Source organism: Entelurus aequoreus, linkage group LG11, assembly GCF_033978785.1.
Source record: "Entelurus aequoreus isolate RoL-2023_Sb linkage group LG11, RoL_Eaeq_v1.1, whole genome shotgun sequence".
In the NCBI taxonomy this organism is placed as follows: domain Eukaryota; kingdom Metazoa; phylum Chordata; class Actinopteri; order Syngnathiformes; family Syngnathidae; genus Entelurus; species Entelurus aequoreus.
In genome coordinates this window covers 36,790,029-36,847,476 of record NC_084741.1, presented here as the reverse complement: position 1 = coordinate 36,847,476, position 57,448 = coordinate 36,790,029, and the positions used below count along the sequence as shown (strand labels likewise).

Here is a 57,448-nt window from a genome sequence, read left to right as displayed (position 1 = left end):
ATTTAGAATACAAAATGCATTAAACATTTTCCTTCTTTAGACACTCTCGTAAAAGGTGGGAGAGGTTTGTGCACAGTGAGAACCAGCACCTGGTCAGCACAGAGGCTCTGGACTTCCTGGACAAACTGCTGCGCTATGACCATCAAGCCCGCCTGACAGCCAAAGAGGCCATGGAACATGCATACTTCTGTAAATTCACGGTCTTTTGTCCTATTTCCACTGACTGTATTTGGATTAGCTGCCATTTGTGACAAAGGCTCGGTTTAAGATGCTGTCCAATCCATCTATTCCAGTTCCCATCGTTAGAGATCAGGGAAGGGGGGCAACTCCTGGAGGGATGGCGGCCAGTTCCACACCAATCAGCTCCTCAAGTATGATGGCTGGTAGGTCCTGCTATTCCCAAACGGGAATAGTTCCAATGGTCCCAACCCCAATGACTAAGCAAGCTTTGTTGTGTGTCTCAGGCATCAGCTCAATGACCTCCTCACAGCCGCTGCCGAACATCGCTGGATCACCTGTTATCTCCGCCCCCAACACTCTGGCCACACAAGTCCCCGCAGCCACCGGGGCCCAGCCCTGAGGGGTCCTCCCTGTCGCCCCTAGTCCTGTGTTTGTGTGCTCATTGCCACATCCTGCCTAGTTGTCACTGTGGCCCCTGCGCCACGCCTCCCCTTTTTATGTCGACAATAACGAAGAAGATTTAAATTGCTTTTCACATTCATTTATATTTTGACACCTGGACTTGACAGAACCATGTATCATTGCACCTGTCAGAGGATTGTTACTTAATTTGGGTGTGTTATTTGACAATGACATGGTCTAGAAATTCTAATATGATGTAGACTTGAAGAGAATGGATAATAAAATTTATTTTGTATGTTCCAAATATACAGTCTTGCTTGAAACTGTTTGACGCGGGATCCTGCTGTACGACACTGTGAACCTTCCCACGACTTCACGCAACACAGTCAGGACCCTGGTGTGCTCAGTGCCGCGCACACACACACAAACACACATTGCTATGTTCAGGAGTTGTTGGTCCTTTGAAGTGGTTAGTTGCTATTATTCAATAATTGGACTTTTGTAGATATTCTACAGTTACTGTCAGGTTGCATGCACCCAATGCTGAATATCACAGGGTCGTTAGTTTGCCTATTTTATGTTATTTTCACTCCTGTATGTGTATGTATGTGTTCATGTTTGTTTTTTTATCAAGTCTCCTACAAATGATTTTGATGACTAGACAATTTTGTAACTTTTTGTTTTATGTTGGGAAAAATCATCACCTACAGAAAAAACTTCAAAAAATAAACAGTTTAAACAGGGTTTTGCAGGTGCTGTGTTTTTGAGTATTATATATGCTCATTTGAACAGTTCATCTAAGCACCTTTTCTACTTTGTTTTTTTTACTTGTCACATGTTCAGACTTTATTAACAACAGTACGAGACAAAAGAGTCGGCAAACGTTTTATTTCAATAGCAGTAGCAGGTGTCTCCAACTTTATTGGTCAAAGTTTAAATGAATGATTAACGAGGGCTGTGGCCAGAACTTCACGTGCACTGTCATTTTAATTTTTGAGTTATGATTATTTATTTTAACTAATTGTTTGCAAAACAGATTGCCCTTTGACCCTGAGTGACGATACAATGTACATTGCAGAGATCCATCCCATTGTTCTGAGTATTGGTTGATCTAATGAGTGTTGTCTTACCAAATAATTCTATGCTGCCAAGAAGTCACTTTCAGCAGTCAAGCTTGATCACCAACATGAAATCAATAAGGCTTGGCCTTGTCAAGTTGGAAAACATTTTTGAAGCGACAACACTAGTTAAATTTAGGTTAGACACAATTTAAACTTGCTAGTCAATTCCCCAATTTACTATGGCATTCATCGCCAAGTTGGGTGACTTTAAATAGGGCATTAACTAATTTCTGATCCATATTCTTAAGGTGTGTAGGAAAGAAAGTATTTTTAAAAAACAATGTTAGCAAATTCGAATTGTAGACCGGTGTAGGCCATGGTAACTCCGAATAAATGTGGTTACCTGATCAGGAACTACTGTAGGTCTCAGACGCCATGGTATGTTGCCTCATGTTCAAAGGCTAAATCCAGATATAGACTTACTGTACAGAGATTTGATGTTTTTGAATGAAATGAATATTTTGAATGGCCCTTTTAAGTGAACGATGAGAACCAATTCACAGTTGTGAGTTTGGGATGTGCATGCAGATCGTGTCGGCAAAATAAGTCAAAGGAAACTTAGTGGTATTTGGACCTTTTTTTTGTACAAAATGTGTGAATATATAATTTTCTAATAATTTATATTTCATTAATTTTATTTTTGTAAAATGTTCTGGTTCATATTATTTCTGATATGTGGAGTAGTTGAAGTGCAGTACGGAGCCCCTAAAGCAGACCTGGGCATTCTGCGGGCCGCATCCGGCCCTTTGTGCGTCCCTGTCCGGCCCGCGTGAGGCCAATTATAAATTACAAAATACATTTTAAAAAGTATCTATGTCGAGTGTGCAATACAACGGTGCTGCTTTTGTTTTGAAAATCGTTATTTGTATTACTTCCGTGTGGACGTATGCGTGATTGTGAGTGAATGTGAACAACTGCAATTACAAAATAAAGTTGAAAAAACATCTATGTCCTGCGCGCAATACAACTGTGCTGCTTTTATTTTGAAAAGTATTATTTATGGGCGTGTGTCCGTGTGTAACCTGCGAGTGAAGGTGCACATGCAGCGACAAGTGATGCACGGTTTACACCCGAGACGCCAAAAAGAGAAAAGTTGATGAGGAATGGCGTGTTTTCAACAACACATGAACTGCAAAGCAACGTCCCCTCACCTAAGGTGCGTGCCTGCGCAATTGCGCACTGCTCAAGCGTCCGCTGCGCGCAGCAAGTATATGCCGCGCACCAAATCAAATCCCATCTGAATTCTAAACAAAATAAACATATTTATTCTATGTAATTTTGCAATGCAACTTTGAGTGACGGTGACAACAAGCGGCCCTAACGGTGTTCTCAACACCGTTCAATTGAACACCGTTCAATTATTGTAACGTCTATCGAGATGCTTCGAGGACAGGAATTATATCGATCACTTTATTGAGCAAAACTGTTTATATTCGGCCATAACCACACCAAAAACATGAGTAAAACAGTTCTATCTCGAAAAACTAGTCATTTTCTGCCGTACAAACCAGGCCAAAAGCAACTTGTCATCTGTCACCAACACGCATAGCACTAAACCACTGGTGCGTTTAAGGCCACACAAAAAGTCGGACAACTCAAACACCACACAAAGTTACACTATGACTCCTCAGTCATACGTGTGCTTATTTTACTGTCATTTATCATTAATGTTAATTTATATATATTAGTCATGGAATGCTGTTACACACACTATGTTGAAGTATTACTATTATTATTATTATTATTTATCTTACGGTATATATCAAAAATAATATTGAGCAAAATTTAATTGAAATATTGTCGATGTGGCCCTCCAGCAGTGCTCGGGTAGCTCATGCGGCCCCCGGTAAACATTAATTGCCCACCCCTGCCCTAAAGGGACATGGGAATTTTTTTTTTTTTAGACATGTATCTCGTGGCCACGAGAAAGTTTCTCGTGGCCACGAGAAACTTTTTCTAAAAAAAACATATATATATATATATATATTTTTTTTTAATAAAAAGTTTCTCGTGCGCACGAGAAACTTTCTCGAGGCCACGAGAAACTTTCTCGAGGCCACGAGAAAACATTGGATGCGTGCGCACGAGAGAGCATATTGGATGCATGCGCGTGGTTTGAGGTGCGTGTTAAAATGGCAGTTTAGAAGTTAATTCGGCTCTATTTCCAACAAAAACGTTCCCTCCCCCATAATCTCCCGTTGCTCAGCAGTTTTGCTCCCTTTTATTAAAAAAAGATGGCTGCAGTAGATTTATTCATGTTCCTTCAAATGCGGAATATACCTGAAAGTGTCATCAACAAACTAAAAGAAGACAAGGTGGGGATATTTTTTAACTTTTATATAAAGTAAAAAATTGCCTACTTTTAATGTTGCTATTTTACTGTAGAAAATACCATTTAGCAAAAGTTTTGCTTTTTACAGATCGACACCAATGTCATAGGCATTATGACAGATAAGGAGTTAAGCAAGTATATCGAAAGATATGGGGATCGACTTGCGCTCAGAGCATTTTGCCGTCAAAGAACTGTGACAAACGAAGAGTCGGGAGGAGCAGAGACAGTGAAGTCCTCCCTCATGCAGAAATTAAGAGACAGGTTAAGAACTCCTAACACTGGCATACAAGGCACCGCTACTGGCCAAAAAAAATGCAGCCAAAATCACCCGGCGGGTTGAAATGGGATGGCTCCACTTTGAGAGTGGAATGTATCACCAGGTTAGAACGAGAAAAGGAGGAGGAACACGGAATCTGTCCGTCCAGAAATCAGTGACTATGGGTGAACTGTTGGAGACAGGCAAATGCTTGTTTTTTGCAAATGGGCATTCATCAAAAGGACTGATGGAAGACTTCGAGTTTGACATTTGTGATTACAGTCACAGTCCTGTGCCCCGGGAAGTCACGGTGGGCCAGCTGTACGAACAGACTAAACTAAAAATGCTACGCATCTACACAGCCACCAAGTCTAACAAGATTATACTTCTCTCTGATGAATCATCGGACTTGGAGCCAACACAGAAAAGGCCACTGAAGGTAATTTATCCTCTGCCACATTTGTGATATCAATACATATGCTACTGTAGGTATTCCATTTATATTGATTGCATGCGTCGCCAGGCTCTGCTTTTTATCCATAGACTTATCAGATTTATTTTTTTATTATCTATAGCAGGGGTGTCAAAAGTGTGGCCCGCAGGCCATTTGCGGACCACAGCTAATGTTTTAAAGGCCCACGGCACATTCTAAAAATACTATTAAAATAAACAAAAACATAACAAAAGTGGAATGAAAAAGTTTAGAGGTGAAATGTCATTTAGAAAAAGTTGCAATGTTGACTAATAAAACAAAGATGTTTCTTTCTTTAAAACTGTCATTGCTCAAAACATAATATTCAATCAAAATTAATGTTATTATGAATTATTGACCTATCCAAGGCAGCTGAGATAGGCTCCAGCACCCCCCGTGATCCAGAAAGGGACAAGCGGTAGAAAATGGATGGATGGATGGATGTTTGCCATAAAAAAACATAGTTTTCTTTGACAAAAAGGGTATAGAACAAACAAACAAAACAACATTAAAAAAACTTAGAAATGAGGGATACATCTGAAGTTAATGTAGACTAGGGATTTAAGCGTAAATAAAAAATGTATGTATGCCCTGGCACACCATCATCATCATTTCATGACCCAAGCAAAAAAGTTTTTACACTTTTATACTGAAATAAATACACCTACGACTTATTAAATAATAATACAGAAAACAATAAAGTTTGAATCCATGAAGGAAAGAAGAAAGTGAATGAATGTTTATAACTGAATACATTTACATATGCATTAAAATGTGTTTTCTTTTGTATTATTTTTTTAATGAATTAAGTAACGTTTATAACAACCTTTTTCCAAAACACAATATACAATATGTCATCTGAGAAATTGACATTGTAAAAAAAAAAATTCATTTCAGTAGGCCATTAAGGGCTTGAAATTCAAATAGCTTTCAAATGACAAAACTTCAACTCACGCACAGGATAATACATACATTTGTAATTTGTTTTGAAAAGCTTACAAAAAAGTTGAACCCCAAAAATTTAGTGTGGGACCCCATTTTGAAAATTCTTAGCGCCAACACTGATTATGGTTGTGTACCACACCTGTCTCATATGCACAGGTATGATGGATATGATGTTGATACATATTTATTGTTCTCAAACATTAGCCAATTTAATAAGTTTCACCTTTGCTTTCTTACCTGAGCTGCTATTCAATGTGACCTGTACTTTCACAGATGTCATTTATTTTTTAGGATAAATCTATTGTCTTATTTCTATGTCAAGTCTATAAGCTCACAATTTGCTGCTCACCTTTTTATAGGCTAGGACAATGAAGACACGATCCTTGAGGAACAAGACCAGGAGACTCAATCAAGTGGATCATCCAGAGAGCTCCTCTGATTTAGATCTGGCTCCCAGTGGCTCAATGCAGCAAAACCATGAACAAGTAAGCACTCGTATTGCATTTTTATGGAACCAGTCTGTGCTAAACAGTACAGAACTTGTGTTGTCTGAAGATTTTATTGTACCAAAATGTTCAGTATTCTTTAAAATTCAAACATATTTTTATAGTTATAGTTTTCTGTAGGGTCATTTAAATTAAATCTGCGCTGAGCTATATTTATTATAAATCACAGGTGAAATATATGAGGACACAGAAATGGCCTTTAAGAAACCATAATTTATAGTTTTAAATCTGCAGTTAAGATGGAAATCTGCGAACGCTTTGAGTTTAATCCTACATTAAGTAAAAATGCATACACCAAATAATTTACTCAGGTGCAGAGTGTTATAGTCACATGAATATACATAGCAGCTTGGATGAGATTATTCAAACTATAGATAATATAATAATTACACAAATAATAATACATTTGTTTGTTTTCTTGGTTTTTATATTAAATTATCAATAGAGAGGAGAGACAATCAGCCATTCAAGATCAGCAACTCCTGAGATGGGTAACACAGAGCTCCTGCATCCACGACCTACTGAGGATGTTGGCAGTCATACTCAGCAGTCAACAAGAAGGCATGGATCTGAAGATGACTGTTTAACGCCTGTGCCAAATCAAGATGCAGACCTGTTGTTAAGTGATGTCTCAGATTCCGCTCTTAATCCTGCCATTCCACAATCTCTTGAGGACTCTGAAGTGAAGTTTGGACCCACTGTTGGTGATGATAGTGATACTCAAGACACCACTCTTCCCTGGAATCCAGATGACTTGAGCAGCATGCAGGTACAATGTAGCACTAACGTTTTACAGTCCTGTAAAATTATTACATTTTACATTTATAAAATGTACAAAAACTGTAACGTTACCATCCGAAAATCTTTCACCCTAAGCTTATGTTTTTAGATTAATTTTTCATCCAAACATTCCAAATCTCATTTGCCACAACATTATCACCATTTTTGCATGCTAATTGATACATTGATTGTCAAAATCTTTGATTATTTTCTGTTCACTGAAGGATTAATCAATCAATAATCACACCTAATTACCTTTTTAAAATATCTTGCAGCATTCTACAATCAATGATGGTCCTGTATCATCAAGCAGTCTTCCAGCATCACCAGATCCATTTGACCAAGAAATCCTTATTTTGAAATGTGTTATGTCTTGGCGTAAATGAGGACTCAGATGCAGAGGAGTGACAATTGACTCAGACCTTTATTTAAATAATTCCTTGCTATCTCTAGGACAGAGTGATTAAAGAAAGTGGCTACAAAATCTATCTAAGATATATTCAAGCACCTATAGGGTATTAGCATAGGACATAAGGCAATAAACAGAAAATCACTCCATAAGGAGGAACAGGCAGTAGCCAAAAAGTTCTATGAGTCGAAAACACAAAAAACCAACAATCTATAATAATCTACAAAAAGGAAATTCTCTCATGCTAAAAAGTTGAGACGCTATAAACAGAAAGTATGTATAAAGTATTTGAGAAGCCTGAAAACTAAAAGCGCTCCAGAAGGAGGGGAAAAAAAGGAAGACAAGGCACTATGAAAATTGATACAAAAAGACTTGACCAAAAAACTTAGCAAAAGAAAATCACTCTCTCAGAGGGAACAAAGGAATCAATAAACAAAGCGAGACAATACTTATCAACTTGGTTGATGGCTGTGAACAAGGCTGTGGACAAGGCTGGAGGTACGTAGCGAGACGATATACTCTGGCAACAAGACAGGGGAAGACGAGGACTATATACACATGAGGGAGGGTGACACAGGTGGGCACAATCAGGCAATCAGGAGAGACATCAGACCAGTGACACAGGAGGAAGGGCAAGTGGCCTGAAACGAGAGGAAGATTAGAATTTTCAAAATAAAACAGGAAATGTGCCAGACAACCCCAAAACAGGACTTCCCTCACCACGGTGTGACAGTACCCCCCCCTCTATGGCCGACTCCGGACGGCCCAGACTGTTCGGGGTGGTCTCTGTAGAAGTCCCTGATGAGAGTGGGGTCGACAATGTGGCGGGAAGGAACCCACTGTCTCTCTTCAGGTCCGTATCCTTCCCAATCCACCAGGAATTGTCTGCCCCGACCCCGGTTGCACACTGCCAACAAGCGTTTAACTTTGTATACTGGTCCACCTTCAATTACTTCGGGTGGTGGAGGGGACGTGGTGGCTGGGACCATGGTGCTTTCTTTGACTGGTTTGACCTGACTGACGTGGAAGGTGGGATAGACGCGGAGGGATCGGGGCAGACGAAGCCGAACTGCTGCAGGTCCGACGAGCTTGGTAATTGGGAATGGACCTACAAAGCATGGTGCCAGTTTCTTTGATGTGACCTTGAGATGTAGGTCCTTGGCTGAAAGCCAGACTCTCTGACCGGGTTGGTACGCAGGCGCAGGTCGTCTCTTGCGGTCTGCCGCTCTCTTCATCCGATCTTGTTGTCTGGTCAATACTTGACGGGCGGCTGCCCAAATGCGGTGACAACGTCGGACCATGGCATGGGCGGAGGGGACCGACACTTCTGACTCATTCTCTGGAAAGAGAGGGGGCTGGTACCCTAAGGCAGTGTTTTTCAACCTTTTTTGAGCCAAGGCACATTTTTGTCATTAAAAAAATCCGGAGGCACACCACCAGCAGAAAACTAGAAAAAATGTAACTCCACCAAGTCGTCGTGTCTTATTTTGAGTGTGTTGGTGTCTTCCTGTGTGTAGTGCTTTAGTTCTTGTCTTGCTTATCTTGGTGGCCCTTCCTGTTTTGCCGGTGTTTTCCTGTAGTGGCTTCATGTCTTCCTTTGAGCGCTATTCCGCGCACCTGCTTTGTGTTAGCAAAGCAGGTGCAGCTATTTACGTTGTTGCTATCCTTCTTTGTGTGGCCATTGTTGATTGTCATGTCACGTACGGATGTACTTTGTGGACGCCGTAAGTTTTTGCTGTCGTCCAGCATTCTGTCTCTGTTTACTTTGTAGCCGGTTCAGTTTGACTTTTGTTTTGCATAGCCTTTTCCTTTCGTTCATTTTGGGTTTAAGCATTACATACCCTTTTTACCTGCACCCTGCCTCCGCGCACCTGCTTTGTGTTAGCAAGCAAGGCTATTCACGTTGTTGCTATCCTTCTTTGTGTGGACATTGTTGATTGTCATGTCACGTACGGATGTACTTTGTAGACGCCGTAAGTTTTTGCTGTCGTCCAGCATTTTGTCTCTGTTTACTTTGTAGCCAGTTCAGTTTGACTTTTGTTTTGCATAGCCTTTTCCTTTCGTTCATTTTGGGTTTAAGCATTACATACCCTTTTTACCTGCACCCTGCCTCCCACTGTGGTCTGCATATCGGGATCACAACAAACCATCCTCGTCTCACCCGACACATTCCGACTTTTACAAAGCAATGCTGCCACCTACTGACATGGAGTATTACGTGGTTACCCTGCCGAGTTTTACGCAGCACAGACACTAAGCAACGGCACATTATTGGCAGATTCTAATTATTGATTTGCCAAAAATATTTTTGGGATAAATTAGGTGAAGTTGCATAATTTCCCACGGCACACCAGACAATATCTCACGGCACACTAGTGTGCCGCGGCACAGTGGTTGAAAAACACTGCCCTAAGGCACAGTGAAAGGGAGAGAGGCCGGTGGCTGATGTAGGCAGCGAATTGTGCGCATACTCTACCCAGACCAGGTGTTTGCTCCATGTGGAGGGGTTCTGGCAGACCAAGCACCGGAGGCCGGTTTCCAGCTGCTGGTTAAGTCGTTCGGTCTGGCCGTTGGCTTCCGGATGATATCCTGATGTCAGGCTGGCCTTGGCTCCAATGAGTCGGCAGAACTCCCTCCAGAACCGTGATGCAAACTGAGGTCCCCGGTCTGTAACAATGTCTTTGGGAAATCCATGAACTCGGAATACATTAGTCATCATAGTCTCTGCCGTCTCCTTGGCGGATGGTAATTTAGGCATAGCGATGAATCTGACCATTTTGGAGAATCTGTCGACTACAGTGAGGACGGTGGTGTTACCTTGTGAGACCGGGAGGCCTGTAACGAAGTCCATCGAGATGTCTGACCACGGTCTGGAGGGGATGGGGAGCGGCTGAAGAAGTCCCATGCGAGACCTGGAAGACGTCTTGTTCCTGGCACAGACCGAACAGGCCTCTACATACTCTCGGACCTCCGTCTCCATGGCTGGCCACCAGAACCGCCGGGAGATCACAAACATGGTTCTTTTAACTCCCGGATGACACGAAAGCAGCGAGGTGTGAGCCCAATGAACCACCCGGGGACGCAGCTCAGTGGGGACAAACAATCGATTAACAGGACAACCCCTAGGTGGCGGGGCCACACCGTTAGCTTGCTTTACCTCAGTTTCTATTGGCCAAGTTACCGCTCCTACCACACAGTTCAGTGGAAGGATGGTCTCAGATTGCTTGGCCTCAGGCTCGGGGTCGAATAATCGTGACAAGGCGTCTGGCTTGACGTTGCGGGACCCCGGCCTGTAGGAGAGCGAGAAAGAAAAGCGATTAAAAAAAAGCGCCCACCTGGCCTGGCGAGAGTTGAGTCTCTTAGCCTTCTTTATGTATTCTAAGTTCTTGTGATCTGTCCAGACAATGAATGGGTGTTCGGCCCCCTCGAGCCAATGCCTCCATTCCTCCAAGGCGAGCTTCACCGCCAGCAACTCCCGATTGCCGACATCATAGTTTCTTTCAGCTTTGGACAGCCGCCGCGACAGAAAGGCACAGGGATGCATCTTCCCGTCCTGCTGAGAGCGTTGAGACAGCACTGCTCCAACTCCTTCATTAGAAGCGTCCACCTCCACGACGAACTGGCGCTGTGGGTCCGGAATGGTGAGGATGGGCGCTGAGGTGAAGCGGTGCTTGAGCATCTGGAATGCCCTCTCTGCCTCTGGAGACCAGTGGAACCGCACCTGGGTGGAGGTAAGAGCATGGAGAGGAGCAGCTATTGCGCTGAAGTTTCTGACAAACCGCCTGTAAAAGTTAGCAAATCCCAAGAATTGCTGAACTTTCTTGCGGCTGTCAGGTGTCGGCCAATCGGCCACAGCGCTAACTTTAGCCGGATCCATCTGCACTCTTCCAGGGGCTACAATGAAGCCCAGGAAGGAAACAGTGTCGGCATGAAAAACACTCTTTTCAGCTTTAACATATAGATCATTGTCTAGGAGTCTCTTTAAAACCTGATTTACATGGTCTTGGTGAGTGTCACTGTCAGGTGAATAAATCAATATATCATCAAGATAAACATAGACAAAATGGTCCAGAAAGTCTCTTAGTACTTCGTTGATCATGGCTTGGAACACGGCCGGGGCATTGGTGAGACCAAAAGGCATGACCCTGTATTCATAGTGACCATTGGGTGTGTTGAATCCGGTCTTCCACTCGTCTCCCTCTCTTATTCGGACCAGATGGTAAGCGTTGCGTAGGTCCAGCTTGGTGAATATTTTAGCCTGTTGGAGTTGGTCGAAGACAGAAGACATGAGGGGAAGAGGGTAACGGTTCTTGATGGTAATGTCATTCAGGGGGCTGTAATCGATGCAGGGCCTTAACGACCCGTCTTTCTTCTTCACAAAGAAGAACCCTGCTCCTGCTGGCGATGATGACGGGCGAATCAGGCCGGATTCCAGTGATGCCGAGATGTAATCGTTCATAGCAGCTTTTTCTGGACCCGAGACGGAGTACAGACGCCCCTTGGGAATTGTGGCCCCGGGGAGTAGATCAATGGCACAGTCGTAGGAACGGTGGGGTGGCAGTGACAGGGCCTTTGTCTTGCTGAAGACTTGTCGTAGATGGTGATAACAGGGGGGGACAGAATTCAGGTCCGGAAATTCTGAGTCTGTGACAGGTTTAGCAGAAAAAAGATTAATTTCTTTGACACTTTCTTTCTGGATAGTAGAAAAAAATACAGTTCTGGGTACATTCCCTTCCCCATTCACTGATCTTCCCTGTCTTCCAGTCCACACGAGGGTTATGCTGGTACAGCCATGGATACCCCAAGATCAACGGATGAGAAGGAGAATTAATCAAATATGGACAAATTTGTTCCTGATGGCCGTCAATGTTCATTTGGACAGGTTCACAGATGTGTGTGATGGTGAAAAGCTCCTTACCATTCAGAGACCTGGCCTTAATGGGTTTAACTAGTGGTTCTGACTTGAGTCCTAGTCTCCTAGCTAAACCCCAGTCCATCAGACTCTCATCTGCCCCAGAGTCTATTAACGCCTCTAGCGATGTGACTGTGTGATTTGTTAACGTGATCTTGGTATGAGTGCGTGGCCTCTGAGGAACAGCCGGAATGTGACTCACCGCCTGGGATCTCTTGGTTGGACATGAAACGACAAGATGGCCGCCCTCTCCACAGTAAAAACATCTCCCCTCCATCAGCCGCTTGCGTCGCTCCTCTGGCGTCAGTCGGGCTCTCCCCAGCTGCATGGGCTCCCCCTCCTGGTTGGTGCGTAAGTGAGGATGTAGCTCCAGGGGTGAGCGCCGAGTCGTCGACCAGTTAGGTGCTAAAGGATGGGTGGTTCTTTCTGCAGCTTCCGATCCTCCATCTCGCTGTCGTTTGAGCTGGGCCCGTCGATTGTCCGTCCTGATGGCAAGCTCGATGAGGGCATCTAGATTGTCGGGTAGGTCCAGAGGAACGAGGAGGTCCTGTATGTAAGCACTGAGCCCTTTCAAAAAGACGTCGTAAAGAGCCGTGTCGTCCCACCCGCTTTCTGCTGCCAGCGTGCGGAAGCCAATGGCGTAGTCACACACGGGCCCGGTGCCCTGCTTTAAACTGCTTAGTTCTTGTGCCTTTTCTCTGTTAGAGGTCACTGGGTCAAAAGTCCTGGTTAGCGCAGCTTGAAAGTCTGTGAAGGAGTGGCAGAGTGAAGAGTTCCGCCCCCATTCGGCAGAAGCCCACGCCTTAGCTCTATCCGTAAGATGAGAAATCATGAAAGCAATCTTGGAACGTTCAGTGGGGAATGCATGGGGCATCAGTTCAAAATGAATAGCACAGTCTATCAAAAAAGTTTTGCACAAACCAGGAGCGCCAGCATATGGCGCCGGAGGGGCCAGCTTGCAGCCGGCTCCGGAAGGAGGTGAAGACACAGTGGGGGCAGCGGGTGGCGTGGGGGGCTGGGTCGCCGGAATCGGTCGAGCAAGCTGCTCAAGTAGTCCTTGTAGCTGGGAGGACAGGTGACCCATGTTTGCTGCCATCGCCGTCTGAAACTCCTCCTGTCGGGCGAGCCGTGATTCCTGGGTGTGCAGGATTTCCGTCAGTTGTTTAGCCTCTGCTGAGTCCATACTGGCCAGAGTATACTGTTATGTCTTGGCGTAAATGAGGACTCAGATGCAGAGGAGTGACAATTGACTCAGACCTTTATTTAAATAATTCCTTGCTATCTCTAGGACAGAGTGATTAAAGAAAGTGGCTACAAAATCTATCTAAGATATATTCAAGCACCTATAGGGTATTAGCATAGGACATAAGGCAATAAACAGAAAATCCCTCCATAAGGAGGAACAGGCAATAGCCAAAAAGTTCTATGAGTCGAAAACACAAAAAACCAACAATCTATAATAATCTACAAAAAGGAAATTCTCTCATGCTAAAAAGTTGAGACGCTATAAACAGAAAGTATGTATAAAGTATTTGAGAAGCCTGAAAACTAAAAGCGCTCCAGAAGGAGGGGAAAAAAAGGAAGACAAGGCACTATGAAAATTGATACAAAAAGACTTGACCAAAAAACTTAGCAAAACAAAATCACTCTCTCAGAGGGAACAAAGGAATCAATAAACAAAGCGAGACAATACTTATCAACTTGGTTGATGGCTGTGAACAAGGCTGTGGACAAGGCTGGAGGTACGTAGCGAGACGATATACTCTGGCAACAAGACAGGGGAAGACGAGGACTATATACACATGAGGGAGGGTGACACAGGTGGGCACAATCAGGCAATCAGGAGAGACATCAGACCAGTGACACAGGAGGAAGGGCAAGTGGCCTGAAACGAGAGGAGGATTAGAATTTTCAAAATAAAACAGGAAATGTGCCAGACAACCCCAAAACAGGACTTCCCTCACCACGGTGTGACAAAATTAAGACGAGTAAACATAGTTGATGATGTCCTTATTGTCTTCATGGATCCAAAAGTACTGAATGCTAGTCTAAGAATGGAGTTTACAAATGAGAAAGCTATGGACAGTGATGGTGTGTCAAGAGAGGCGTACTCTGCATTCTGGGACCACTTCTTGGACCAGTGTGAGGGGGAAGATGAACGAGTACCCAGGCTACGACCAGACTATTCTGAGAAGAAATGGCAAGCTCTCGGAAGAGTGTGGTTGAAAGGATACCTGGACCACAAAATCCTACCAATCAGACTGTCACCAGCCTTTGTTCTTGCTTGTTGTAAAGGAGTTAGCTCAGTGGATGAAGAACTATTGATGATGTCATTTGCCAGATTTCTTTCAGAGAATGAGCGTGTGTCGCTTGAAAAAGCACTACAGGGTACCATTGATGAAACTGTTGAGGAGGACTTACTTGATGTCTTCTCCAGAATGGGCTCACACTGCCTTCCCCCTAAAAACAATTTACGGGCTGCTATTTTAACAATGGCACACAAAGCTCTTCTTCAAGAGCCAAAGTTCATAATTGACTGTTTCCACTCCAGTGTTCATAATGCTATGCCAATGCTCATAACCAAAGACAACATAATGGAGATATATGAATCTGAGAGGCCAACTAACAAGAAAGTGGCCCAGATGATAAAACTATCATTTGAAAGCCTAAATCCACAAGAGCAGACTGCTCTTAACCACCTGCTACGGTATGTGAGAAGCATCGACCAAAGAAAATTGGAGATCTTCTTACGCTTCTGCACAGGATCTACTGTGCTGTGCAAAGACACAATTGAAGTAATTTTTAACACATTGTGTGGTTTAAGTCGCAGGCCTGTAGCACACACGTGTGGAGCAGTTCTTGAGTTACCATGCACTTACAGCACATACCCTGAGTTTCGCAAAGAATTTGATAATGTCTTGTCTGGCGACTGCTTCACAATGGATATTGTGTAGTGAATGGAAAGCACATCTATCTTCTACACTGAGGTTATTATGGCATTTGTCTGATGCAAAACTGTTTCCACAGATTTCCATTTATTGTTCTTATTAAAACAGAGACCGTTTACATTTCTTAAATAGTTTTATTTTCTTATTTTTTCTGTAAATTGTTAGTACATTGAGATTCAATTTTTTTCCACAAGACAGTTTAAGTTTAATAATTTTGATAAGTCAGCAGGGTCTGTTCTCATAGGTGAAAGTCCCTTTTTGTACAAATATTACATTTTCTCATGTGCATCTTTTATACAATTGTGACTCTGAATGATGTTCAGAATTTTTGTCATCATTCAACAAAGAAATTCCTGTTCAATGCAAGTACAATACATTTCATATGGTTGTTAAGTTCTGTTGATTTCCTCTTTCATGTCCTGCTTTGTTTCTCTTTGTAGTCAGTGTGGATATAGTGACATATCAATCCTATTTGCACCTCAGTTTTGCTGCAAAATGTTCTTAATGTTTGTGGCATAGCACTGTTCAAGTGTAGTCAGTGTGGACATGTTGTAGCCCTGAATAATCTGAATAAAATTTAATCTCAAATTAGAGAGCAGATGTTATCTCATTCCTCAGGTGCAGGTACAGATCCAATGCTTGATAAGCATCAGCTGGAAGATGCAGCCGTGACTCTGCCATCAGAATGTTGCAGATGTTGTAGATGTCTGTGTCACATGGCACTGCTGGTCGAAATGTGCAGTTACTCTGACACAACTGTACATCAGCTCTCTCCACTGGGGAAATGCAATCACAAGTTGTGTAGAGTTCTGGGAACATGTACATGATTCGGGGGCGACCACTGGGCACCCTGTCATTCTTTGATGGTCTGATGACATGTGCATCCCACACATTGATGGTCTCGTCTAATTCATCCTGGAAAAATAGTACAGAGAGAAAGAAAAGTAAATTAATATGCAATTTGTTATTCTCATCATGTCCTCTTTAATTTAGTTATGAGATGACTTGAAAAAATCTATGTTAAATCTTGAGGTTTTTGATAAAGTTAGGAGAAAATGAGTGGAAAAGGGCAAGCATAAATACATAAATTAATAAACATAAATGAATAAAACAGTGTTTGCTGCCCACTATGCTTGTACTGGGATGGGGGGGCAGATTAGGGCTACAAACCCCCCCGACACTGATGATGAATTAATATGGTATCGTAGGACACCAATAACAGTAATTAAGAAGACACATGGACATGATGCTAATATTCACACCCACTGTCTGCTCATGGAAGGATGTTAAAAGAAAAAAACGAACATTTGTGGGCCTCAATTTAGGATGAAAATGTTGTAATTCAGTAGTTTTTCCATTAGATGGCACTGTTGTACTGTTGATTCGTTCCATCTCTGCAGACTGCTTGGAAAAAATAGATAAAACAATGCATTGTCGCTTACCTGAATGAAGTTCATAAAGCAGAACTGAATTAGACCTCGGTCCAAGTATGTACCACCGAACAAACCACGGTCCTTCAGGTCAGTGAACATAGAGATGTAGAATTCCATTGATTCTCTTCTGAGGAAACCCCACCAACTCTCTATGCGCTGATTTGCTGTGCTTGCCCCTTCGATGTAGCTGTCAATACCAGAGCCGTCATGAATGTTGCGACGGAGAAAACGCTGAAAGTCTCTGACTTTAACATTTTCAGTGCCCCGATCGCCCCTGACAATCCTCGGACAACCACCAAATTTCTTCACTGCCTCCATATAGTAGCCTCCAATGACTGTTGGTCGTAAATGCATTCATCCAGATAATTTTCCGGGAAAATCCGTCAATACAGCCGTTTATACAGATACCAAATGGTTTCAGTTTGTCATAAGAGTCAAAGTGCCAAATATAATTGGGCCCTTTTGCGAAATAGTTTCGACGATGGAGCCGTCTCCTTCCTCTGAGTTCAACGCCCCTTGGGTCAAGTTCTTTAAGAATTAAGCGCACCTCTTCTTTCTTGACGTGTAATCCATCCTCCTTGCATTTAGTGTACATCCACCTATATCAGGGGTGTCAAACGTACGGCCCGAGGGCCGGATCAGGCCCGCGAACAGGTTTTATCCGGCCCGCGGGATGAGTTTGCTAAGTATAAAAATGAACCTGAAATTTTTGAATGAAAGAAACAGCTGTTCTAAATGTGTCCACTAGATGGCACAATAGCAATTCTTTGCATCTTTGTAGATGATGCTACATATGTACAAAATAAACCTCATGATGTTAGTACATCAGTCGAGGAAAATGATCAAACTGCATAAATAACATCTTGTAATTTGATTTTGATATAATTGTTTTATCTTGATAGATTGAAAATGAACACCAATGAGTTGGCTGATGAACATTATCACATAATTTATTCAGAAAATACAAATAACGACAAAAAAAGTATATATACTATTAACCGCAACAGGTAAATGTAAAAAAAAAAAAAAACTTTATGATTTGTACAATTTCAGAATGTGCTTGTTCTATTTTTAAACAAATAAAACAATCTGAAGTTGTCTTTATTTTTAAGTTATCGTGCCGTGATTTTACCAGTCCGGCCCACTTGGGAGTAGATTTTTCTCCATGTGGCCCCCCATCTAAAATGAGTTTGACACCCCTGACCTATATCCACACAGCTGGCCACTTGTTTGTAACTGCTGGTGAATGAAATCTACCACGCGATCCAAAGAGGTGTATCCTTTGCGCCGAAACAGACTACATGCCTTCATAATTCGTTTTAAATGTCTTTCAGACACAATATAGCGATGACGACTAGCAAGCAAAGCAGCAATGTCCTTACAGTGAAGTCCGAGTTGGAAATAGAGCCGAATTAACTCCTGCACTGCCATTTTAACACGCACCTCAAACCACGCGCTCTCTCGTGCGCATGCATCCAATGTTTTCTCGTGGCCTCGAGAAAGTTTCTCGTGGCCTCGAGAAAACATTGGATGCGTGCGCACGAGAGAGCAAACTTTTTATTTAAAAAAAAATATATATATATATATATATATATATATATTACGGAGCCCCTAAAGGGACATGGGAATTTTTTTTTTTTTAGACATGTATCTCGTGGCCACGAGAAAGTTTCTCGTGGCCACGAGAAAGTTTCTCGTGCGCACGAGAAAGTTTCTCGTGGCCACGAGAAAGTTTCTCGTGGCCACGAGAAACTTTTTATAAAAAAAATAAAAAAAAAAAAATTTATAAAAAGTTTCTCGTGGCCACGAGAAAGTATCTCGTGGCCACGAGAAAGTATCTCGTGGCCACGAGAAACTTTCTCGTGGCCACGAGAAACTTTTTATAAAATTTTTTTTTTTTTTTTTTTTTATAAAAAGTTTCTCGTGGCCACGAGAAACTTTCTCGTGGCCACGAGAAACTTTCTCGTGCGCACGAGAAACTTTCTCGTGGCCACGAGAAACTTTCTCGTGACCACGAGAAAGCATTGGATGCGTGCTGATGGTTTGGTGTGTGTTAAAATGGCAGTTTAGGAGTTAATATGGCTGTATTTCCAATTAGGACTTTCCCCCATGTGTGTTGTGGCAAAATGTGAATGCTTGATTAGTAGGTGTGAGACAAACACTTTATCTTCCTGGTTATTGTAACGCTACGTGTTTGACATTATTTAAGACTTTATCATGAAAGGACAGTTTTCCTCTTCTGTGGCTGTGGGGGGTGGGCGTGGCTTGCGGACCTGCAGCGAAGCGGAGTGTGTCAGTTAGTCCCATGTTGATGTGATCAAACTTCTTTCTTGCTTGGAAGATACACACACAATTGTAACTGTTATTTCTTCCTGCAAATAATACATATGTACAACGTGTTTGGATGTATTCATTTATGTAAAATTGTCATTAAATGTAATATTGCCTGACAAAAAGTGATACGACGTACGTAATATTTGGATATTTACACATCGCATATTTACACACGCGCATCTGACTAGAATACCCTTATGTGCATTACATATATCAACATCAGCTACCTACTGTACTGTTTACTTGTTGAAATACCCGTTTTAGAGCAAATATCTACCCACATAATTTATATGTGTATATATAATATATATATATGTGTATGTATGTATGTATGTGTATCTATATATATATATATATATATATATATATATATATATATATATATATATATATATATATATATATATATATATATATATATATATACATAGATACACATACATATATATATATATATATATATATATATATATATATATATATATATATATATATATATATATATATATATATATATATATATATATATATATATATATATATATATATATATATAAATATATACATATTATGTATAAGCATGTATATATATACTCTACTGTTTAAAAGTTTGGGGTCACATGGAAATGTCCTTATTTTTGAAGGAAAAGCACTGTACTTTTCAATGAAGATAACTTTCAACTAGTCTTAACTTTAAAGAAATACACTCTATACATTGCTAAAGTGGTAAATGACTATTCTAGCTGCAAATGTCTGGTTTTTGGTGCAATATCTACATAGGTGTATAGAGGCCCATTTCCAGCAACTATCACTCCAGTGTTCTAATGGTACAATGTGTTTGCTCATTGGCTCAGAAGGCTAATTGATGATTAGAAAACCCTTGTGCAATCATGTTCACACATCTGAAAACAGTTTAGCTCGTTACAGAAGCTACAAAACTGACCTTCCTTTGAGCAGATTGAGTTTCTGGAGCATCACATTTGTGGGGTCAATTAAACGCTCAAAATGGCCAGAAAAAGAGAACTTTCATCTGAAACTCGACAGTCTATTCTTGTTCTTAGAAATGAAGGCTATTCCACAAAATTGTTTGGGTGACCCCAAACTTTTGAACGGTAGTGTATATATATATATTATATTACTGTAACTTGTTCTTAAAAATAGTAGTTATTTTGTTTGTCAAATTTAGTGTTTGTGTGTATATATGTATACTGTATATATTTATGTGTGTTTCTTCCTATACAGTATACATGTATATGTGTGTGTGTGCGTGTATATACTGTATATATATATATATATATATATATATATATATATATATATATATATATATATATATATATATATATATATATATATATATATATATATATATATGCATATACATACATACACATATATATATATTATATATACACATATAAATTATGTGGGTAGATATTTGCTCTAAAAAGGGTATTTCAACAAGTAAACAGTACAGTAGGTAGTTGATGTTGATATATGTAATGCACATAAGGGTATTCTAGTCAGATGCGCGTGTGTAAATATGCGATGTGTAAATATCCAAATATTACGTACGTCGTATCACTTTTTGTCAGGCAATATTACATTTAATGACAATTTTACATAAATGAATACATCCAAACACGTTGTACATATTTATTATTTTCAGGAAGAAATAACAGTTACAATTGTGTGTGTATCTTCCAAGCAAGAAATAAGTTTGATCACATCAACATGGGACTAACTGACACACTCCGCTTCACTGCAGGTCCGCAAGCCACGCCCACCCCCCACAGCCACAGAAGAGGAAAACTGTCCTTTCCCGGGCATGATAACGTCTTAAATAATGTCAAACACGTAGCGTTACAATAACCAGGAAGATAAAGTGTTTGTCTCACACCTACTAATCAAGCATTCACATTTTGCCACAACACACATGGGGGAAAGTCCTATCTGGAAATACAGCCATATTAACTCCCAAACTGCCATTTTAACACACACTAAACCATCAGCACGCATCCAATGCTTTCTCGTGGCCACGAGAAAGTTTCTCGTGGCCACGAGAAAGTTTCTCGTGGCCACGAGAAAGTTTTTATAAAAAAAATAAATAAAATAAAAATATTATTTTTTTTTTTTTTTTTTTTTTTTTTTTTAATAAAAAGTTTCTCGTGGCCACGAGAAAGTTTCTCGTGGCCACGAGATACTTTCTCGTGGCCACGAGATACATGTCTAAAAAAAAAAAAATTCCCATGTCCCTTTAGGGGCTCCGTAGTACGGACATGTATCAATCAATCAAAATTTACTTTTATAGCCCTTAATCACAAATGTCTCAAAGGGCTGCTGAAACCACGACATCCTCGGCTCAGATCCCACATTAGGGCAAGAAAAAACTCAACCCAAAAGAAACGAGAAACCCTGGAAGGGACCGCAGATGTGACCCTTCACAATTGTGTAGTCACATTTTTACTAGTCCAACTTTTAAAATCTAGTTGTATTTATACTTTTTTAAATCCACAAGTACATTGTATTCTTACTTCAATTTTTCTCTCCATTGTTAACATGCTTTTGTGCAACAAAGTTTTTTGGCTGAGGGGAAATTCAAAATAGTGACGTCACTGTCAACGCATGGGGATATATATACGCCACCCTGGAATGTTTACAACTAAAATAACAACAAAATCATAGCCAGTATTTCAGAATATAGTAAGTCTCACTTATAGTGTAATATTTGTGTTTATTGAAAATATTTGTATTTTTACGTTTCCTTGATACAAAACTATAATGAGCCAAATTTATGAACAGCTCATATACAGCTGTATATTTATAGTTATGGCAAGTTTTTTTTCAAATGTTCTCACAGTAAACTGAATTTTTAAAAAAAAGAACGAATTTTGTTCATTTTATTTATTGACTTAATTTATTTTTAAAACCTTTATTTATAGTATTCAGCATTTACAACACTAACATACAAGCAAATCAATCAATCAATCAATGTTTATTTATATAGCCCTAAATCACAAGTGTCTCAAAGGGCTGTACAAGCCACAACGACATCCTCGGTACAGAGCCCACATACGGGCAAGGAAAAACTCACCCCAGTGGGACGTCGGTGAATGACTATGAGAAACCTTGGAGAGGACCGCATATGTGGGTAACCCCCCCCTCTCTAGGGGAGACCGAAAGCAACGGATGTCGAGTGGGTCTGACATAACATTGTGAAAGTCCAGTCCACAGTGTGAAAATAATATAAATAATCAAAACAAGTACAGAAACAGTACAAAACAGCGGCAGGGGGTTGTAAACTCAATAAAGCAACTAAAGAAAAATGCAATATATATATATATATATATATATATATATATATATATATATATATATATATATATATATATATATATATATATATATATATATATATATATATACATATATATATATATATATACATATATATATATATATATATATATATATATATATATATATATATATATATATATATATATATATATATATATATATATATATATATATATATATATATATATATATATACAGGTAAAAGCCAGTAAATTAGAATATTTTGAAAAACTTGATTTATTTCAGTAATTGCATTCAAAAGGTGTAACTTGTACATTATATTTATTCATTGCACACAGACTGATGCATTCAAATGTTTATTTCATTTAATTTTGATGATTTGAAGTGGCAACAAATGAAAATCCAAAATTCCGTGTGTCACAAAATTAGAATATTACTTAAGGCTAATACAAAAAAGGGATTTTTAGAAATGTTGGCCAACTGAAAAGTATGAAAATGAAAAATATGAGCATGTACAATACTCAATACTTGGTTGGAGCTCCTTTTGCCTCAATTACTGCGTTAATGCGGCGTGGCATGGAGTCCATGAGTTTCTGGCACTGCTCAGGTGTTATGAGAGCTCAGGTTTCTCTGATAGTGGCCTTCAACTCTTCTGCGTTTTTGGGTCTGGCATTCTGCATCTTCCTTTTCACAATACCCCACAGATTTTCTATGGGGCTAAGGTCAGGGGAGTTGGCGGGCCAATTTAGAACAGAAATACCATGGTCCGTAAACCAGGCACGGGTAGATTTTGCGCTGTGTGCAGGCGCCAAGTCCTGTTGGAACTTGAAATCTCCATCTCCATAGAGCAGGTCAGCAGCAGGAAGCATGAAGTGCTCTAAAACTTGCTGGTAGACTGCTGCGTTGGGTATTTCAATAAGTAAACAGTACAGTAGGTAGCTGATGTTGATATATGTAATGCACATAAGGGTATTCTAGTCAGATGCGCGTGTGTAAATATGCGATGTGTAAATATCCAAATATTACGTACGTCGTATCACTTTTTGTCAGGCAATATTACATTTAATGACAATTTTACATAAATGAATACATCCAAACACGTTGTACATATTTATTATTTGCAGGAAGAAATAACAGTTACAATTGTGTGTGTATCTTCCAAGCAAGAAAGAAGTTTGATCACATCAACATGGGACTAACTGACACACTCCGCTTCCCTGCAGGTCCGCAAGCCACGCCCACCCCCCACAGCCACAGAAGAGGAAAACTGTCCTTTCCCGGGCATGATAACGTCTTAAATAATGTCAAACACGTAGCGTTACAATAACCAGGAAGATAAAGTGTTTGTCTCACACCTACTAATCAAGCATTCACATTTTGCCACAACACACATGGGGGAAAGTCCTATCTGGAAATACAGCCATATTAACTCCTAAACTGCCATTTTAACACACACTAAACCATCAGCACGCATCCAATGCTTTCTCGTGGCCACGAGAAAGTTTCTCGTGGCCACGAGAAAGTTTCTCGTGCGCACGAGAAAGAAATACCATGGTCCGTAAACCAGGCACGGGTAGATTTTGCGCTGTGTGCGGGCGCCAAGTCCTGTGTGGAACTTGAAATCTCCATCTCCATAGAGCAGGTCAGCAGCAGGAAGCATGAAGTGCTCTAAAACTTGCTGGTAGACTGCTGCGTTGACCCTGGAAAAAAGAGCTGGACTGCTGCTGAGTGGTCCAAAGTCATGTTTTCGGACGAAAGCAAATTTTGCATTTCCTTTGGAAATCGAGGTCCCAGAGTCTGGAGGAAGACAGGAGAGGCACAGGATCCACGTTGCCTGAAGTCTAGTGTAAAGTTTCCACCATCAGTGATGGTTTGGGGTGCCATGTCATCTGCTGGTGTTGGTCCACTCTGTTTCCTGAGATCCAGGGTCAACGCAGCCGTCTACCAGCAAGTTTTAGAGCACTTCATGCTTCTTGCTGCTGACCTGCTCTATGGAGATGGAGATTTCAAGTTCCAACAGGACTTGGCGCCTGCACACAGCGCAAAATCTACCCGTGCCTGGTTTACGGACCATGGTATTTCTGTTCTAAATTGGCCCGCCAACTCCCCTGACCTTAGCCCCATAGAAAATCTGTGGGGTATTGTGAAAAGGAAGATGCAGAATGCCAGACCCAAAAACGCAGAAGAGTTGAAGGCCACTATCAGAGCAACCTGGGCTCTCATAACACCTGAGCAGTGCCAGAAACTCATCGACTCCATGCCACGCCGCATTAACGCAGTAATTGAGGCAAAAGGAGCTCCAACCAAGTATTGAGTATTGTACATGTTCATATTTTTCATTTTCATACTTTTCAGTTGACCAACATTTCTAAAAATCCCTTTTTTGTATTAGCCTTAAGTAATATTCTAATTTTGTGACACACGGAATTTTGGATTTTCATTTGTTGCCACTTCAAATCATCAAAATTAAATGAAATAAACATTTGAATGCATCAGTCTGTGTGCAATGAATAAATATAATGTACAAGTTACACCTTTTGAATGCAATTACTGAAATAAATCAAGTTTTTCAAAATATTCTAATTTACTGGCTTTTACCTGTATATATATACATATATATATATATATATATATATATATATATATATATATATATATATATATATATATATATATATATATATATATATATATATATATATATATATATATATATATATATATATATATATATATATATATATATATATATATATATATTATATATATATATATATATATATATATATATATATATATATATATATATATATATATATATATATATATATATATATATATATATATATATATATATATATATGTGTGTGTGTGTGTGTGTGTGTGTGTGTGTGTGTGTGTAAAGCCATAGGCTCACACAAGTTCCGTAAATAATCCAAATGTGGAGCACAGCATCATAGTTTTCACAGCTTGTTGATTGTTAGAGGTAGAAAACGTTTTAAAGTAAACGAATTTTGCTTATTGGATAATCTGATTCTGATTACCTGTTTGTCACTATGCGACATTCAAGTGCTAACAAAGTGTCGGAAGTTAAGCAATTCAAATGACCTCTTGACACGCCACACAGATGACATGTTTATCGCGTGACGACGATTTCAACAGGTTAACGTGGGGTTTTCTCACTTTAAATGTAGAAATCTGATGATTAATTTAATTACAAATAATTTTTTCTGCGTGCCAAATGAAGGAATGTTCGCTCTTTTCCGAGCAGACATTGAAGGCACCTGTGGTCGCGGCTCTGCAGCCAGACGCTGTCTCGTTCCAAAAGTTTGCTGCACCTTGCTGGGCTAGCTCTTGTCATCTTTTTTAACATGGCTAAATGGGGCTTCATCTCCCTTCTTGTAGTGTTGTTAGCAGTGCTGCTGGGAGAGAGGATAGTCAACATAAGGTAAACAACGTTTCGTCCCTGTTTTTTCTGTTTAGGCACGTGTTCCTCGTCCTAACTTGTTTACAAAAAATGCAGGAAGAGAGCGCTCGTTTCTCGTGAGCTGGTGAAGAATCATCTCCCTAACTGTGTTCCACTGAAGGGTCTAAGTAAAGTCATGTAAAAACTATTAAGCCTAGTACTTTTACTTCGCCTAAAGTACACATTGCTTGTGTTCTTAACAGATGTTGGCTCAGAAGATATTACTGTCTTCGGCGATGGATTCGGCTTTGTCAGCAGTGTAAGTAATTAACTTGTTAAATTAATCAAAATGGCGTCCGTCACAAGAGACATTGATTAGGTAAATAAACAGTAATAGAATGACTTTTTATGCATTGGGGTGAATACAGCTTCAAAATGATTGTCGCTGTTGTGTTTGATTTGGAATCACTTTTGGATATAACAGTTAAATTGCAAAGTCCAACCAGCCCATACTTTCCAACCTTGAGACCTCCGATTTCGGGAGGTGTGGGGGGGCGTGGTTAAGAGGGGAGGAGTATATTTACAGCTATAATTCACCAAGTCAAGTATTTCATATATATATATATATATATATATATATATATATATATATATATATATATATATATATATATATATATATATATATATATATATATATATATATATATAAGAAATACTTGACTTTCAGTGAATTCTAGCTATATATCTATATATATATATATATATATATATATATATATATATATATATATATATATATATATATATATATATATATATATATATAGATAGATAAATAAAATAAATACTTCAATTTCAGTGTTCATTTATTTACACACAACACTCATCTACTCATTGTTGTACTTGAAACACTTGATCAAATACACAGTAATGAAAACACAGTTCTACTAACTGTACTGTGCTTGCTGCTTACTAAAAAAAAAAAAACAACACTTATCTTTCACTATTTGAGTAGCCTTTGTTCTGCCATTTGTGTACTGGGGAGCGATCTCTGAATCCAGGAACATATCCTTCATGGATTTGTTGAAGACATCCGCAAATGAGAACGGGATGTTGCTTCCAGCTATCAGCATAGCCATCTTTGTCTCGGCATAAGTTACACCCTCGGGTTTCCATTTAGCGAGGTGGCCCATAATACTGGGCTGGGACCGGTGCTGCGTTGCCGCCGCTTTGTGCTTCGCTGACCGTTCATGAGTGAGTATATCCGTTCGGCCACCGTGCTCAATGGAGAAGTCTGTTCTACAGAATTAACAGGCAACATACCCTTTCCCCTTCGAACTGTCCTGGATAAACTGAAATTCTTGTTTCCATTCGCATACTTGCCAACCCTCCCGGTTTTAGCGGGAGACTCCCGGTATTCAGCGCCTCTCCCGATAACCTCCCAGCAGAAATGTTCTCCCGACAAACTCCCGGAATTCAGCCGGAGCTGGAGGCCACGCCCCCTCAAGCTCAATGCGGACCTGAGTGGGGACAGTTCTCACGTCCGCTTTCCCACAATATAAACAGCTTGCCTGCCCAATGACGTCATAACATCTACGGCTTTTAGAGAGTAGAGTGCACAACTGCGCACACAACAAGGAGACGAAGCAGAAGAATGAGGAAGTTACAGACATGGCGATGCCGTCGACGAGCAAGATGAAGAAATACGCTTGCAAGTTCCAAAAGGAATGGAAACAAGAATTTCAGTTAATCCAGGACAGTTCGAAGGGGAAGGGTATGTTGCCTGTACATTTTGTAGAACAGACTTCTCCATTGAACACGGTGATGATATACTCATTAATGAACGGAGAGCGAAGCACATGACGGCGGCAGCGCAACACCGTTCACAGCCCAGTATTATGGGCCACCTCGCAAAATGGAGACCCGATGGTGTAACATATGCAGAGACAAAGATGGCTATGCTGAAGTACAACAATGAGTAGATGAGTGTTGTGTGTGTGTATATGTGTAAATAAATGAACACTAAAATTCAAGTATTTCTTTTATTTATATATATAATAAAATACATATATATATATATATATATATATATAGCTAGAATTCACTGAAAGTCAAGTAGTTTATACATTATATATATATATATATATATATATATATATATATATATATATATATATATATATGAAATACTTGAGTTGGTGAATTCTAGCTGTAAATATACTCCCCTCTTAACCACACCCTTAACCACGCCCCCGCCCCCAACCACGCCACCCACCCCACCCCCCCAACCACGCCCCGGAAAATTCGGGAGGGTTGTCAAGTATGAACAAGCCCAATGTACAAAGTGCATAAGAATTATTGTATCCCATGCTGAATTTGTCAGTTACAAAGACATGAAGATTCCAGAGTTTGCAAGGTAGGTATTTGTAATCAAGAGCAAATACCAACAAAATTCATTAAATACATGTTAAAAAATTAATTTGTACTTGATTGAGAAAAAATAAGTATTTGATCCCCCACAAACCAGCAATAATTCAGAACCCCACACACAGATTGTGTGGTTAAAAATAGACACAATTGACAGCAACAGCTAGTAGGGCTACACAATTTTGAGAAAAAACCTAATTGTGATTTTTCTCTTAAATTGAGATACAATTTGCAATTTTTATTTATTTTATACATAAAATAGTATTATTATAATAAATCAATCAATTAAAGTTTTTTTATATAGCCTTACATCACGAGTATCTCAAAGGGCTGCACAAGCCACAACGACATCCTCGACATCAGGGCTAGAAAAAACTCAACCCAATAGGTAGGGATGATGTTCGAAAACCGGTTCTCCCGATGCTTCGATAAGAAAAGAACCAATTCCATGGATTCAAATCCCTTTTTGAGAACCGGTTCTCGTTATCGAAGCCACTGTACCGTATTTTCGTGACCATAGGTGCACCACCTCAAAAGACGCCGTGTCAGTTACGGGTGCTATTTCTGTATTTAACGCATAAATAAGGCGCAGCATATTTTTGGGCGCAGGCTTGGTTAAACATACGCTAGCATGCATGGACGCTAGGGGTGTAACGGTACGTGTATTTGTATTTAACCGTTTCGGTACGGGGGTTTCGGTTCGGTTCGGAGGTGTCCTGAACGAGTACACATGCTAGCAGCGACCAGGCTAGGACAACATGTAAAAGCCAGAGCTGGAAGACCCTCCTGCCTCGTTAAGATCTCCCGTTTGGGAACACTTTGGCTGCGCGATACAACAATGGAGGACAGAGGTTTGCCGACATTGTTCAGCAGCTGCTTCTGACAACACGTCAAACATGTGTTGCACCGTTCCTGCTTCCGGCTCCCAGACCATAGTCGAGGATTGCAGGGGAGCTACTCCTCCAGGGACGATGTATTCTCGGGGGCAACACCCTTCACTCTACCCGGCAGTGGGTCTCCACAGCTCCGGACTCCAGGGTAAATGACGAGTCCGGCGATTAGATGCAAATCGTGGCTTTATTGAGGTCTTGCACACAGTCAATCCAACAAAACACTAACCACTCCCCGCACTCTACCGCTTCCTCACCTCGCTCGCCCACACACTCACCTCACATGCTGTCACATATTAAAGGGCCACACACACACATACGCTACTCTCATAACACATGCTAACCCATTTGAAGCGTCACCACCGCATTCAAGCAGCCTCTCCTCGGCGAGTCAGGCAGGGCTAAAGCAATAACAAATGTTTTTATAGCAGCAGATATAAGTCGATATTGCATTAAAAACTAGATTTTGACCCACTTCTATGGTGGAAGAACAATGAGCCCATATATCCCCTTACTGCCAAGTTAGCCAGGCTGGGGGTGGGGGGGGGGGGGGGGGGGGCAGAAAAGTTTATCTGAGGCTGAGTTGACTTGAAACTGTTTAATGTTGCACTTTTTATATGTAGAAGAAAATGTTTGTCATTTTATTTAATCTGAGCAACAACTTGAGGCAGTTTAATGTTGATTAACATGGACCCCGACTTAAACAAGTTGAAAAACTTATTGGGGTGTTACCATTTCGTGGTCAATTGTACGGAATATGTACTGTACTGTGCAATCTACTAATAAAAGTCTCAATCAAAAAAAGCACTTTATATGTAGAAAGGTTTTGTTAAGAAACCATTCTGAGCCTTATCTTATTTAGTTTTTATTTTATATACAGTATGTTGACCACATTAACCCTGGCAATGGACCCTGTGTTATTTAATAATGTTCGTGTTGGAGGAGTTGTGAATGAATGAAATATGAAATCCATGCTGCAGTCTGCAGGTGTACCTAATGTTGTGGCCCTGCAGTCATTCACAACTCCTCCAACACGAACATTATTGTTTTTGCACTTTTTGGCTTGTTATTAAATAACTTTTTTAAATAAATTCAATCTTGCACGTGGAAAGTTTAAGTGTGGGCTTTAGTTGATATAACACTCCCGTCAGGGGGTGCATTCTACGGCGGGGCTGCATTCTCTACCACCAGGAGGCGGGATTACGCGAGCCTCAGCCAGTGCGTCTTCGCAGCAGTTTTATGATTGCTCAGCACAAGAAATACTTACACACATACAGTTGTTGACAAAATACACTGTACATTATATACCTCAGCTAACTAAACTATGGAAATGTATAATATAGTTCATATAGCAATACGGTCTCACTGCACAGCAGGCCAGCAGTTAGCCGAGTCCGCAATCCATGTTGAGGCACAACGCAGTGACGTGCCTCAACTGGCTGCTGATCACCGCACCGTCTCTTCTCAGTATTTGAATGGCAAATGTGAAAATTCAGCGATTTTGAATACAAATAATCTAAAACTGGTGAAGTTAAATGGAAAATAACTTTATAGTATAATCACTGGATACATATAACAGTTTGATTAATTGTTTTTCTTTTTACATTTTTTTTCTTTCCATGATTGCACGTGAGGCCCCGCCTCACCTGCCTCCACTGACTGCACGTCACTGCAGCACTATATGCTCACTGGGATCGTGTCTTTAGCGTCCTCTCTCACCTGAAACCTTCCCCCTTTAACGTCCGCATGCTGTCCTCAGTCAAGTCCGCCTTTCTTCCATATAAACAGCGTGCCGGCCCAGTCACATAACATCTACGGCTTTTGGAACTCAGTGTACACACAAGGTGCACAGTGCACACACAACAACCTATCTGGATTCGATAAGAGATTCGATAAGGAATCGGTCCGATAAGAGGATTCGATAATGGCATCGACGTCGATAATTTCTTAACGTACATCATCCCTACCAATGGGATAAAATGAGAAACCTTGGAGGGGACCGCAGATGTGTGTACATTCTCTTAAACAAAAAAAAATCAGTAACCATCAGTGTTTATAATGTAATGTAATGATAATATATTATATAAATAATGCAACTAACAATTTAAAAGGATAAACACTTTTATTTTGTCATTATTGTAGAATTGTTTATCTTTGTACTGTAATTGGAAGGTAAATAACTTTTAGTTATCCTAAATAAACAAACACAAAAATTAAATGGTCTATCATTTCTGTAAGCAATTGTTTAACTTAAATAAATGTTTAAGACATCTTAAAGTGTTTTTTTTTCCTACTAATTTTGCAAACACTTCTCACTGGCAAGTCGCAAGGCTCTCTGTGCTTCCTGTGTGTGTGGTCTTGCTAAGTCGCTCTCCGCCTACCGCAGGGGTGTCCAAACTTTTTCCACTGAGGGCCGCACATGGAAAAATTAAAGCATGCGGGGGCCATTTTGATATTTTTCATTTTCAAACCATAACAAAATATATGGATTTTGTTTGTTTTTTACCTTTAGGGCTCCCGGGGACCATAAAGGGTCTAAGTCATTAAAATGTTAAAAACAAGTCAAATTATTATTTTTTTATTTATATAACGCTTACAGTAAATCTGTACAGTATATCAACTTCAGGTTGATATAAAGTTTAAAAAACAAAAAGGTTTTATGCCTTTTCTGTCAAAGACAACTTAGTTTTTTTTATAATAAAACTGAAATATGCAGTATTTCCCCCACTGCCCAAAACATTCAGAAAGCAATGTTTGATGTGAAGTAATTAGAGCCTTAAAAATATCACTAATGCAGGACACCATTGATTTTAATTCATTATTATTTTTGAGTAATCACAGTGAAAAGATAAATAAAATCCCATTAAATATATTTGGGATCCAAAAGGTGCCCCACTCAGAAAGTGATACATTTTTATTAGTTGTTTTTTTTACTTTCGACACTTAAGTTACGAGCTCAACTTCAGATATATCTGTCGATTTTACGTTTGAACTATTATTTTGTTTGTTTTATAATCTTTTGTCAAATAAAATGTTGATGTTTTTGTATGGCAACCACACAATATATGCAATATTTCCCACATAAAACATTTTAAAGTGAAATATTTGAAATAATTGGAGCCTTGAATAGGTCAATAATTCATTATAACATTGATTTTTTTTTTTTTTGGAGCAATGGCAAAAAAAGAAAAAAGAAAGATAGACAAAAGAAAAAAAAGCCTGCATGGTAGCTTTGTGTCAACATTGCAACTTTTTCTAGTTAGATTTCACCTCATTCCACTTTTTTAAATGTTTTTTTAATTTTTGCAATAGCATTTCCAGAATGTGGTGGGCCAGTAAACAATTAGCTGCGGGCTGCAAATGGCCCCCGGGCCGCACTTTGGACACCCCTGGCCTACTGAGACAAAGATTGTGGATGACTGAAAAGAGGGCTCACTGTGTTCAGTTAATCAACAATTCTGATTGACAAACATGTCTGTCACTCAAATGTTAGTGACATCAGAGAGAGAAAAAAAAACTCAGCCTCTTGTGATTATCTATCGAACCAATTAAAACTTCAATGTATGTTTTGGTTAGTCAGTTGCTTCCGTTGACATTAGGGAACGCTCGGAAGTAAATACACTGTGCTATAAAACGAGAAAACCAAAAAGGCCAGCGGCATTGTTGAGTTTTTGCTAGAAAATGTGTCCTAAACATCTTCGCATTTTTAGGTACTTGTGTGTTTCACGTGTTAATATAGCTAGTCTAGGATTGGTAAATATTGTGTAGTGACTTTGTTTTGAAATAAACCATACGTGTTTAGTGTAAATGCTCACTCTGGTGAGCTCACAAATTTTTCAACATGACGTGGAAGAACGATATCCTCCGTAAGAGAGATAGCGGAATGATGTCTCGGTTTAATGTGGGGATAAATAAATATATATTATAGCTATATATATATAGCTATAATATATATATATATATATATATATAGTATATATATTTTTTATATATATATATATATATTTATTTATATATATATATATATATATATATATATAGCTATAAATATATATATCTACATATATATATATATATATATATATATATATATATATATATATATATAGCTACATATATATATATATATATATATAGCTACATATGTATATATATAGCTATATATATATATATATGTATATATATGTGTGTGTAGCTACATAGCTATATATATATATATAGCTATATATACATATATATATATATATATAGCTATATATATACATATGTAGCTATATATATATATATGTAGCTATATATATATATGTAGATATATATATATATATGTAGCTATACATATGTATATGTAGATATATATATTTATAGCTATATATATAAATAAATATTTATATATAGCTACATATGTATATATATAGCTATATATATATATATATATATATATATATACACGTGTAGCTACATAGCTATATATATATATACATATATATATATATGCTGTATATATGTATATATATATAGCTATATATATATATGCTATATATATATATATATAGCTATATATATATATGTAGCTACACATATATATATATGTAGCTACACATATATATATCTATATATATATATAGCTATATATATATATACATATATATAGCTATATATATATATACATATATATATATATATACATATATATATATATATATATATATATATATATATATATATATATATATATATATATATATATATATATATATATATATATATATATATATATATATATATATACACAGTGTTTCCCATAAACTGCCAAGATACCTGTGGCGGTGGGGGCGTGGTCACCATGACATCATCGAGTAATTTGCATTTCTCTAAAAAGGCTCAAAAATGTATACTTACTAATTAATAATAACAATTTTGTTTTAAGCGTCCATCCATCCATCCATTTACAACAACAACACTTTATGTACATATTTATATACAGATTTGAACAATAAGTTATTCACTGAAATATATTTATTAATTGTGGTTATTACAAAAAATATATATTATAAAATATAAAAGCTAAAATGTCCCTTAAAGCTCTGCCCCTTTAATTAGTGCATACTAAATAATTTAACTTTAGCCTACTACTACAACCATATTATTTACCAGCAACATAAAGTGAAACAGAGGCAGAGGTGTCCTGCCACAGTCAGTAACAAATAAACAGAAAACAGCCGTGGTGGTAGATAGAGACAGAGCTTCTTTAAACATCTGATCCACTGAACAAAGAGCTCCAAAAATCTTGAACTAAAAGCTCCAAAAATCTTGAACTTTAGACTGCCATCAGTTTTACTCCCTACACTTAACCATGTGTTTCCTACTGCCTGCAGACTTTGCACCCTTTGTTATATACACATGTTGTGTTTCTAATATAAATACATTTAATAAAGTCAAATACAAATAAGGCAACTAGAGAAGTATCCTACACTTCTCTTTTGTAAAGTAAAACTGAACAGCCGATATGGGCATCTACATCAACTATATGATTTGCCTGAGAAGCTGGAGAGGACAAAAAATATATATATATATATATTTTTTTTTGTGGCGGACGTAATTATTTCGTGGCGGGCCGCCACAAATAAATGAATGTGTGGGAAACACTGATACAGTATATATATATATATATAAAAAAAATATATATATATATATATAAAGTATATATATATATATATTATAGCTATATATATATATATATATATATATATATATATATATATTATAGCTATATATATATATATATATATATATATATATTATAACTATAAATATATATATATATATATATATATATATATATATATATTATAGCTATATATAATAAATATATATACAGTATATATATATACACTATCGTTCAAAAGTTTGGGGTCACATTGAAATGTCCTTATTTTTGAAGGAAAAGCACTGTACTTTTCAATGAAGATAACTTTAAACTAGTCTTAACTTTAAAGAAATACACTCTATACATTACTAATGTGGTAAATGACTATTCTAGCTGCAAATGTCTGGTTTTTGGTGCAATATCTACATAGGTGTATAGAGGCCCATTTCCAGCAACTATCACTCCAGTGTTCTAATGGTACAATGTGTTTGCTCATTGGCTCAGAAGGCTAATTGATGATTAGAAAACCCTTGTGCAATCATGTTCACACATCTGAAAACAGTTTAGCTCGTTACAAAAGCTACAAAACTGACCTTCCTTTGAGCAGATTGAGTTTCTGGAGCATCACATTTGTGGGGTCAATTAAACGCTCAAAATGGCCAGAAAAAGAGAACTTTCATCTGAAACTCGACAGTCTATTCTTGTTCTTAGAAATGAAGGCTATTCCACAAAATTGTTTGGGTGACCCCAAAGTTTTGAACGGTAGTGTGTGTATATATATATATATATATATATATATATATATATATATATATATATATATATATATATATATATATATATATATATATATATATATATATATATATATATATATATATATATATATATATATATAACTATATATATATATATATATATATATATATATATATATATATATATATATATATATATATATATATATTCTATATATATATATATATATATATATTATAACTATATATATATATATTCTATATAGATATATATTCTATGTATATAGATATATATTCTATATATATATATATATATATATATATATATATATATATATATATATATACAGTATATAGCTGAGGTTATCGCGGTTAATCCATTAGACAGGGCTCAATACCGGGTTAGAGCAGAATACCTACAAGCCTGTTTCGGGCCTGGGAAACCTGTGAAACCGGCTTGTAGGTATGAAATAGCCATACGCCGGAGTGGAAGACAGTCCAGCCCCTCTCGAGAGGACTGGTTCCAGAGCCCTTGTTGTGCGTGAAAGTGAGTCTGACAAGATCTAGCTGGAACTTCTCCACCTCACGCAGCAGCTCAGGCTCCTTCCCGCCAGCGAGGTGATGTTCCACGTCCCAAGACCTAGCTTCTGTAGCAAAGGATCGGACCGCCAAGGGCCCTGCATTCGGCTTCCGCCCAGCTTGCACTGCACCTGACCTCTTTGCCCCCTCCTATAAGTAGTGAGCCCATTAAAGGGGGGGCCCACATTACCTTTTCGGGCTGTGCCCGGCCGGGCCCCATGGAGACAGGACCGGCAATCAGGCGCTCGCCATCGAGCCCCACATCTGGGCCTCGCTCCAGATGGGGGCCCCTGGTGACCCGCATCCGGGTGGGGGAAATCTGGGTCCTTGAATTTGACTTTCCATAGAGGTCTTCGAGCTGCTCTTTGTCTCATTTAGCGAAAATGCTAACAAAATCAATTCTTAAAGGACTACAGTACTGGTTATTAAATCACAGAATACCATAGCAATCGCCATACATCACGCAGCCAAGTAGAATAGGGGTTAACATAAAAACATATCATAGCAATCCCCAGATATAATAAAATTGTGCCTGCTATTTTTTTTTTTAAACATTTAGCATGTGAGCAAACGCTCACTGATTTGATAATATCACAAATTAGTAATTGCCTTTGTGTTATTTCCTCTCTAAATATCAACAATTCTTCACAGGGTTTGAAGTACTCAGGATTTCCATTCACAGACTTACCTGGAAAGATCTTCCTCCTTGATCTGAAAGGCTCTCCGATAAAACCGGTCGAGTTGCGCATGCCTCGAAACTTTGACCCGGAGACGTTCAACCCTCATGGCATCAGTGTCCACACAGACACAGCTGGTAAGAGCAGTCCTTACAAACTGAATTCATGCACATCGAGGGATTAAGCAGAACAATAGCAATGGCGGATTGATTTGTTTACTCGGCTGACATGTAAGATTTGTTAAAGCGTGTACAAACCTGTTGTCTTCGCAAGCAGCTGTAAACCAGCCAAAACTACAGGGTGTGTCTTTTTGTAGATAATCATTTCATCAGATTAACACAACATGATCAGGACATATACATATTTTCTTATAGAGCGCATCATGAGCCTCACCGGACTATAAGCCGCACATACCTTGTGAAACTAGTACAATGAGAAAGATTTCATAAATGCTTATTTAAAAACCTTAATTGTTTCCAAACGGTGTCTGTAACACAGCAGTAAAACAGCGTCATTGTCATGGACCCACGAGCGGTGGAAGCTAGCTCTCCAATCAGCCAAACCGACTTAACTTCATGGTGACGTCTTGGTGAATTTACTGAGGATTTTATGAAACTGGAAATATACAAAAATAATTATATTGTAAAGTAGTAATACTAACACAGACATTCGTAAACGTGTTAGCATATTAGCTAATGCTAACAACGCTAGCTTTATTACATAAATAATGTACCGGTATAGCTCGGTTGGTAGAGTGGCCGTACCAGCAACTTGAGGGTTCCAGGTTCGATCCCAGCTTCTGCCATCCTAGTCACTGCTGTTGTGTCCTTGGGCAAGACACTTTACCCACCTGCTCCCAGTGCCACCCACATTGGTTTAAATGTAACTTAGATATTGGGTTTCACTATGTAAAGCGCTTTGAGTCACTAGAGAAAAAGCACTATATAAATAGAATTCACTTCACTTCACATTAGATAGCATGGACAAATATGCATGAAAACACTACTTCAGACATCACACATGGGATGGTTTAGTAAGTAAGAATTGTTTTAGTTATACTGTAAAACAAACGTGCTTGGAGGGATGAATGAAGAATCCATACGAGTACAAACGCTATGGACGATTAGAAGACGGAACAGCACTTCTACTTCTGGTCCAAAGCTTCTTCTTCTTCATCTCTCTTTTATTGGCAGTTGGAAAGAAACGTTGTGGTGTGCTTTCTCACCACTTACTGATATGGAGTGTGAATCAAGATGGAACCCTACTCCTAAATTATGTTATTTAACCCCGTCTTTCTAAAAAAAAAAATATATATGTATTGCTTCATACCCCACATGTTCCGAATTCAACCTTATATCGTCCACTGCTGAACTAACCTTCTCTTTCGCTAACTTATTTTTCATTATTTCCCTATCTCTATTGTATTTCCTACACTGCATTATTACATGCTTTTCATACTTTATTTAAATATAATAATCACGCATCCCTGTATTATATTTTTCTATCAATTTCAATGAGCTATTGAGACGTGTGTCTAAACCTCATTCTTGTAATGATATCCTCATCCGTCCTATTTTTATTGTCTCCTCTTTTTACTCATACACTCCTCTGGACTCTGTAATGTTGCCTACCTGTTGTTTCTTTATTCCAACAACACTGACATTTTTTATTTAGTTATTTATTAACTATAATTTTCCCTTCTGCTTTACTGTGATTGATCTCCATGTTTATTTTAGTTTTAGTTGTTGCTTGCTTTCCATACTTATCTGTTAGTTTGTTCCCCTCAACTCCTACGTGAGCAGGTACCCACAGAAATGTTACCACACTTCCCACTTAATTTATCCTAAAGATTCTGTACAATTTCAAATATTGAAAACCTGCCTTGTTTTTTAAGCTATGTTTGCTATGCTGATTAATGCATTACTCGAATCCGTGCACACGACTCCTTGCTTTAGTTTCCTCTATTTAATTAACTGCAATGTAAATTGATACTAATTCCCCCCGTATAAAGTATAAACTGATAACTTGTCCCTAATTATTTTATTCAATACTTATTTTTTTGTAGATAACTACTGAAATGCTTACTTTATTATTCATAGTATTTGATGCGTCTGTATATATTTTGACATATTCGGAATACTTTTATAACATTTTTCTATCCAATAATGACTTAGATTTGTAGTATTTAATAATTGCATATCAACGTTTGGTATACCATACATTCACTGTGGTATGGCAGGGCTAACTAACTATACTACTTCCAATTTGAACTTTTTTACATAAATCTATTATCCATCCAAAACTCTTAATATTCTCTTCTCTTTTTGTTGGCAATTGATTAGTACCTGATGAGTTGGATGTCCTTCCCCTGGACCCATTTAAATTTGCCCAATAAACTGCGGTTAGTTGAGTTCCCCTCATTTCTAATGTTTTTTTTAATTAATGTCTACCTGTAACGCTGCCCCTGGTTGATTTTGTAGCTACACAACATAACCTAAAGCCTGGAATTGGATCTTGTCTATTTTCCCAAGTAATGTTTTTGAAGCTGACTGGTAAATGATATAGCCATAATCAATTTAAATACAGATCTAATGAAACTGATATATATATTGCTTTCAGTGCCAGTCTATCGCCCCCCGCCTGTCCCCCCAAACTTTACCCCTCAAAGCCCTCATATTCAACACCTTTTTAGTTTTCTCCAGAATTTTACTGATATGGATTAACCAGTTAACATGTTGACTTCATTTTCCTCTATTCAATTAACTGCAATGTAAATTGCTACTAATTTCCACTTAATATCTGATAACATGTCGCTAATTATTGTATTCAATAGTATACTTTTTTTGTAGAATAATTGCTGAAATTCTTACTTATGATATGGATTAACCAGGTAATGTTTATCAAACCATATTCGTAAATATTCAAACACTTGTACCTCTTCTATATTTTCACCATAAATCTGAAGTTTGTTTTGAACCTTCCTTTTTGTAAAAATCATGACTTTGTTCTTCCCAACTGAAAATCTTAAACACCAAGCTGTTCTCCAAGCTTGTACTTTTTTTTTCTTTTTTTTAACAGCTTTTTGAATCTTTTTTTCTGTATAATTTGTATTTCTACGTATTTTTCACATTACTCCATCATCAGCAAAAAGTGCCACCTCCACTAATCCTTCCACTTCACTTATCATTATTGAGACTAGTACTGGACTTATTATACTCCCTTGCGGGGTTCTATTTTCCACTATATGTGTCCTGTATTTTCACTAAAATGTTTTGACTTGTTAAGAAGCTTTTTATCCATCTATACATTCTCCCTATAATCACAATTTTATTTACTGTAATTTCATGAGAAATCCCTGTTTCCATATCATATCATACACCTTTTTGATATAAAAAAAATACTGCAATTATGCTTTCTTTATCAATTTGCCCTTTCTAATCTCTTGCTCCAACTTCACAGCTGGGTCATGTTTATCTTCCTTTTCAAAATACACTTTTAATAATTTATTTTTATTCTAAATAATATACTATCCAACCATCCATTTTCTACCGCTTGTCCCTTACGGGGTTGCGGGGGGGCTGGAGCCTACCTCAGCTGCATTCAGGCGGAAGGTGGGGTACACCCTGGACAAGTTGCCACAGGACCAACACAGATAGACAACAATCACACTCACATTCACACACTTGTCTTTCGTTAATCATTTGTTCTATAATTATGCCCAAATTTGAGGTCAATGCTATCAGTCTATTGTTAACTTGCATCTTCTGGATCTTTTCCTGGTTTGCATATTAGAATTACAACAGCTTATTTCCATTTTGCTGGTAATTTTCCTTATTCATCAATCAATCAATCAATGTTTATTTATATGGCCCTAAATCACAAGTGTCTCAAAGGGCTGTACAAGCCACAACGACATCCTCGGTACAGAGCCCACATACGGGCAAGGAAAAACTCACCCCAGTGGGACGTCGGTGAATGACTATGAGAAACCTTGGAGAGGACCGCATATGTGGGTAACCCCCCCCCTCTAGGGGAGACCGAAAGCAACGGATGTCGAGTGGGTCTGACATAACATTGTGAAAGTCCAGTCCACAGTGGATCCAACACATCAGCGGGAGTCCAGTCCACAGCGGGGCCAACAGGAAACCATCCCGAGCGGAGACGGGTCAGCAGCGCAGAGATGTCCCCAACCGATGCACAGGCTAGTGGTCCACCCGGGGTCCCGGCTCTGGACAGCCAGCACTTCATCCATGGCCACCGGACCTATGCAACTCCCCCTCGCAAGGGACAGGGGAGAAGAGGAGAGAAGAAAAGAAACGGCAGATCAACTGGTCTAAAAAAAAAAGGGGGGGTCTATTTAAAGGCTAGATTATACAAATGAGTTTTAAGATGGGACTTAAATGCTTCTACTGAGGTAGCATCTCTAACTGTTACCGGGAGGGCATTCCAGAGTACTGGAGCCCGAATAGAAAACGCTCTATAGCCCGCATTCATATATCCTATTACATAATTTCAACACTACTTCTTTACTTATGCTACCAGAATGTTTGATCATTTTGTAGCTCACTTGGTCTTTTCCTGTTGTCGTATTTCTAACCTGTTTTAATACTCTAAACATTTCATTCATAGAAAATGTCACATGTATTGTGTTTCTGAAGCCATTATCATTATCATTAGTCTTTTATCCAATGTTTCCTCTCTCCTACCTCTTTCTTTATTTCTCTAATTATCATTGCTATGCACTTTTACAAAGGTCCTTTCGTCACATGATTTTTATGTTGACTTCTGATCCCTGACATTTTCTTTACCATTTCTCACACCTGGCCTAATGGAGTACCGGTAGTTCTATTTATTGAGTCACAAAATGTCCTCCGATACTCTTTTTTTATTTATTTATTTATTTTTTAAATTTTTTTTTCTCCCCTCTTTTTAACCACATACCTTAGTTTTGATTGTTGCCTTCTATACGGAATAATATCCTGAAAATTATGAGTTTTTTTTAATCCTCTGAAAGTTTTATTCCGTTATTTTATTGTTTGTGTCCACCATTGGCTGATTCCATTATGCCTTTTGTTATACTTGTATTAAGATTTTCAATATCTTGATTTGTAACAATCTGCTTTAATTTCCTTTCTTATTCTAATATGTTCTCAGTTAGCATGATTGTACTTCCATCTCTCTTTTTTGTTATTGCTCTCTGTCCTTTGATTTATGTTCATGTACTGTAAAGGAAAATTGGGTAGTGATTGGGTATTTATTTCCCACTCCACCTTTGCCGCTAACCACAGAGATACTATTGTTAAATCTCTTGCTGTTTCTTTACCCGTAACTACATCTAACCGTGTTTCCGACCCATCATTCACATACACCAATTATTTTTCCTTAAAAAATGCTTCCAGTATTTCCCCATTCCAGTCATCCCTTTCACCCCACACTGCACTATGTGCATTAAAGTCACAACACCAAATCATATTTCCACTACAGTCTTCTACTATTGTTTCCAGTTGATGTATTTGTAGTTTCTTAGATGGGTTACAGAAATTTAGCACTTTGTACCTTTCTTTATTATTTCATTGTTTAACTCTTATTATTTCAAGTCCTTGTTTAACTTTCAATATTTCATATTGAATGTCTTCTAATAAAAATGGCACACTCTCCACCTTGCCCACCCTCTGTCTTTATTTATTGTAAAATATCCTTTTATTATAAAGTTCAAATTTGGCTTAGGCCATGTTTTCTGAATACATATAATTTTTGGTTTAACATCCATATTTTTAACAAACCCCTTTATAGTAACTCCTGTCCGTTTGCCATCAAACTTCGGGCGTTCCACTGTAAGATTAACACAGTGTAGCATTTTGGTAACATGAATCTATTTCATCTACTCGCTGTAGTTAACTGTGCACCTGTTTCCAAGATAACTCTTTCCGATTTAGGGATTTTGCTGCTACTTTGACGATTATTTTGACCTTTTCTGTTTTATTTGTTGCCTGTTTTGTACAGTTTGTCACAATGCAAGTAGCATAACTAATTTCTCCGTAGAAATTCCTGTATTTGGTGCTTCTTGTCTTTTATTACTTGTACAGTTCTCATTTCTTTGTTCTCCACTTTCTTGTTGTCTTACTTTGAGTGCTTCTGCATATGTAATATTTATTTCCACTCTGATTTGCTGTACCTCAGTTTCCTAATGATGCTGTTGTATTCCCTCCACAATTACAACACTGACCATTGCGTCCACATTGTCAATATTCATGCTCTTCTCCGCACCTTCCATAGTGTATTTTAGCATGACATACACTAGCTACTGTATATGCCATAGCGTTGGCACTTGAAACAGCGTACAGGAGGTGGAATGTAAGGTCTGATGTTAAAGCTTAAAAAGCCAATCATAATTCTATCTACTTTTTTTCTCAACTCCTCAAGGTTTTCTCCTCTTGCGATTCCTGTCACTACTCTCCTTGTACCCCTTTTTTAACCAGCTTCTATATATTTTATTAACGGTATCTTTTTGTACAACTTTTGTTCTCCATTTTTACATTTAATTTATAGTCTTCTGTCCTTTAGCACTTTTGCCATTTCAACCCTTCCGATGTCTTTCTTTAGCCCCTTAACAAGTGTCGTCAAGCTTATCATTCATAATCTGTTTGTTTTAAATTTCAATATTACCTTGTACTTTTCCCCCATAACCCTTTTCGTCTCTTCCCCTCCATCTTCTTACTGCACTCTTTTACCACTCGATTTCCCATTATTTCTTCTCCATTTCTTCCCTCTCCACTCGAGTCCTATCCATTGCCATATCTTCCTCATACAACCCACCACTCACCACTTCCATCTCGATTCAGTTACAAATCAGTTTAAGCTTAAACCACCAAAGATTCAAATTCAAATAGATACTCGTATGTAACCGTCCGAACACTTCTCAAGTTCAGTTTTTCGGTTAAAAGTTTTACTCAGCAGGAAACACTTGCAGGCATTCACCCAGCTGCACCTGCAGTGGGCATACTCGTCCAAAAGATAGCGCCATAGCACAAACAATAACACACCGTTTAAGTGTCTTTGCATGTGTTTAATGAAATCTATTTGCTTTATGGCCGTGAGCTAAGAAAAATGCATAAAGCTTTAGACATCGCTGTCACCATCTTGAACTCTAACTTATAATAAATAATTCACCCCTATACAATATCCTACCCTAATACTCTACTGTGCAATATTTACCCTTTGAGTGCAATACATCCGACACTGATAGTTATTTTTTACTCCGGTACTCTTGTCTTGCTCTGTATATTGTACAGTATTTTGTATAGTGTTTTGTATATTGTACAGGATTGCTTATTATTTTTATTGGATAGTAGTCTGTTTATTTCAATTCTTAGTTTTATCTTTATTACCTCTTGTGTAACTTATTTTTATCCCATGTTGTTCCCACTACAGCACCTTAAGTTGGAGTCCTTAATCTCGTTCTATGCAAATATAATGACAATAAAGTCCATTATATTCTATTCTATTCTAAATTAGCCGCACCAATTTTTTAGCCACAGTGTTCAAATTCGTAAGAAAAAAGTAGTGGCTTATAACATAGTTCGGAATTTACAGTTTTTTGGGACGGTATAGCTCGGTTGGTAGAGCGTCCGTGCCAGCAACTTGAGGGTTGCAGGTTCGATCCCCGCTTCCGCCATCCTAGTCGCTGCCGTTGTGTCCTTGGGCAAGACACTTTACCCACCTGCTCCCAGTGCCACCCACACTGGTTTAAATGTAACTTAGATATTGGGTTTCACAATGTAAAGCGCTTTGAGTCACTTGAGAAAAAGCGTTATATAAATGTAATTCACTTCACTTCACTTCACAGTAATATAGATAGTGAATATTGCATTCTTTAGAGGACAGACACAAATTTATGTGACATTTTCTTTTTTTACCAGTCCACCATCCATGTATTTCCTTCCTTTAATCCAGTGCTTTATTTTTCTCATTCTTTTAGATGGCACCGTATACCTGTTTGTCGTGAATCATCCTTACGGGAAATCCCAAGTGGAGTTGTTTAAATTTGTTGAAGAAGAGTTCTCCCTGTTGCATCTAAAGACCTTCAAGCATGAACTTCTTCTCAAGTAATGCAACACAACAGCTTTCATTGTATAATGATCTGTATTATAGTGGAATCTTCAAGGTGGTACACACCAAGGACTTTGTAAGCGTTCAGGCTTCAGGGGGTTGTAAAATTTTCGGTTGATAAGATTTTTTCATTTTATTTTTTATATTTATCTTATATTTATATTGACAAATTGAAATGATTTTAAGTACACAGTACCATTGATCCAACACACTGAAGTGTAACTTGAAAAGCGGCATGGTCACTCTAGTGAATTTACTTTGCAGGTTTAAAATAAAAACATTAATAATTATTTACATGATTAAATTCATGTTAGCATTTAGGATAGCTAGCGATTAGCGCTCTAATTGCCAGCTATTGATTAGCGGTGCTAGCTGCAAGCTAGCGATTAGTGACACTATTCTGTATCATTTGAATGTTTTAGTATTGCACAATAACAAGGTACCTTCTAGAGCTAGTTTTAATTAAAACACAATTAATTCAAAATATTTAATTAGGGCAGGGGTGTCCAAACGTTTTCCCCCATACTGAAAAGTCAAGGTATATGGCAGCCATTTTGACATTTTATATTCTTGAAAGAAAAAATTCTAAAAAGAAACATTTATATATAAACTTGATTTTGCCCTGTATGTATTGTGAATTACAAAACGTTTTATCAGTATCAACGTTTCCGCTTTTTCTTTTTACATTGTCTTTTTGTTGAAATTTTTTCAGTTTTTGTGTCCCTTGGCCACATTTTGACCATTCCTGTAGAAGAGCATCCCCTCTTCATCTCTCCATCAGTTTTGGGGTCCTTGACCTGGAAAACGTGGAAGATCCCGGCTCTAGAAAGTTAGCGTCTTCCAGGCATCCAGTTAAGGTTGCCCCTTTAATCTGTTTTAGGCCAAAATAAGATCATCAAATTAACATTAACAGAGACAGCGCCCTCTGCTGGATTCATAACTACACCACTTTTTTCCCCTTGCCAAAAGCGGACTCAAACTGCTTTCTGTATAAGTTACTGTAAAAAACCCCAACATATTTACATTGTAAAGCAGAGAGAATACATTTTTCAAAATGATTAACGATACAGACAATGTTTATTTAAGTGTAAAAAATAAGTAACCCACTAGACGGCGTGGCGAAGTTGATAGAGTGGCTGTGCCAGCAATCGGAGTGTTGCTGGTTACTGGGGTTCAATTCCCACCTTCTACCTTCCTAGTCACGTCCGTTGTGTCCTTGGGCAAGACACTTCACCCTTTGCCTCTGATGGCTGCTGGTTAGCGCCTTGCATGGCAGCTCCCGCCATCAGTGTGTGAATGTGTGTGTGAATGGGTAAATGTGGAAATACTGTCAAAGCGCTTTGAGTACCTTGAAGGTAGAAAAGCGCTATACAAGTATAACCCATTTATCACTATCATTTACTCATGTTATGTCATGTCTCACCCGTAACAACAAATGATGGTGTAATGCAGCAGGGGTTCACATGAGATGCACCTCAAGCCTCTCGTCTTTAACATTTTTGACTTTTACGAGAACATTTTAAAAACGCAGCGCAGGTATATTTCCTCAAAAATGTTTAATCAAGTCACAAATGTTGCAATCATCAATTTTACGGGACATTAGACTTCCGAGATTCAACTGCATTCTCCAATGAAAAACGTCTGTGTGTGTGCGTGTGCGTGTGTGTATGCGCATATTTTCATTATTTTATTTTATTTTATTTTTTTCCCTTTTTCCCTTCTAGTGTCAACGACATTGTGGCATTGGGAGTGGACCGTTTCTATGCCACTAATGATCACTATTTCTCACATACATTCTTTAAAATAATAGAGCCTCTTCTGGCACAACCTTGGACTAATGTTGTGTATTACAGTCCAGAGTCTGTCAGAGTGGTCTCTGAGGGATACTACTTTGCAAATGGCATCAACATCTCACGAGACAAAAGGTGGGCAAGTTATTTTGTGTAGTTGTGTAATTGAGCTATACATGCTTTAATTCTATATTTGTGTCATAAACAGGTATATCTATGTGTCAGATTCAATGGACCAAAATGTGCATGTGTTGGAGAGGAAAGAAGACAATGCATTGGTCTCTGTGAAGGTGAATAAGACAAGGATAATGTATATTCAAATGATTAAGGCTTATTAATTACAATGGACAGCTTGAGCGATACTGTATATGTGGTTACCCCATACAAAAAATGTAGGAAATTGATATGACCGCAAAATAAGATCAAGCTGTGGCAATAAGACACATTTTGAGTTATAATTTTGTGTTCTACATGGTCACCAGTCCGTGGCGGTGGGTTCACTCTGTGACAACATCGAAGTTGACCCTGAAAGATATATATATATCTTCAAATATCCATATTTTGTGTTACTTATTAATTTTCATAGTCATATTACATATAGCTAATGTTCCATATTGTACTCTTTGCTTTTCTTTTCATCCCATGACAAAGTGCTCGCACTTGGGCCGGCCTTGAAGTAGAAGGCAGAGAGGAGGAATTCCTCCTTCCTGTGCTTCCCAGGCCGACTCAAGATAAGAGACAATGAGCATGTGTTTGAGGTGAGACAAGTGAGGGCGGGGGGAGATACTGAAGAGGAGAGGGCTTTCCGGGAAGTTTTCAGATCAACTTGGGCTGCGCATTTGTATGTGTTGTTCGAGGCTGGTCTCATTATTGCCAAAGCTTTGACAATAAAATTACAAAATACCTTTTCTGTGCTTGGTGGTACGTTTGAGTTCAGTTGATATGTCATTAAGGAACTTGGGACTGACCAGCGTTTTACATCCCACTTGGAGGAACATCTGGTCAAACGCAACAATTTGGGGGCTTCGTCCGAGATGACACGCTGACAATTGGACCTTCTCTTGCAATCTTCTGGACAGACTCACATGGCCAAAACATAATTCAAGGTAAGCAGAACCTTTCTTTTTAGATAAAATCTGCATTAGGAGTCTGCCCAGAAGTCTGTAAGTTAAACACTGCTTTGTACCCCAGACACAGAATGGTGATTTTGATAGATTGATTGCATTTTTGCCGAGCCTGCCATTGCATTAAAATTGTAAATAGGTGGTCAACTCACGTCATTGTGTCTCGATTACCGTGACGGGCAGTTTCATTGACGAGTGAACTAATAGTTGGGTGTGGCTCACCCTGGGTAGTTGGTCGCCGCCTAAAAGAGTAACGGGTTGGATGCCCATCATATGGTACAGTAAATACTCCCCGGTTGTGAGATCCCTGTTGACATTTTTATGTGCACACAAATTAAGGATGGGTCGGAGGCCATTTGTAAAATACAATAAATACTCCCTGGTTGCGAGTTCCCTACGGCATTAACGTGTGCGTTAAAATTAAGAAACGTACGGGAGGAGGCCCTTCTGTACCATATGATAAATTCCACGGCTGGAGGCCATTTGTAATAAATACAATAAAGATTCCCCGGTTGTGAGGTCCCGGCGACACTTTAGTGTGCGCTAAAATTAAGGAAAAATAGACACAATGGCCAAGGAGTGTGACAGAAAAGAATGTGATGACGGCTGGGGAAAATGTGATGAATCATTACTGTTTAATAATCAATTGAATGCACTGTTGTCGACAATGGAATTAGCAGGTAAAGTTTAAAAAGAAAAAAAAAAAAAAAAAAAGAAAAAAAAGAAAAGAAAAGAGAACGTTCCTTGAAAGGGTTAAGAGGGAGTTTACAATACTCGAAAAGTTGTGACCTCAAACGTCTGGTAAAATAAAAAATAAAATAAAAAAGTAACTGGAAGTTTTATGGTAAAGTGAAACGCAGAGAGAGTGCTTGTGTGTGTGTGTGTGTGTGTGTGTGTGTGTGTGTGTGTGTGTGTGTGTGTGTGTGTGTGTGTGTGTGTGTGTGTGTGTGTGTGTGTGTGTGTGTGTGTGTGTGCGCTGGTGAAAATGGTCAAGAAAAAAAAAAAAAAGAGCAGGGTTGGTGCTCGAGAATTTAAGAGTTTGGCGTATGATAAAAGTAAACGGGGATTACGTGGAAAAACGAAATGCAACGAAAGAACCGATGATTAATGACAGAATTGACTGATTGGTCTTTTGCCTGCCGCGCATGCGTAAGACAATTCAAACGACCCGCCCAGACTTTGACTAAGCCACCGCCCTATGACGTAAACCCGGAGGCGTCTTTATACCCACTTTTGACAGTCACAGGAGGAGCCCTGGTGGTCGAAACAGAAACAAAGCTCTCTGGTCCACCCCCTACTCCTGTGACAAATGAGGGCGGTGCTCACACAGCCTCTCTAAGATTGAACCCTCCTCCAAAACTAATGCTGTCTCCTGAGTGTAAATCACCTCTGGTGCCTAAGCCCCAAAATAACAGCCACCCAGCGGAAAACCTCCCGAATATGCCTAATCTTACTAGACAGCAGATAATGCATGAGTCAACGCAAAACTCCTCACTTTACACGCCAGACCATTTTGTTGCCATAAACAAATGCCCTCCCCCAGTAGATGACAGCCTCTCACGTGCACATCAGACATTCTTGAACAACACACAACAGAGCAAGACTTTGTGGTCTCCTGTAACTGTTAATGGCTCAATGGAAGACTACATTGACCAACACCCACATGAACCACATGCATACAACATACGCTCAAAAAAGCTGGAGGGACACGCATATCCACTTTTTCCTGATAATAGCGGCAGATTCCAATATAAGCCTTTTGCTGTGGCAGACATGCAAGCCATTGTTGACAAACTTCCACCGGTGTCTGAAGGTGGGAGTCTTTGGCTTAACACGTTAGACAAACTAACAGCAGGGTACACTCTCTCAGTAGAAGACTTTAGAAGCATTTTGTATCGTTGTGTTTCCACACAAGATGGCAAAAATACAGAACAACAAGTAGGATTAATGGCTGAATCTTCGACCTCACCGATAACACCATACGTTACAAACATAGCTACTGCTATGCGCAGTCTCTTTCCTCAAGATGAGGATGATAAGGCTAGTGACAGAGCAGCAAGGAAGCAACTCCTTAATTTACAGATCGCTGAAAATAAAAGGTTAAAAGAACCAAAAGGTCAAAGATCAGCTAGGATATATTCAGCAGTGGGTGACCTTGCTTTTGAGTTCCAACAGGTGGAGGAAAGAATCCTCAACAGACGTGGGACCAGACGGTTGGACTCGGGTGGTGGACAACACGGTGCTTCAAAGTCAGTCCGGGGAAGAAACTGTTTTGCCTGTGACCAGCCTGGTCACTGGGCTCGAGAATGTCCGACTATTTCTGAACAGGAAAGGTCCCGGTTTGCCGGCAAACGAACATTATACCGGCGTGGCAAAGGACACCCACCGCAGGAGCCCCAGCAGGAGATACAGACTGGCCCCCTGCTGGACATGAGTGTCAACGGACAATGTTATCAGTTCGTGATTGACACTGGTGCCACCCATTCGATTCTGAATGCAGAGGTACCAAAGAAACTGTGTGCTTCCTCTTTAAAGGTCAAAGGCTTCGCTGGGGTCACAAGAAGGTTACCTGTCACCAAACCACTTCCGGTTCAGATTGCGGGACACACACTAAAGCACCCCTTCGTGATTGACCTGCACACACCCTGCCAGATTGGTAATGACCTCCTTTACAGACTGTACCCTGACATTCAATATCGCACAGAAGGAACCTTCCTGGTGTTACCTGACGGCTCAACCACCCAGCTGCGACACCACTACCAAGGCTCCTCCATGAGCTCATACCACAGCCTGAAACAACAGGAATGGCTGACATCCAACTGCTCTAACAGTGAAAACCCTGACTGACTGAGATGCTTCCGTGTGTTCTGCCACCCGACTCGCCATATGTTATGATCACCAGTTAGACACTCGAACCAGGAGACCTTTGACTCCTTTGTATATTTATATATGTTGGAACTCAAGGTGTGGTTGCTCATGTTGACCTATCTTTGAAACAACTAGCATGGTATAAGATGGACACAATTGTGTCCCACATTGTTCCCTTGCTCTCTGTCTCGCCTACAAAACCAAAGAACTTAGGTCCAATGATAAGACACGGCGTAGCTGCCAAACATTACACCGACACCCAAATACCACATTTTCAATTGTTTAGGTTTAGCCCATGGTTATGTTAAACACATAACTATGGGCTGCACTTTAGACACCTGTAGGCTACGAGGAGCTAGCAGCTACACAACAGCTGAGCTAAAACGACACATTACACATTTAAGCATATCAAATAGTTATAGTTGCTCATTACATACACATAGTCGTCAAGACAGAAGTCTGATAGAAAGTATTCAGTAACAAACGTGTCTGCATCATTCAACTTTCTACAACATGAGCTTGACTTAATGAATTATTGGGGCCACCAGGTGTGGTAAAATTTCAAAATACTATTGATAAAGCATCCGCCATACGGCTAGTATTTTTCTAGTATTTGTGACAATATAAAATATAAGCATATTTAGTGGAGTTTGAGTTATTTGTGATATTGCTAAGGGGTCCCCTACCCTAACACCACCCCCCAGTGGACCACAGAGGCTAAAGAGACTATCATTGACCTCAAACATGACTTGTCCTCCGCTACTTGACTATTAGCTGACCTTTTTCTTAGATGTTTCTGAAAGTGATAGTATGACTAACACAGTCCTTTTTCAGAAACAGAAGGGGGTGAGTGAGGGTGGATACAGACTCCTTGGAACAAAATCGACAATAATCCGACTCTGACACATTCCATAGTTTTAACGTTTTTCCCGTGGGTAAGAAGTTATAACTAATTTTCATTTGAAAATAACAATTTTACACATCGATAGTAGTTTAGTAGATCAAATTTAGAATATGGAGGAGGTGAGGGTGAACCATGTATAGTCTTTGATTTCACTGATATGATCAATACGGTACAAGGGAAAAGGTACGTACTGACTTGTGTTGACAATTACAGTGGTTGGCCGGAAGCAACAACAGCCTCAAAAGAGGATGCAACCAGTAATTAAATGACTTGTGAATGACCTTGTACCCCGACATGGTTTCCCCAAAAAGATTAGGTCAGACAACGGCAACCATTTAAAAAAAAAACAAACAAAAAAAAAACCTCACTTAGCCTTGGTCGAAAAGGCTTTCGGACTAGAACACAGGTTTGGGGTACCATCCTGAGTCCCAAGGTAAGGTTGAAAGGATGGACCAGAACATTAAAAACTAATTGGCTAAAATCTGTGCACAGACCAAATTTAATTGGATGGACATGTTGCAATTAGCGTTAATGATCATTCGAAGGTCCGTGAATAAAACGGTTTTACCGCCCTTTGAGTTTTTTCACCCTATGAGCTGCATACAGGTCAGCCCAGGACCAGCAGCCGCCATGGAAGGAGGACTCAGCGTAAAACCAAAATGGTATTTTACACAAAAAATGCAGAATTTGTGTGCCAGTTCTTCTGTACAGATACGAGGATGACAGCCCGCCACTCCAGATTCCCTTCCGGCCGCTGAGAGGGTCAAGATCTAGGTCATCAAACGCAAGTGGACGGAGCCCAGGTGGACTGGTCCCTTCAAGGTCGTGGAACGGACGTCTCACGCCCTTCGACTAGCTGGTAAAGGGGACACCTGGTACCACCTCTCCCTCTGCACTCCTGCTGAAGAACCTGACAGATCACCAGCGGATGTCATTGCTGACATAGCCACATCATCTGCCCCACTCGACCCCCTAGCAGTGCCTTTTGAGCCTGAGGCAGCAGAAGAAGAACGGGAGCAGAAAACGACTCATTTTTAGTGTGTGTGTTAACGAAGTAACACACATAAGGGGTGACCGTGCTAGTAACCTCTCCCCCTCTAGGTCATAGAAGAGCGAGGCTTTAATTACACACACATAATCCTACAGCCCAGAAGACGACGCTGAGAGAGAGATTTTCTACCTATATTACTCTTTTTAACTTCTATATTGTATATCCTTATTTGAGACCAGCCTTTATACTCGAAGTTATCCAATTTCTCTTGCTTGTTTTCAGCATAACTATCTGTGTCGTTATATTAAGTGAAAAGTTTGATGTTTATCCCCGTTTCGTTACCTGAATTACTCTGATTTTGATAGACGAAAAGCAGGATGTTACGCCCAGAAGTATTTCCTGACGGATTGGTGTTTAGGCTTGTTCTACTGTTCTTGTGCCTCAGTCCTTCCTTCCCGACGACAGTGACTGACAAGTGTCTTAGAACAAACAGCGGACTTTAAATAGACTGGGTAAAAGGGGATAGCAAGACTTATTTTTTGACCTGTGCAGTGTGATTAATTACGGGGGACACAATAGCTATTACCGTGGTAATAACCTCTATATTTGTGACGACTCAACCCTGAACCATTGGTGTCGGATGCAGACAACATACGCTGGTAAGTGGTGCCCATCGTCCCTTTTATGTTGTTTTGGGGGTTGACCTGACTGATACAGACTCTAAAGGAATTATTAAAATTAATGTCCTTGAGAGGGCGTTAACTACCTCTACACCCTCTGTAGCACCTAAAGTACCACCCCACCTTGGTGGTGTTTCAAAGGCTCTCACATCTGTGCGTGCTAATGACATCACCACCGAAGGCCTGGTAACTTTGACCTTAGGAGCGGGTACAGGTAAACCTGTGGCTCAGGTGGATGCCAAAACCTGGGTGACTGTGTTGCTTGTTCCGCTGGACGTCCTTTTCCCCACACTTACCCCGCCCCTTTTAAGTTGACTGACATAAATGGCTCAAACTGTCTTATTTCCTTGTTCTCTGAACCCACGCCACCAGGGTGCGATTTGTTGGCTAGTGTGTACCCTCCTGTTGACAATTCCACCCGACTTCTTCCATTTGTGGCCCAAAAGCTGAATTACACGTGTTTTCAATTCAAAGGACCCTCTTCGTCCCCCAACAAATTGGGTGACATTAACCCTTCCTGGTGCACCACACTGATAGATGGCTCAAGGATAGGCCCTTGGGCACGAGCTGACTTATTCTGGTATTGTGGGGAGCACAGATTGTACATTAGAATCCCAACGTTATCCGTAGGGCTTTGTGCTATGGTTAGACTGGTGACCCCACTCACCCTAGTGGGTACCAAATTAACTCCCCTTGTAACTCCTTTCTCAGCGGCCTCTCTAACTTCTCGCCGACGCCGCCATGTTTTATCTCGGAGGAGTGTAAAGGGCTCCTTTGATCTGATGAGAAACCCTGATGGTGTTTACTTTGATGCAATTGGACAACCAAGAGGGGTCCCCTCATAACACAAATTGTGGTGTGAATCCTGTGCAGGTTTCGAGAACCTTCCTATCATTGGTGCTATTTTCCCTGTGACTGCTACTAAAAATGTAGAACGCATTAACTATGTTTTTTATAATCTGTTGAGACTGACCAACCTGACTCGTGACGCCGTTGAGGGACTTGCTGAACAACTTGCCCCGACCTCCCTCATGGCCATCCAGAACCGAATAGCCCTTGACCGCATCCTAGCCAAGGAAGAAGGTGTGTGTGTGCAATGTTTGGTGACCAATGCTGTACCTTCATTCCTAACAATGCTGCCCCCGATGGCTCGGTCCAGAGCGCCTTAGAAGGCCTCAGAGCCTAAGAACTTACTGAAGTTTCCGGTGTCTCTGACCCCTTTAAAGATTGGCTTCATAACACCTTTGGCAGGTGGTCTGACCTAATTAAGTCGGCCCTGGTCTCCATTGGAGTTTTCTTGGCCGTCATAACCTCATGCGGATGCTTTATTGCCCCTTGTGCTAGGTCTCTATGCACCCGCATCATTGTTAGAGCTGTCAAAGGTCAACCCCACCCTGGTTCTGGGCTTGCTATGTCACTGAAGGGGGTCAAGCATAGTGGTGACTTTCAGGGACTGTTAGTTTCCTTCCCTGACAATGACGACATTAACGTCGACTCCCTCCTTCTCTCTCCCATGTAACTATGGTTTGATTGTTTATCGATAGCTTACTCGAAAACCAAAACAGCACCTACTTTAATGTAGGGCGTGCTTTAGAGGTGTTGCTCTCGTAGGAGAGATCTTTTGGATAAGATCTGAAGGGGGAATTGAAAGATATATATATATCTTCAAATATCCATATTTTGTGTTACTTATTAATTTTCATAGTCATATTACATATAGCTAATGTTCCATATTGTACTCTTTGCTTTTCTTTTCATCCCATGACAAAGTGCTCGCACTTGGGCCGGCCTTGAAGTAGAAGGCAGAGAGGAGGAATTCCTCCTTCCTGTGCTTCCCAGGCCGACTCAAGATAAGAGACAATGAGCATGTGTTTGAGGTGAGACAAGTGAGGGCGGGGGGAGATACTGAAGAGGAGAGGGCTTTCCGGGAAGTTTTCAGATCAACTTGGGCTGCGCATTTGTATGTGTTGTTCGAGGCTGGTCTCATTATTGCCAAAGCTTTGACAATAAAATTACAAAATACCTTTTCTGTGCTTGGTGGTACGTTTGAGTTCAGTTGATATGTCATTAAGGAACTTGGGACTGACCAGCGTTTTACATCCCACTTGGAGGAACATCTGGTCAAACGCAACAACCCTCACACAGGTGACCTTTGGATGGGCTGCCACCCCAATGCATGGAAATTTTTGAAGTGTGACCCTGAAGATCCAGCTGGATCAGAGGTATGTGGTGGAACATCTTACAACAGTCAACTGTTCAAATCCTCGTGCATTTATTCATTTATAAACTATTTTAAATCTAGTTCAAGATGGTTATTTATTTACCATGATGTCATTACTTCTAGGTTATCCGCATCCAGGACATTCACTCCGACGAACCACTGGTGACTCAGGTGTATGCTGATGATGGTCATGTGATCATAGGTTCCTCTGTAGCTACAACCTATGGAGGCAAACTGCTCATTGGCTCAGTGTTTCATAAAGCCTTATGCTGTGATTTGGAGTAGGCAGTGAGTGTAAATTGTAACAGAATACCAGATGGCTCACGAATAAGACGAGTAAAGAAAGTAAAATAGATGGTGATAGGAATTTATTGTTTTGAACACTAATTGTAAGGCCTCTTTTGTTGAGTAAGTCATAAGCTGGTAACTGGAAATTGTCTTCTCCACATTAAAAATAGGAAACCTTTCTTACCATTTTTATATCCTGCACACAATATTTAAGGTAAACACAAAAATTACGTCAGTCTCGGTCTGCTTTAGATACGTTTTCCAGCAGCTTTTCATTGATGGACAGGTTATGGATAGGGTGTTAGTTTATTTCCAACATGTATACAAATATAATATGAGACATCACACACATTGTTTCCAGTTTCTCATTCTGGCATGTCCGAAAAGGAGTAGGAGGAAGCAGAGCCTATTTAATCCTACCCCTTTTTGTTTCATAGCAATTTCAAACACATTTGCTTGTACTAAAATCTGCAACACAACAGTTAAATAAATGACTAAGTAAATAAATAAATAGACTAATGCATAAGTAAATAGTTAAGTAATTAGTTTACATAAAGAGATGATCTCATTTTTTATTAAGGCTCAAATGTTTATCAGGATTCTTTTTTTTAACTTTGTGAACACTTTGAGTGAACAGTTGCTTAAACTGGATCGTATTAGTACATTGTTCATTAATCCATTCCATAATTGTATTCCACATACTTATATGCTAAAGGTTGTGAGTGTTGTACATGCATACAAATGTTTTAAATGAGATTTTTCTCTGAAGTTATTATCCTCCTTCTGTTGAGAAGAATTTTTGTAAATTCTTGGGTAGCAGGTTATATTTACTTTTTGCATCATTTTAGCTGTTTGCAAATGCACCAAATCATTGAATTTCAATATGTTTGATTCAATAAATAAAGAGTTTAAATGTTCTCGATATCCAACATCATTCTAACCAACCTCTTTTGTAACACACTGAATGTGTACTTTTGTAGTCATTTCCCCATATTTCTATACAATAACTCAGATATGGTAACACTAGCCCAGGCATGTGATTTTTCCGTCTAAAGTCGGAATTCCGTCTTTTTTAATCTCGGGGGGAAAAAAAATTATCTCCGGTTTTTTTCCGACCCTAAATCAAGATTCGAGACGTAGTTTATATTACGCCGTAGTTGATTGGTCGATATGTTCCTTGTGACCAATCAGGACATCGGTTATGAATGATGACGTCATCATTCATAATGGTTACTACGGCCGTTTTCCATATGTAAACAATGTCGGTTCTCGAGAGAAAGGACGCTTTACGAGTAAAAGAAATTGATAAACATGTCAAAAATAAGTTTCGATGGGACTGGAAGGAAAGGGAAATCACTGATACTGTTGGGAAGAAGAAAGTTACGACTTTGTTCTGTGATTTTATTCGGTAAATCGATCGTCCCGGAAAGGTTTTGTGCACGTGGTGGCATGATACTATTGACTATGGATCACGAGGTTTCAAGGCTTTGGAAGTACATGCGAAACGCCAAAAACATATGAAACAACTTGAAGCAAGGAAAACAAACTTTTCACTAGCTGGTACTTTTGGATGTCAACCGAAAGTGAGCAAACCTTACGGACTTCATCCTTTGTTTACATCGACAACTGCCGTAGACATCGAGAGGAAATATCCACCAACTTCAGTTGCAGACAGGGTTGTTAATAATGAGGTTAGCTAAAAAATATTTGCTTGCGAAATACGCATGTTTGTTTT

The 57,448-nt window shown here is 39.2% G+C and overlaps 3 protein-coding genes across 7 annotated transcripts in view; all 3 read left to right on the top strand.

Moving 5' to 3' along the window:
• Nucleotides 1–1,326, top strand: part of LOC133660062 (casein kinase II subunit alpha) — a 33,855-nt gene extending 32,529 nt beyond the window's left edge. For 4 of the 5 annotated variants that reach the window (XM_062063150.1, XM_062063148.1, XM_062063149.1 and 1 more), the window contains exons 13-15: nucleotides 41–189; nucleotides 294–383; nucleotides 465–1,326. In XM_062063150.1, coding sequence (XP_061919134.1) covers nucleotides 41–189; nucleotides 294–383; nucleotides 465–580 — 355 coding nt within the window. In that variant the 3' untranslated portion in view covers nucleotides 581–1,326. The remainder of the gene's footprint in view (nucleotides 1–40; nucleotides 190–293; nucleotides 384–464) is intronic. The other variant, XM_062063153.1, reaches the window with a different exon arrangement.
• A 3,384-nt stretch (nucleotides 1,327–4,710) lies between these two features.
• On the top strand, nucleotides 4,711–8,734 carry LOC133659650 (uncharacterized). Its single transcript, XM_062062233.1, has 5 exons — nucleotides 4,711–4,730; nucleotides 6,068–6,193; nucleotides 6,660–6,983; nucleotides 7,270–7,359; nucleotides 8,573–8,734. Exons 2-5 carry the CDS (start codon nucleotides 6,077–6,079, stop codon nucleotides 8,732–8,734), a joined length of 693 nt encoding a protein of 230 aa, XP_061918217.1. The 5' UTR covers nucleotides 4,711–4,730; nucleotides 6,068–6,076.
• Nucleotides 8,735–25,611: 16,877 nt separating this feature from the next.
• Nucleotides 25,612–56,630, top strand: LOC133660061 (serum paraoxonase/arylesterase 2-like). The gene is made up of 10 exons (XM_062063147.1): nucleotides 25,612–25,799; nucleotides 25,875–25,945; nucleotides 26,021–26,076; nucleotides 36,713–36,875; nucleotides 44,717–44,843; nucleotides 46,572–46,772; nucleotides 46,846–46,927; nucleotides 47,120–47,164; nucleotides 55,343–55,426; nucleotides 55,549–56,630. Exons 1-10 carry the CDS (start codon nucleotides 25,723–25,725, stop codon nucleotides 55,708–55,710), a joined length of 1,068 nt encoding a protein of 355 aa, XP_061919131.1. The 5' UTR covers nucleotides 25,612–25,722; the 3' UTR covers nucleotides 55,711–56,630.
• Nucleotides 56,631–57,448: the final 818 nt, after the last annotated feature.

What these genes read in the sequence shown, in the direction of transcription:
- LOC133659650 (XM_062062233.1), top strand. Translation starts at nt 6,077, where the DNA reads ATGAAGACACGATCCTTGAGGAACAAGACCAGGAGACTCAATCAAGTG. An exon ending in TGCAGCAAAACCATGAACAA is followed by an intron (nt 6,194 to 6,659) that starts GTAAGCACTCGT and finishes AATTATCAATAG; the next exon opens with AGAGGAGAGACAATCAGCCA. An exon ending in AAATCCTTATTTTGAAATGT is followed by an intron (nt 7,360 to 8,572) that starts GTTATGTCTTGG and finishes CTTGGCTGAAAG; the next exon opens with CCAGACTCTCTGACCGGGTT.
- LOC133660061 (XM_062063147.1), top strand. Translation starts at nt 25,723, where the DNA reads ATGGCTAAATGGGGCTTCATCTCCCTTCTTGTAGTGTTGTTAGCAGTG. An exon ending in TGTCCACACAGACACAGCTG is followed by an intron (nt 36,876 to 44,716) that starts GTAAGAGCAGTC and finishes TCATTCTTTTAG; the next exon opens with ATGGCACCGTATACCTGTTT. An exon ending in ACAACATCGAAGTTGACCCT is followed by an intron (nt 47,165 to 55,342) that starts GAAAGATATATA and finishes CGCAACAACCCT; the next exon opens with CACACAGGTGACCTTTGGAT.